General features: G+C 39.9%; 2 protein-coding genes and 1 long non-coding RNA gene across 3 annotated transcripts; 2 read left to right on the forward strand and 1 right to left on the reverse strand.

Annotated features, from left to right (window-relative positions):
• Positions 1-25,543: 25,543 nt before the first annotated feature.
• On the forward strand, positions 25,544-31,896 carry LOC120111665 (putative lipoxygenase 5). The gene is made up of 9 exons (XM_039129402.1): positions 25,544-26,024; positions 26,381-26,661; positions 26,912-27,149; positions 28,048-28,371; positions 29,103-29,188; positions 29,325-29,432; positions 29,637-29,941; positions 30,070-30,336; positions 30,883-31,896. The coding sequence occupies exons 1-9, from the start codon at positions 25,658-25,660 to the stop codon at positions 31,637-31,639; spliced, it is 2,733 nt and encodes a 910-aa protein (XP_038985330.1). The 5' UTR covers positions 25,544-25,657; the 3' UTR covers positions 31,640-31,896.
• A 6,321-nt stretch (positions 31,897-38,217) lies between these two features.
• Positions 38,218-39,780, forward strand: LOC113462825. The gene is made up of 2 exons (XR_003385987.2): positions 38,218-38,626; positions 38,708-39,780. It is a non-coding gene; the product is annotated as an uncharacterized LOC113462825 (long non-coding RNA).
• On the reverse strand, positions 39,616-60,348 carry LOC103708654 (phospholipid:diacylglycerol acyltransferase 1). The gene is made up of 7 exons (XM_008793691.4): positions 59,741-60,348; positions 57,630-57,852; positions 57,159-57,442; positions 54,518-54,842; positions 49,918-50,183; positions 40,177-40,669; positions 39,616-39,980 (listed from the first exon to the last, which is right to left on the reverse strand). The coding sequence occupies exons 1-6, from the start codon at positions 60,223-60,225 to the stop codon at positions 40,186-40,188; spliced, it is 2,067 nt and encodes a 688-aa protein (XP_008791913.1). The 5' UTR covers positions 60,226-60,348; the 3' UTR covers positions 39,616-39,980; positions 40,177-40,185.
• Between the last annotated feature and the right edge of the window lie 2,175 nt (positions 60,349-62,523).

Consider the following 62,523-nt stretch of genomic DNA (forward strand, 5'->3'; position numbering starts at 1 on the left):
GCATTGTTCCGAAAGAAATATCTAGCTATAAATGAAAGTGCAAACTAAGCCTCACAATATGAATCAGTGAAAAATATATTTTCGTTCTTTTTTTTGCTAAAATTGGCTAGCATTCAGCATGTGTTTTAGATAAACTCTATAAAAAATTAAATTGGAGAAAGAGGCGTAGAAGAAAAAGGGAGGTATGAAGATTTATATTACAATTACTAGAATGAAGGAGAAAGGTAGGTATGAGTGGGAAGAAAAAGAGCCGAGTGAAGTACAAAGATTATATATAATGTTACGTTGTAATCTAAGAGTTTGCAGTATATTGGTATAAAGATAAAACTTTAATCTAAAAATTTTGATTAATTAAAGACCGGGATAAACAAAAAGATAGCCATTCTTCAATTTATAATTTATCATGAGCTAAGCAACAACTTTGAGACGAAGACTTCGTTTTCATCCGAGAGGCCAATGGGGCAGCAGATTGAATAGCCTCTTACGTGACTAACTATCCTGTGAAGACTTTCTGGTTGGGAAAGAAGGAATTATACGAAGTGCTTCGGAACTTGTTATCTTTTGAATTCTTTTTTTAGTGTATTTTTACCTGTTATATATGATACATTTGCTTTAGTAAAAAAAACAAAATTTCAACGGCGTTAATTTGACTACGGCCATGGGAATAAAGGGCAGAGATGAGAGGAGATAATGGAAAGGACGAATCCCGTTAGATTTCCATCTTTTGTACGATGTCCGAGCTTTAGCTCTCCGCCACGCTGTTCACACGAGGAGGTGGTAGGAATGGAGATGAGATTTTGCAAACAGCTTCCTTTTCTAGAACCGGAGCTCCAAAATATAATGATTAAGATGGAGTCATGGGGATGGTTAAGACGCGCAGCTTTTATGGGACATGCAAAGCTGGCTAGTGTCTCTAGTTGTCCAAAAGTCAACGCACAAAAAGGTCAGAGAAATGAGTAGTTTGGATTGTGGGAGATTTAGCAAGAGTCATGGCTCAGATCGAGGATGCAAATGGATAGGGTGGACCATTTTGGGATTAAGTACTCAACCGACTAGAAATTAGCTGATCAACTTAAACCTAGATTTTTTTTTTTTCCAAGGCTTGGATTTTCTTTTCTATTTTTAGTAATTAATTATTGTAAGATCATCACCTGCTATTTTAAGTAAATGATAAAATGCTATCAATCTAGGAAACTTTTAACAAAACAGCTATTAAGGTTCGAACTTATGCAACTACTGGGAGGTGGTAGCCACTGCTTGTCTTATTGGCGGCAATTATAAGTAGGTCTCGAATTAGTTTTGTTAATAATATCCTTGTATTGTTATGGATAGTGTTTTATGCTTGTTTGACATAAATAAATAATCTTTATACATGTTTCTTAATGTTTACGTCTAGGTTGACTTAATTTTAGTTAGATCTATAATGGCCTGAATTAGTAAATCAAGTGTTAAAACAGAGGTCTAGTTTAGTCCACAACAATGGTAGATCGTGTGTTGCCTAAAAAATAAAAGGAGATTGGACATTAGTTCAACTTTTTGGTGCATTTCCAATAAAGACCTAGTTTGGATCATGACAGTATGCAATCGAACCCAATCCAATCCATGTGGATCGCTGGCTCTAAAAAACATCAGTTGTAATATAACAGCCAATTTATCTACATTAATTATGATCACCTTTTTTCATTTATTTGTTTGAAGTACTGACAATTTTTAACACTAGTGTCATGTAATATTTGTATCAATTGAACAAGTTGTTTGTCGACATATTTGGAAGTTTGATATATTAAGTTGACGGCTCATTTTCTAGTAGCTTAAACTTTTGGAACCAATTAATTGATAAACATATAAAAATCATTTCATATAATATCAGCTTTATCAAATAAATATTAGCTTTTACCATAAAAAGACTACCAGTTTTTGATACGTAACCATTACTTAATTAGAAGAAGCAATCAATGACTGGATTGGACAGAGAAATGGATAGATAACGGCCTTTGCAGCAACTACTATTACATAATAAAATTTCAAGTTGTAGTGAACGAATAATATTGCATTACAATGCTCCAAAATCTAAAGCCATTCTACGGTGAAGTAATTGAAGCCTTTGTACTTTCCACCAAGTGAAACCCACAAGTGATGGTGTCAAAGGTTTTGAGAAGAATGAGCAAATGAGGGCCCAATATAGAATTAGCCCAAAAGTTGTCCAAAATCCTAATGTATATGTTTTTTCTCGAGTCTCTTCTTCTACTTCTTCTTATTTCCTTTATTTTCTTTGAGTGGCAGGTAGATCCCATTTTCTTTTGTTTTGTTAGACAATACAAGATTGAAGCTAGGCATCTGCTATCCATATAGGAGATGTGTATTTGCTGAAACTCAACCTGAATATTTTTGAGACAATTAGGCCAGCGGAGCCCATTGATATTTTTTTTATTATTTTTATTATTTATTTATTTGCTTTGACGGTTACTTCTTACAATACATGTGCGAATACACCTAATAAAATCAAAAAACACAAGCTTGCGGAGTGCCTATGGCAGCTCCCCCTCTCCTGACCATAGGATGTACCCTGAATCGTGGGTCGCGTAGGCAGCCGCCCAGTCGGCTGCCCCGTTGGCTTCTCTAAATACATGCTTGGCCTGGAAGACCACCCCATCTCTCATCATCATCCCCATGTCCCGAATCAGGGGGTGGTCCTTGCTCTCGCCCCTCGCCCCTCCCTGAATCCATCTGATAATCATGGCCGAATCGCCCTCCAGGATGATCAAACTAGCCCAATATGCAATGCATGCGAGAAAAAACAGTTTATATTTTCACTCTCGCATATAAGTATGAAATGGATGATGACAGTCCAGTGTATGATTATATTGTCGTATAATTTTGAGTAAAAATATCTAAACTATTCTCACCTTATTCACCATAATCTCAGGAAACTCATGGAGCACGCCACCATAATTGAATTATGGGAGCCGGTAATCAACATCTTCAAATCTAGGAGAAAAGATGGGATCTTGGAGGGGTTTTGGGAAGTTTCTTTGGAAAGGGAGATATGGTGGTGCATGATGTTACCATGAAACTTGATCGTGGAGAAGTTGAAGCCAGCATCAAGTTCTAGAGTATGAGAGCGGTGGAGAAGGGAGCACGTCGTGTGCGATGTTAATATAGAAGGCAACAACGCTCTTGGCATTTTATTAATTTTCGAGGTCTCAAAGAAAGGGGGTGAAAATATATAAGAATTTTTGAATGAAAATTGAAAAGGAATGTAGCTTCAATTTCTTCAGAAATGTAAATCAAAGCATGAAAAATCTTCGAGTAGGGTTCTTCTCCTACCAGTATCGAATAGAACATGTTGAACAAAATTTTCATATCAAACCTATTTGATCTGGATCAGAAAAATCATATGAATTTTATGAAACCAAAGACTAGAGCATCAAGAGAGTAGGGGCAGAGAGGAGGAACTAAAGTGGAGGAAAGAGGTATGGAAGGGTTACAATGTTTTCAGTGATGCACCATTATTTATTGCACCGATGTATGCTTCATAGATGAGTGATATATATCTATATCTTTAGACTCAATGTGTATTAATGGAAAGTCATATATATGCCATCTGCAACGATGCTTACTTTTGGTATTCTAATATATATTTCAGCCGTCGAAATTGTACAACCTTCGGCTCCAACTAAGATGGAGTGAGAGATAAAAGGTACTTTTGGATCATGCTTTGCCAACTAGATGGTGTTCAATGAGGCGAACCTCCCAAAACTGATAAAAAAAAAACTGGAACAAATCAAACTTAACCATCCAACTCCCAACTGATAGAATTAATTTAATATCAGATCAGTCAAATTAATTAGGAAACTATACTATCAAATAGATGGACCAAAATTTAGTCCCAAATGTAGATTAACACTGGTTCATATCCAATTTTATCCGGACTGACCAAATTCCGCCCGTTTCACTCGCTCCGTTTTAGAAAGGAGATCCCTTTGTGGCTTTCCATCAATAGGCGAGCAGCCTTTATAGCAATAGCATAAGTTAGGGGTGGCAATCGGGTCGGGTCAGACATAAACGGGTCGGGTCAGATGCAGATCAGGTCATAAAATTGTAAACCTGAACCCGACCTGTTTAATAAACAGGTCAGAAAATTGCAACCTGAACCTGACCTGTTTATTAAACGGGTAACCCGACCCGACCCGTTTAACCCGTTTAATTAAAAAAAAAAATTGGGACAGCAATGATCACAGATTCACAGGCTCACAGCCAGCCCTAATGGCGCCCTAAATTAGGGATTAGATCACAGATTCACAGCCAGAGTAGGGCCCCTAATCTCTTCCTCCCAAATTTCAAATCCCTCCACGGTGGAGAACCACCGATTCAAAATGTCACTCGCAGCCGGCCCTACTCTGTCTTCCTCCATGATCCCATCCTTCCGCAAACGGCAAACGAAGAAGCGAGGGAGGGAGGGAGGGGGAGAAGGTTTGTGGGAGTGAGGGTGAGTCGTGAGGGGATTGGGGAATTTTCTGTGGGCTGCCCGACCGTCCCACCCTCCAATTAGAAGCATTCATTGCAACGCCAGGTCAAGGGATTTCTAAGAAAGGGAAAACATCAAAAGTACAGAGAAGCGAACCTCGTTATCTAGGGTTGGATCCATCCCGATGGAAGACCTGATCTCCCTCTCCTCTATATCCCCATCATCCCTGACATCCTCCCCGCCTCCGCCGCTGCCGTCGCCATCCTCGCAGTCATCCGGCTCGTCGAGATCGTCTTCAAACTGATCCTTCTTGGTATCCCTCGCGCCCTTGAGCTTCTTCGCGAAGAATCCGCTCTCGACGAAAGCGGAGGAGCAGGGGTTGTCGTCGCGGTCGGAGCCGGCGCCGCGCTCGCGGTTCCACTCGCGGCGCTCAACCTCACCGTCAGCGACGGACCAGGAAGACCCCGAGAAGGAGCTCCCGGGGACGGACTCGAAGAGCCGGGAACCGAAGAGCCGCTTCACTCCCACCTGACCACCTCCCAGCGAGCAAATAAACAAAAACATTGGAGAGGCGAAGAGTCCGGACTCCGGAGGAAAGCTGGAGAGGAGAGGGCTTGGGAGGGAAGACACTCGAGAGGGACGCTGAGGGAGGGAATAGAGCTCGGGCGGCGCCGGCGCACAAACCCTAAGTCCTCACTCCTCAGTCCTCACCCTAACAACGGAGAACGGGAGAAGTCTCAATTAAAAGATCCATCTAAAGTCGCGGACGGTGGATGCGTGGAGCAGTGAAGCCAGTGGACGGCTGGTGGCCCTCGCGTTGAGATTGGGCCGAGCGGGGAGTTGGGCCGAGGCAAAGAAAATGGGCTGAGGCGGGGAGTTGGGTCGGCCCTCGGCTTTGTGGATTGTGGCCCTTATCTATCAGCCCAATAGTTAAACAGGTTACACGGGTTAAACGGGTCCGATATCTAAAACCCGTATCCGACCCAATTAATAAACAGGTTAAACGGGTCGACCTGTTTACGACCCGAATCCGTTTAGGCCAAACCCAAACCTGTTTATGGCGGGTCGAACACGGGTCGGGTTGGCGGGTCGGGTCATATTTTGCCACCCCTAAGCATAAGGCCTACTTATAGCCTTTTTTTTTTTTTTATTTTGTTAGGTGCCCCTTCTTAGAAATTTTGGGTTTGGGCTTTGCCCTTGGAGCTCGATTTCGACATAAAATCCTTTTCCCTATTGATTGGAGTCTAAGATGAAGAATATCCATATTTTGTTAGGATGATCTTCTCATTCACTTTACATCAATTTAGTTCGCAGGAAGAATTTTTTCTCACTAGAATATTGTTCCTAGGAAGATGATTCCTGGGAATATGCTATCTGAAAAAATAGTTTTTGAATATTTGGTTGATCATGAAAAAATGACACATTTCAGAACGGCTAATATTTGGTTAAGCATCTACTTTCTTAGGAAAGTTGTATGAAATACCTATTATATTCTTAAAAAAGGAAAGATTTTACTTATGGATTCCGATAGCTTAAGAATACTTTTGAAAAAAAAAGAGACCTCAATTTCCAACCGATGAAAAAAATAGCTTTTCTATGTTCCTCATGGATTTTTTTTATCCCATTAAATTTGGAAATCTTATTTCTCTTCTTTGAAAATTCCAACCAAACAAGAGGCATTTCTTTGTTTTTCCATTGTCCATACTTTCTGGCTTTCTTTTTTCACGAACTAAACAAGTATGGGTAAACCTGGGACGAACTTCTCCCGCTTCAAGAGAGAAGAGGAAGATAAGGCCAACGGTGCTCAAGCCAAAAGAGATTAGTCGAGCCATTCCCACAATATTTGTGTTACCATGGCAACTACTCTAAATGTTTATGCCTAATCCGCGAAACATGAGTGACCTGATGACCTAACCATTGGTTTCATAAATATATTAGATTGTGACCAGATAGAAGGAAAAAAAGGAGACACATGTTCAATCAAGCCAATGGAAAATTATAGGAGGTATCAGGCTCTACTCTTGCCACTATCCAAGAACTCTCGTGGTTCAGGATCATCCAGGCCCATACTATTAGGGAATTCTACCTGGCCCATTCACCTTCTGGCAAAATGATGAGCAACCAGAATGAAATAAAATTTGAGAGCCACCACAAGAATTTCTGAGCTCTAACATTTAGTCTAAGGTTAGTAGGCAAATGTACAATACATGATCACTCATTTGTATCATTCTGGTTAACTCTTTTTGATCGGTGTATGGAAGGACTTCTAACATCAAAATGAGGTATAAACATGATCAAGTATTTGAATTGTTCTGGTAAATTTTTTGGTTGGTGTAGGGAAGGATTTCAAGCCTCAAAATGAGGTGCAAAGTGGCTGCTGATATATTTCTAGAGAAAAAATTCTACAGCTTTATTGGTTCATCTCTCCCTGATTCTTATTTTTCGCATGCGCAGACGCCGACATGCACCTCTACAGCTCTTGACATGAACTGAAAAATGTGACAAATGATCTGGCATCGATATTTCTGCGATGGAATGAAAATGATCGATTTAGCTGAAAGCTCAGCCTCTAGATATCTACCAACTTGCACAGATTCCCCTGCTATTGCTTCCTAGTGGAAGAAGCCAAGAACATCTTCTAATTCAGGAAAGATAATATAACTTGAAAAAGATCACCATCAGATGTTCAATGATTGCAATCACTTTTGTGAATTGAGAAGGATGTGGGGAGACACAAGTGGTGAGTTTGTCAAAAGCTCCTGAACTTTGAAAGTGAAATCACCATAGCTTTTGGGATTAGAATAGCAGAACATTGGCACTAGCATCATCAGTGCCTTGTTGTCCTCTCCAGTCTCCACTTAAAACTTAGTAATGGAAGTGGTGGTTCTAAATTTTATTACCATACAAATGTAAAAATCCAAGCAATATAAGCAGAACCAGTAATCTCCTAATTAGACATTGATGATAGTTTAGTCTTCAACATTTTTTTTAAATGTTATTCTAATTTTGAAAATATAGATGGTAGTTTAATCTCCTGATTAGACATTGATTAATTTCTCTTCATTCCGAGATATTGTACAAATCATCTAATTTAATTTATCACATGCATGCGATTGGTTCTTCTATCTTCTTTTCCATCATTTCTATCATCAAAATCATCTGAACATTGATTACATGAGAAACAACACAGCCTCCTCTGTGATGAGGCACTTTAACCATGAATGGAGTATATAGCAGCCATGAATTCTTTTTTCAGATGAAAGTCATAGTTAACTTCAGCTGGTTTGCTGCATATATCCTTCTAGTAGGTTAAGTAGCTTAATTCCTAGAAAGGATCCAAAATGAAGCTCAGTTTGACAGAAGAATACTGGAGATACATGAGCACAAAGATCACATATGTCATCAAAGAAACACAAAATTCTACATAGGTACAAACAAAATTAGCAAAGCAATTAACAGCCTTTACCACAGAAAAAAAGGGCACAGGGGAATGATTTATTATCAACATTTCTCACATTTTAAACTAAAATATTAATCCATAATCCTGTATGTCAAAGAATAACTGATAATGTGCGGGGAAAAAGAATGGTGATCTAATTTTCAATCGCTATCCATAGGAAAGCAAACTATGAAAGAAATGCGAAAAAGTAAAAGCTTGTAGATTGCAGATGTCATACCAACTACTATGGTCATATTTTTCTATTGCTATATTCCATCTATATATTTGAACGAGAACATTATATATTTGAACGAGAACATTGAGACATGGAATGCAGAAAAATGCACCTTTCTAGAAGATTTAAACAAGATCAGTTTTGTTGAGATATGAACCTTTTCAATGCTCTTCTTGATCAAATTTCTAGACAAGTAATTCTAATATTCTTCAGTCCTTCAGCATATTAGCCCCAAACTACCCAAATTCATATAGCAAAATAATAATGGGAAGTCAATCTACTATCATGTTTGTCAATGGAACCAAAAATAAAATTTTACAGCCTTTTACAACAATTCTTGATTGCATGGATCAGCATAACCATCATCATTCGACTGGTGCTAATAATATTTGTAATATAAGAATAACATGACTGCCAAGAGTATTTACATATTGAGGATCAACAGCAGTAAACCACAGGCCAGTAATCTCATCTTGGAAGTCAGTTGTCAAGGGATCAGCTTTGGCAATGGAATTTAGCCATCATCCCTCCCCACCCCCTCCTCCTCCTCCCTCTCTCCTTAGAAAGAAAAAACTATGAAGTCAACTGCCAAAAAATTGCTATCATAGGACAAAAAAAAAAAAAAAAAAACATGAGCTCTCTCTTTTGTTTGACATATTCATATTTTGGAAATTTTCTTCAACACTAGCTAGTCCTTAAGATACCTCTAGTCTACATGGCTTAAAGCTTTTACACTTCTTTGAGGTGCCATAGTCAACAAATATTTGTTAACATACAAAATCAGCTGCCAAACAAAAAAAAAGTGAGATTGCTTTCATTTGACTTTAGGTAAACATGAGCTTTGTCTTTTGACATATTCGCATCTCACAAGTTGGCTTCAGTGGTGGCTAGCCATTGAGATACCCAAAGTCTACATGGCTGATAATTTTCATGCACTCTTATTTGCCCCATTCAATATTTGATGCTTGGAATATATTACAACTTGGATAAAACAGTTAGTTCTCGCACTCAAACCTACAAACTCCAACAGTTCTAAAAGTCATGGAGACTAGACCAGTGGTATGTGTTGAAGCCTTCAACAAATGAAAATGGGGAAAATTTGGGAACCTTCGGATAAGTAAACGAAGAAAAAGATAGGCATTAGGTATCTCCAAGCACGGTTGATTCCACAGCCAATATTAGTCAGGATTCAAAAAGACAAAAAGACTTCATTAAATCTTTCATTTGATCAGTAATATTCAAATGACAAAATCAGGAGATACACGGAGAATTATAATAAAGCCATCTAAATCCTTTAGCCTCAATTCTAATGACTCTTTCCCTCAGCTTGACCTAAAACCAGACTAGGTGGTTTCCACTAAATGAATCTATTAATATAACACTAGTATTAAATTCCTAGCATCATGTACTCATATCAGAAACTTTAGTTGCTAAACATACTAAAGATTTGATATAATTGGGATAAGGCCTAGTTTCCATGCGTGTCGAATACTAACTAACAAAATCTGAATTTCTGGCGAAGCAGACATAATATCCATTGAAGCCGATATTACAAGTACATAATTTAACTTAAACTCTCCAAGCTGCTTGAACACCACCATATTTAACTTAGTTTTGAGGCTTTATTTTCTCTCTCATTGCTGATAAAAAAAAGAGTGTTCATTCATGTATATAACTTTTTCCTACTTTTTTCATCCTCAAGTTCTTTTAAACATTATAAACCATCAAAGAATGTAAACACTTGAGTAATTTTCTTCGTGGTTGGGCACACACTGGAGTTATATTGCAAGCAAATAAATCAAAAGATATACCAAATTTTTCTATCTACTGGTAAGATTCTTAAAAAATAAACCAATGGAACGACATTTTTTAACCGAACTAAGAAATTGAAAGTAACATGGAAGTATCAAGGTTTAAAGGTGGTCAGAAACAGTGAGGCATGGTATGTGTGAACAGGAGATCCAACTAAATGATATCTAGTTCAGGGCCTGGCCTGAGATGTCTAGGATAATCTCGTGCTTCACACCAAAATCAAAATCTAAGGTGGAAATCCTTTGTCCATCTTTAGCACCCTATGAATTCTAAATTCGAGACAGACTTTGTGTTAGCCATGTTTAGGTCCAGATGGATTCGAATGAAGCCAACCAATCTGATCTGAACTAATATAAGTAACAATGCAAGGTAAAGAAGATCCACTTGCCTTAACATGAGAACAATATGGCAAATGTACATACATGTGCTAGATTTTAGTTAAATACAAGTAAGTCAAATTGAACTTGTGATGGAGTTGGATCAGAATGGTCTAGTTCTGGATTTAGATTTGATTAATCAAATACATTAATGCTTAATCCATCGCTTCGGCACTAATTTGTTAAACCCTATGAACAGTGCTTGTCTAAGATTCATAGATAGGGATGAAAATGGACCTAATAATATCCGTCCGGATCTATTTTCGTATCTGAAACTATCAGGATATGGATAGAAATTTGAATATCTAACTAATTTCCATATTCATATCCATATCCGTTAAAGTAAAACGGATATGGATATAAATAGATAACTATACTCGATTTGTGTCCAAATATCCGATTTTATTTATAATCTTATTTAATTTGATGTAATACTTATAAATTTTTAAGAAAAATATGTAACCATATTAACATGCTATTAACTTGATTTGGCATCCACTTAATAATATTTTTGATTTTATGCTATAAAGTTTAATCATCTTACTTGTATCTATATTTATATCTATACTTTTGGTATTTGATTTGTATTGTATCTATTTAAAATAAATATGGATATAAATTTTTACATCCGACTAATATCTGTATCCAAATCTATAATTATTAAAAAAATAAATATGAATATAAATATATCGGTATTCAATCCATATCCGATCTAATTTTAGCCCTACTTGCGGGCCAAACTTTGCAGGAGAGACATTCAGCCCCATGCATGGACCACTTACAACCACAATTTTCAAAATATAAACATGGCCTATCAACCGCGTGGGATCCCCCGCTCACTTTAATCATTATGCGGTGGTGGTTGCCAAGAGGGAGAAGCAATATTGTGACAAATAACCCCCGTTCCAAACATGCGTGCAAAGTCTCATACGTGAAAAATATTTCTATTGAAAGCTCCGGCAGCAAGTTGGCTAGTAGTAACCAACATAGCAACAGAGAGGAGCTTGAATTTTATTTCTACTTTCTTAATTAATTAGATTATGTCCTCATACAGTCTTATTTGTTATGTTCATTATAATTTTTATGTTTTTTTTTCTTTTCTAATTAAATACGCCCGTATTGGTCTTCACATACTCTTTCCGTTTAAATCGTGGCGTCCTTGCCAGGCTAAGGATCCAAACTATTCAAATCCAATTACAAATATCACGATCAACTTGCTCAATTATGCCCGCATTGCAGTGTCCTCTAGTCTATATAGGTTATGGGTTGGGTCTGCTTTGATACCATTTGTATCAACTCAAGACCTCACCCAAAGTAACTACTTAGGTGATATTATTAGGATTTTTTGATTCTCAAGATCTACCCAGCAAATAATCGGTGTGGAGCCAAACACATGCCTGCACGGGTCATCACACACACACTCTCTCTCTCTCTCTCGTACACATAGTCTGCGCTCCTCAAGCAATAGTTTGCTTATAATGGATTAGAAATTCTATAACTTCAGCAAGATGAGAACACCCAATATCTTTCAAATTTAAGAGAGGTAAAAAAAACACAAGTCAGAAATATGTAGGTATGAATAATATTAGCATGTTGTAAACTAAATCTATAACTTTGTCACAAAGTTATTAAACAGACTTGGTCCAAGTTCTTCAATAGTTAGGTTAGACTATGGTTTCACATTAGTGTTAAATAAGCGGAAAGAGTTTTGCCTTCCAACCAGGGTAGGACTAATGAATTGAATAAGAAGCTATTCTCCATTGCCCACATCCTATCCTTCCATTCTCTCTCTCTCTCTCTCTCTGGTCCCTAGTGTCCTCATCTACCGGTGCGGAACCCAATGCACCTGAGTTGTCTCAAGAATCTATTCTGCATTGCCTACATCCTCTTTCTCTCTCTCTGGTCCCCAGAGTCCTCATCTACCTGTGCGGAACCCAATGCACCTGAGTTGTCTCCCAGAAATGAATGGCTGAAGCCAGCATTGGTCCATCTCATTATCCACAAGGGGCGACATTCAGATCTGACGACCATCATCCCTAGGATGATACGGTCGTTTGTTTGGTCCATCAAATCTCGAGATCCAACAAGTGTCAGGCCTCACCTGCCCTCCTCACTTATCTATCCATCTGTGGATCAACTGTCAACCCCGCCAGCCAACCTTGAATGTCTCATTTGTAGTATTAGATTGCGGAATAAGTGGGAGAAGGATATCCTTGCATTGGTGAAGGAATAGGCCTATTCCATGGAATAGAATAGATGTATTTTAGTATTTGATTAGGAAATAAGTACAGAGAATTGGTAGGGGAAATAAGCCATTTTCAATGCATATCAAACTTGACGATAGTGTGAATTTTATTGTAAAGATCGAATTGCTCGTAACTTTTTTGAATGTTTAATAGAGTATTAATTTAGATTTGTATAATGTGAGGGATATCCCCTACCATAGTATAAGTCCCAATTCTTTGATGTTTGGCACTACCTAGCTGTATAGACTTGCACTTACTCCAAATCTGTTTTTTTTTTTTTTTACACACACACACACACACAAAGGAAAAGCCAAACTTGATCATATGACTCTATATGTCTGCAGACTTTGGGAAATCTTCTCTGAGTTACGTATTTGATCCATCAGACTTGACGGCCAAATTCTGTTGTCTTAATAGGTGGCCAGGTGAAAGCACTTACGTAGCTATTTTGCTTTGAGAGTGTTGGATATTATTGACCTTGGCTTGATCCTGATGTCATCATGATTTCAGATACTTCTGTCCGTACTCATTCTTCAACCGTACACCTATACACGCGATATACACGTACATTGTCGTCCTAGACAGAAGTCAAAATCATCGATATATTACGATCTTAATTTTTCTCGCATGCACGCACCAGCATGCACGTATATATGTTATCATCCTACGCAAAAGTCAGTCATTTATATGATGCAATTTTTGCTGCAACTGTTGATTGCATTTCCATTTGGATTGAATAAGGGTAGACTGGCTTTTAGAGAGGTTTCTTAGCATAGAAAATAGGTATGTGGCAACTTATCTTCAGGCTGAGGTTTAAGATGCAACCATATCTAGCAGTGTTATGTGCTATCTCGGTAAGCTTCACTTGTTTGGACGTAAGAAACATTGCAAAACTATTATCACGCTGCAAACTATTAATATATCCTTTTTAAATTTGATGATCGACGCCGATATTAGTTCATGATATCATAAAAATAATACCTACCTTTCCATCCATAGGTGTGAGGTATTGCAAAACCTTAGCTTAGATACTAGTTCACCATGCATCGATTTCAAGGTTAATTATATAACCTCCTTCCAGTATAGATGACTGAATCCTTTACCTTCCTATTAATTAAGTGGCTTCCACAGAGGAAACTACTTGAACATTTCCAATCCAACTTCTAGGTAAGTGAGCTCAGATTCTGACTTGTCCAACAAAATCCTTGAATTGATTTCTATAAGAAACATAGTTTTAAAGCATCTGTCATGTATATCCATTACTTCTTATACCTGCCGACCAGTCCACACAAGACCTTACCTTGTGCAACACAAGGCCTGCGTCAGCGATGACTTCTTAGAGGACATGGTCAATGTCTTGCAGTAGTAGCAATCCTGTAAGGTTTCCCATTCTCCAAGTTTTCCTTTATGAATAGTAGATGACGAAGTAGGTTTGGATTTAGGTGTTTAGCCAGCTTCAACATTCCATTACAGGGAAGCATGGTCAATAGTGAGAATAGCATGGGTCACAAAGAAGGCTTTGTTCTCCCACACATCTTTTTGGCACTTGTGGTCGCAAATTCGCTTGCATGAGTTTGATCATTGAAAGGCCAATGCGCGACGATTTCAAGCATGAGATTTAAGTCCGACTGGCCAAGGGGAATTTTATTTTGTTCAGTCCTCATTAGTTTCATTTGAGAAAGAGAAAGTCCTAATTTAGCTTACAATTGTTATCTCTAGATCGATTGCGTTTTTTTGGACCTATGTTTTGGTTTGGTAGGAGGTTTTTTTGGTCTGACCGTGGCCATTTTTGACACTTCTATGAGAATAATATTCGCCGATAAATTTGAAAATCTTATCCTCAAAAGAGCTTGTATATGATCAATAATTTGAACTAGAATTGGCACCAAGGAAGTTCTTTTAGATCACAGGATCTGTCTGAGTTTGACTATTTTCTTTTGATGCAAAATAACTCATAGAAAGTGTAAAACTTTGTGGGACCCGTGAGTGAGAGCAACCTTATTTCTCACTGAGTTTTTTAACCTCCGTGAGAGGAAATAAATTTAACGCGTGAAGACCGGGAAGGATAGATTAGGTGTTGGTTTGTCTACGTCCAAAGCATCAAGTTGTGAGAACGAGACAGATTATATCAAGCTCAAGGCCATGTCAACTGATTATTGAATTAACAAACTGGATTTAGTTGTCGGCCTTGATTCTAGTATTTCTAGCCTTGGTTAAATACATGACTGGATTTGAATCTAGCCGGATGGTTCATAATTTGTTCATGCCTATGTTTTAGGATTATATGGAATGAAGCATCAAGTTGATGAATAGGTTATTCAATGGTTGATTAGTTCTTCTTACCCCCCCCCCCCCCCCCCAAAAAAAAAAAAAAATGATCAATCATATCTATGTATGACTATATTGCAATGTTTATAGCCAAGATCTAGAAGAAGAAGGAGGAGAAGGAAAATGAGAAGAAAAAGAAGAAGAAGAAAAGAAATTAAATGTCACAACTTTTATAAACCTAGTGATCATGCTTGCCCTTGCAAATTAATAATCATTACATATTTACATTTTAACTGATTTGAAGAAAAAATGTTGCTATTCTCCTATAGTTTTTTTTTTCAAAAGAAAAATGGTGGGGTGACCACTAACCATTTCATCACGAATGAAACGATACACCCAAAAGAGGAAAAAAAAATCTCCTCCAAGGTAAGAAATGTAAAAAATATTTCGACAAGGAGCAACCAGAACCATAAGAAAATTTGTTTATTTTTGTTTCCTCTCTGGTGTACTTTATCCACTTAAAGCTTGAGAAATTGTACATTAATTCTTCTTATTTTCTCTTTCTTTCAATTACTATCATTGTAAATCCTTGTAAATTTTTGTAACTTTTTCTTGCTTTAATAAATTTGGAGAGAAGCTCGCTTTCTCCATTGCTTTAGCGAGAGGACTTTTCTATGGAAGGTTAAATAGGAGCTTGGAAAGAGGGATAGGGAAGGTACTAAGAAGGAGAGAAAGGTTCTGTTTTTTATTTAAAATTCTAATAACACATACCAACTTATTCAACATGGCTGTATTCATCTGGCATAATAAATTATATTTTCATATAGCTGTTCCACCTGTTTGTCCCATAAATGGGTGCAAGCAACATTTTTCAAAAAAAAAAAACACTATAATACCTAGAGGATGGTAAGTTATTATCTAATTATCTATTTAATGAAAAGATGGATCGAATGTTTTGGGCCACTTAGGCGGCCAATAAAATTTTTTGTACAGTAAAAAAATTCTGTTTTTTATTTTAAAAGAAGTCCCTCAAAACAAATTGCATATTTAAGCATTAAATCTGTTATTAATGACTATCACCTAAATACTGCTTCCATGGCATTATCGCCTCTTAAGCAGAGATTAGGATGCAATTAAGGCACCAATAAATATCTTATTTTTTATTTTTTGAGGTGACATGGGGGAACTAAGATACTTCTTCCAATTTATCTAATCAAATGAGAACGTACAAGAATATAAGAGGATAAAAGAATTCAGCATGGAAAAAAAAAAGAGAAAAATGGGGTCAGTGGGAAAACAAAGAATTGTCTCTTATTTAGTTGAAATTTTCAAAAAAGAGAGATTGAAAAATAACATTCGTATAGAAATAAAATATCCATATTTTATGAAAATAAAATATTTATGAGAGATATGAAAAAGCTACTTTTCTACCGGTTAGGAGTTAGAATTTTTTTTTATATAAAAAAGTACTCTTAAGCCATCAAAATTTATGGATAAAGTCTTTTTCTTTATTAAGAGTATAATAAGTATTTAATATAATTTTCTCAAAAAAAATAGAATCACATTCAAACATATGACACTCTGTAATGTACCACTTTTGTATGACCAATCAAACATTCCAAAACTATTTTTTTCCAGCAACATATTTTTAGATATTACTTGTTAAAATAAAATATTTTAGTGATTTTTTTTTGTGTGTACCAAATAAGCCAGTCAAGATTGACCCCTCCAAAGTTTGCGATGTCCTTCGGTCAACTATTTTTCCGACCCTTGGTGTTCCTGTAGTCTTAATGCATGAAGGAATTTTTGTAGCATAGAAAAAATAGAACATTATTGAAGAAGAAAGATCCTGCAATTTAATATAGTCATCAGGAGCTGATCCCAAACTTTTCTAACACAAGGTTGGAATTTATTTTTTCTCCAAACTACCTGCAGAACACGTATGCTGGCTGGCCATCCTCCAATACCGATGCAAGATTTTATAAGTTTGCTTCCAACAAAAAAAAGTTATCTCATAAATAGATGTGACACAGCCTCCACATTACCACCACAAAAGGGTCTCTTGGAAGAATAAATATCTTGTTCACCTGCTCAAAACTTGACTTGGGGGCACGAGAGCCCCACAAGTCAAAGTCAAGCTCAACAAGGAGCTATATGGATTCCCTTGAATCAAAATAAATGCCAAAAATTGCACACATCTTGATGAGACTTCGTTTGAGCCCCCGTAATTTGCTTTGAAATAAATGCACCCTAATTGCTCTAATATCTCTCTTTGATTGTACCAATTTAGATATACATTTTGAGAGTAGTCTTGTCTGCCTCGGCCGAAAACTACACCACCTAAATCAAAACCTAAATCTAGAGCTGAAATCAGATCGAATATAGATCAGATAATAGCATATCGATATTCATATTTGTTTGCTTGACATATATAGATGTGGATACGGATGTTAGTCGGATACAAAAATTTATATTTATATTTATTTTAAATGAATATGGATACAAATAATAGTAGTGATTTATCCAAATAATTATGTATCAAACAAAACTATTTTCTAGATAATAAAAATATTTATTACTATTTCACCCAAAAATTACTATAATATTATTTTAATTAGGTAAAAAGTCTGTACATTAAAATCAGTTATTAGTTTCACACTTTCACTAGGTGGTTATGATAAATGATTTTGATATAGAACGGAACAAACATTCTATATAATTGCTATATCCATTTTTCTCAAAAAAAATTGCTAGCGGACATTATACTATTATGCTTTCTATAAAAAAGTTATTATAATATTATAATAACAATGCATGGCAAAGGATAGTTATAGATTGAAAGGTTAATATGCTTCTTCTTGTCCTATCTAGGGATGCAAATGGGTTGGGTCGGATCAAGATTGACCCCGACCCAACCCGGTTCCTTGTTCGAGTCATAATTTTGAACTCAAACCCAATCCAACAAAAAATCGGATCGGATCCACCGCTATAATTTTAACCCAATGGATCATTCGAATCAAGTCAGGTTCATGTATAATCTGGATCCAATCTAAAAAATTCGGGTCCGGTTTGAGTCCGGGTCAGTTTGGTTCAAGTCAACCCATCCATAACTTTAGAATTTGTTTGCACTCCCACAGACCCAAATAATTTTATAGATTCGAGTCGAGTCGGATCGGAATTCAGTAAATCCAGACCCAATCCGAAAATTAGAATATGTCTAATTTTAGAACCCGACCCGGCCCCACGGGCCGGGTCATGGGTCAATCCGACTCATTTGCAGCCTTAATCCTATCTATACATGATAGACATCCCTATCCACAATAAATTTTCCAATCCTCCTTTCTGAATGGATCTCACAAAATCCTAAATTCACAACAACCCCATGGATGGGTGCCTACTGCCCTTTTATCTTCTTCTTTCAAGGTCAAAAGAGGATTGATGGCTTCCTCCAGGAGCTTTCATTTTAAGAGGAAAAGACAGCAAACTCCTCCTTTTATCTTTAACTAGGTCCTCAATTTAAGTTTAAATGAAGCATGTAGGCACACAGTTTTAGGTCTCCTAGAACTTAGAAAGTGAATAAATTCATCGATGATATAGCAATTTAAAATGTGCTAGTCAATGCATTTCCAAGTTTCTAATGACCATGAATGTGCAAAAATTCTCCTAATAAAACAGCAACGATCTTGAGATGCGTGCCTAATCTTCCATCTGATTTGTGTGTACAAAATTAAGCAAACACCAAACAACTACTGCAAATAATCAATAATAGCCCATCGACTGAGATTTACTATTCACTTGGATATATAACATACAATCTATGGAATTCATTATCTAAAGAAAAATTATTTGGATAAGAAAAAGTTATCCATGAAAGGAACTAGTAGCAATTACAATCCAACAAATATTATCACTATAGTGAACTTTTCGTTCCCCCTCTATCGCACTTCCAACAGCAATATTGCCATCATATATGGTCATAAAATAAGACACTTTTAGTCATGTAGCTTAGGATGAGGATCTATCCCTTATTTTAGAGGTCTAGCCTACTTAAATTTATCTTAGAATTTTTTATTGATGTTCCCCAATTATATTGTATCCATGTAGTTCATATTGTTGATGGCACTGACCACTATGTATTCCCACACTATTGCATTGTAGACTTATGGCTATGTAGGTGATTATAATAACCGATGTTGCTATGTTGATTATTTATGACTGTAATGATGATTGCTGCTGCCCTAAGAATGACATCAATCATGAATTTCTTAATGAAGAGGTCATAGACACATTGTGCTCATCTTCAAGCACAGAGGAGGGACAAAAATGCCTTAATCATCTTCTAGATCACACTACATATGATAAATCCTACATTAAGGGCATAGAAAAAACCCATAAACTTCTACACTGATCATGGCCTGCCTTACTAGCAACAAACTATGAAAGTTTCCAATTGGAAAGAACATCTCAAGGCATTGAAGATTCATGCTCCTATTTTAAACCCAAGAAATGGGAATTAATGCTCTACAACTAAGGGATGGGAACTAGACATCAATTGTTACTGTAAAATAATTGCAATGGTAGAAATAACAAGAAATTAATATTAAATATGGGCCTAAAATAGTCTTCATTATTTTCTGCTCCCAATGCCTTCTTCTCTGTTTCACCACTTTACAACCCCCACATATCCATCTCTCTCATAGACCTCCAACTAATTCTAGAATTTAAACAACTAATAAAAATTGTTTTCTAATCTAGGCAAACACCGATGACTACTTTTGGCCAAAAAATAAAAAAAATCTTTGTAGAATATTCAATGCACGTGTCATGCATTCGTCGAAGTTGCAATTAGAATGTAGGTATCTTATCGAAGACTATTCTAACTTGCCTATGGCTGAATTCTTTTCATAGTTGGATCAAAGTCATAGGTTTGAATCCTTCTTGCGTGAGGGCCATGAGATAAATCTTGCTACGGAATCCATTGTCTAAGACCTCTTTCCACTTGTCAAAGTCTCCAAGGGGTAAAGCTCAACCAATCCAATAGTATGACTCAGCTACAGTCTTTCCATGGTCAGTTTATATTTTAAGTCGTAATAAAGAATTAGCTCACCTTAAGTAAGGAGAAGTAAAGAAGTAATTTGAAAAAGAAAATCATCTCCAAAGTCCCTGGTTTATTTGGCTAGTTGCAAGTCCTCTTCCATGTCAAGGCGATCATTTTTCTTTTCTCCGTCGGCGATGACTTGTTATTGTAGTTAGTCTTCTTTTGTCTTTGAAAGGGAGGCCGGTGATGCACCAAACCGCTAATACCGGGTTCTAGTCTCAAAACGGGTAGCTTCATTGCCGTTTTCTTCTTTGCGTGCCTTTGATTTTTTCTTGTTCTTTTTTCCCTTTTTTTTTTCCATGGAGAAGGTCAGATACGTAACCTCAGCACGGTTTAAGTCATATTAAAAGGGGCCCATCTACTTAACGCTGATCTGATTAGGTAATGTTAATTTTTTTCTTTACTTTTCCTATGGTGCAAGTCATGGACAACATAAGATGGTAGAAAGAATGAGTCCAATTATTTGACACTCGGTTAATTATAGTGGGTGTGAGGACCCATGCAAGTGTGTGTTTAGTCCCACATCGGTTATTCGTTGGATAGATCTTGGGTACTTATACAAGATCAAGAAATCCAAATAATACCTTCCAGTTAGCCATTTTGGGTGAGATTTTGAGTTGTTACAAATGGTATCAGAGCGGATCCAGTCCATAACCTATGTATACTATGAGACACTGCAGCACGGATCTATTGAGGCTGACCACAAGCTGATTATGGTGTTTATGATTAGTTTTGAATGAATTTGAACCCTTAGCCTGATGAGAACGTCAGGACTTGAACGGAGGAAGCATGTGAGGACCGTGCGGGCATCGATTATTTGCTGGATAGATCTTGGATACTTATACAGTATTAAAGAACCTCTATGATACCTTCCGACTAGCCATTTTAGATGAGGCCTTAAGTTGTTATAGTAGAAAAACTAGAAACCATAAGAGCCAACCATTTCCATGCAAAAAAAAAAAGTTACATATGATCTAAGTAGCAGTAATATGGTGTTGCCACTCGCATGAATTAATATTTTTTTCCATCGAAGTTCACCATATAACTAGAGAAAATTTGCTTCACCATATATGATGGAGCCACTTTCAACATCACATGTGATCGGCGTAATTTAAGAGAGAGACAACCAATTGGTACCCAACTAACATCCGAATGTGTCACACAAGTACTTACTTCCATGGAGGGTAGCTTGTCACATTGTAACTTCTAAAAATTTTCGGCCTAGGTTTACTCTTGGTGCCTGTTGAATTCATGAAACCCAAAAAAAATGAAGCTGAATCTAATCATTTGGAACATGCAACAATGAACTGAAGCTAAAATCAAAGATGTGATTTAGTCTGCAAGTTCTCCAAAATCAAAGATGACCCCCATCCAATGAACTAAAGCTCTTACATCCATCCGATCATCATCAAATGGCTGGAGATTGGGGGGGAAGGTTGATTAGATGTTTCCTCGAAGGTAGCAAATGAACTTATGTTGTGGCCAGCTAGGGGCAGGTGGCTGCTCAGCTGTGCATTGTGTTCCAATATGTGGTGGGCCCGGCACGCGGTTTGACCACCGCCGTCTTTCGTTGTAGTTTGACTTCGTGTTGTTGGGTCAACGCGTATCTCTTCGTCCAAATGCGAATATTAAACGAGAGCTGGGCGTCGAAAAGAGCCGCACGTTAAACAGAACTCTAAGTCACAATGGAATTACACATATGCCCTTTTCAACGTCTTCAGTGACGACTGACGCATAAATGGAATGACATATATGCCCTTCTCACAGATTCCATAGAAATCTATAACCGGATCTATCCAATCATACGGTGTCCAAATCCCGTTCAATCAGAACTGTCTATTTTGATCTTAAATCTATTGAAAAGCATTCTTATTATTTTTGGAAGGTAATCAAAGTGATGATGTTGAGAGAAAAGTAGGCTTACGTGGCAACAGTCCTACAGACGATATATAATAGATCGATAACTCTACATATTATTTGTATACAGGTACTGCCAAGAGATCATTTAGAGATAAGGTGAGATCGCTTAGGGACAATTTACCTAGAAATATTTACACCATTTATTTTGGCTTACTGTGTATAAAATAAGTTACAGGCATAGGTTTTGACCTTATGCACAAGTTGCAACAAAAGGCTGAGGCCCTCTATGAAAAGGTAGCACTTCTCAAATCTAATGATCATCGAGTAGTCTTAAATCCTAGTCAATGGTTAGGCATGTATTAATGCCCCGATCACCCGTATTTGGTTAAGTATTGTTAATTTGTGTAATGTTATCCGAACATGTCAACCTGACTATTTTTGTGCAATCAATGAGATAATTATATTAAACACATCTTTTGACATTAATGCGGTTAGCTGATGATCTCATATGTAACAACATTAGTTCTATTTTGAGCTATCAGAAAACCTAATGTGTGATCGGTATTGTGGTTAAACCTTTTTGTTGTTGAACTAGGGTTTGTTTCAATGGTCACATCCTTTCAATTTAGAGGGATGCTATATATATATGCAAGGCTGCTTATATGTACGATTTCATGCGCCGACATGGTAGTGCATTTTTGATTGCCATTAAAATCGAACCCGGCAGCAGCTCGAGCATTAGAGCAAAACAAGGCAGATAGTTGAAGGAAGTCTGTGAAATAGTGTTAGCAAATAAAATTTGTAAGTAAAGAGTTTTTCCTTCAATTTATTCTACCTAAGTGGGTTATAACTATGCAGCCTTAAAGTGCAAAAGAGAATTAATCCTCACAAGTTATTCCTATATAAACACATTTTAGAAGCTGGTCAGTGGGTACTAATAATTTAATCCTAAGTGGAAAAGAGAAATCCTCAAAAACTATTCTCATATAGACCATTCCAAAAAGCTAATCGGTGTATCAGCTAATTGCCTTCCATAAAAATGCTGGTTGATTTTGGTAACATCAACCCTTATTTTTCTTTTGGTATAAAAAAAATCTATTCATTCAAGAAATAAGGCCTACTTTTAGTCATCATTAGTACTCTTGCAAGTTCCTTCCCTTCCCACCTCCCCTTACATATTGCATCCATTCTAGATGATTGACTAGAGCTTAGAATCCATCAATCCAGAACATTTAGCTTGAATTAGGAGAAAAAAAAAAAGAAGAAAAAGCGACATGTATTCACACATGTTACTTTCATCATCTTAGCTTGAAACTCCATTTTGTTGCAGTTGAGCAGTCTAATTCAAAGTAATGCTATTAATAAAATGAGAATAGCTGCAAATAATTGTGATTGACTTCCAAATTGTCATCTCTTATCCTTTGACTTCTATATTTCTTTTCAGATGGATAGCTTTTTCTCTCCATTATTTATGGTACCTAAAGCAACATATTAAAGCTAGGCCTCAATTATCATTGTTGCCATGTGTCGGCATCTCTGGGGAGCTCAATTGGTTAGTAAAGAGCAACTTGTTAAGTTTGACCGAAGAAGTCTTAGATGCTTGCATGGTAGGTCACCAATAAAGAGCTAGCTGTAAAAATGTAGGTTGAATTGAGAATAGAGAGTAACATGGATCCAAGTACTTTGACCTTCAAAAATGTTTTCACCATTATCGCACCACTACTCGAGAGAGATGAAAATGGATGAAGGCATGGTACTGAGCTATGATGAAAAGGATATAGCACTGGGCTACAGTAGAAAAGGTATAGCGCTGGATTACGGTAAGAGTATAGCGTTGGGTTACAATAATAATATAGCATTGGACTATTGTAAAGAAGCAGCGTTGGGCTAAGGTAGAAAACTAAGTTACGCCTACTCTGAGGATACATGTCTAAAATAAAGTTAAAGATAAACTAATTGAATTGATTATCAAAGATTTAATACAAAGTACAATTCCACTTATTTATACTAATATATAATAACTATGCACAAATATAATAACTGTCTGCTCTAACAGTTGTTTCTTATATCTGCTCTCTATTCCTGATGATTCTGATAATTGTTGTCAACCATCTTTCTAGTACATGCAAGCACGATCATTTTATATCTACCAGATCGATAGTAAAGCCTCATCGGTCTTTATCCCGGCATAGCTCATGTTAGTTGTCTCTCCTGATTCAGCCTACCATATAGTACGTCTTCTGTTCTCGGAATTTTAAGACTAATATATTCACTTCAAACTTCTGTCAAACTGACTCGAACTAACCATTTGGCCTAATTTTTCACTTCATGGCCAAATTCTATCAATTCGATTTGGGCTTTCAACCATGCATGATTTCACAATCGAACTCTATCTAATCTTAGCAAGAGCAATATTTTTCTCACCTACTTTAATTCAATCAATTTAATCTATATGGCATTTGCTCCTGCTCTAGATAGATGGTTGAGGAGTGGTATAAACGCCATATGCCTATGTTTGCATTCTAGCGCATCCTTTCACACAATTTACAACCATATGAGCAAACTTAAAAACCTTTAGGTGCCATGAAAGCTACTCAAAACTTGTTCTTACCGGCAAGAAGCAATCTCACCAACTAGGAATCATCATGACAACAACGGAATCTCAAACTTATACACTGTGGAAGATTCAAAATTTTATTAGCAAACGCAAACCTTTGATTGTCCATACACATGGTCATATGCAGAAATATTTGTGGATACAATTATCCACATGCTATTAATCATAAGGATTTGATGGTACTCGGTGGCATATTGCACTTATCATACCATCACTTTTTGTGAATGATGATTACTATGTTTATCTTTGTATCGTATTGAGCTTGGCTTGTGACTAAAGAGTGGATTCGGGATGTCGGACGCCAGGAAGATGACCACCCTATTCTCAGAGACATCCAGAGGTTAGTGGCGGGTTGTCATTCGATTCAGGTTGTTCCTATGTTTCGGAAGACGAACAGAGCTGCAGACTAGGTCGCCTCCTTTGCTGCTCGCCATTCAGAAGAGGTTCTTTAGACTGAGCCCGACTCTATCCCCTCACCTTTATGTAGCCTTCTTTCTATTAATGCTGAGGGTAGTATTCATGCTACGAAAAAAAGAAAAAAAAAAAAAGAGTATTGATGTTCATCCTAAAAACCTAGGCTCAAAGGAGATCTATTCTGATTGCATGGCCTGTTATCTACAACCTCCTTTCACCCCTGGATAGCTAGAGAAGAGAGAGAGAGAGAGAGCTCTCAAGACCAGAAGACCTTTGTCTCATTATGTGTGCATGTATCTGGATGACAGTTCTCCAAATGAGAAGCTTTGTCCTAGCCATGGTTGCAAGGTACACTTGTACCATGCTACATGTGGAACATCGCCACATGAATTGTCCCCCAATCATGTAGATAGAGCTATGGTCCACCAATCACAGCCCTCCACTTTATGATGGCGGTGACCATGTGATGCTTCATCACCATAGATGCTGATGGCTTCGAGCCTTTTTAGCTCTCCGGGACCGAAGTGTCATTGAAATGCTTGGGGGTACCACCGTCCAAGACCGAGGGGCGAAAACTGAAAAGCCCCCGGTGCCGCGAAGCCTCACACTTCTACTTAATTTTATCGAGTCAGATAAACGTGGACAGCGAGATCCAATTACCGCCCCCTGGACGCGCTATATAAAGGGCACCCCGTTCTTCCCTTTTTCCCATCAAAATATTAGAGCAAGAGCCTCGGCGACGGAGAAAGGAGGTGGAAGACGCAGCTCTTGGCTTGCCAAACATCCACAAACGCGAGATTTGGGGAAGAAAAAGAAACAGCTAATGGGGTCTTCCATCGAAAGATTGGGCAATTCTTTGATCCAAAAATCGCCTCTCCTTCCTTACGCTCGAACGCTTCGAGGGGAGCAGAGCAAGCTCTTCTTCCCCTCTGCTCCGTCTCCGTTGAGACAAAGGCGTCTTGATGGGGTGAAGAGAGTCGTGAGAGCTCCGGTGGCGGCGGCGGTCACAGAGAGAGTGGTGAAGGTGGTGGGAGAGAAGGCAGTGACGTTTAAGGTTCGAGCAGCGTTGACGGTGCGGAGGAAGAAAGAGGAGGATTTCAAAGAGAAAATCGCAAGCCAGCTCGATGCCTTCTCGGATAAGATTGGCAGGAACGTCGTTTTGGAGCTCGTCAGCACTGAGATCGATCCAAGTAAGTCCATGTCTTTTATAATTTATCAAGATTTATTGCAGCCTTTTGATGTTTCTGGTTTGATTATCTGAAACTTATGTGTTTATCGATTCAATTATTTTCTTTCTTTCTTTGCTCAAAGAAACATGTTTTTCTTCAAGTTTTCCTATGAAATTGGAGCTTTTTTTGTGGAAACGATTAGTTGCAATACTTCAAAGTATTTGTTAACCATACTTCCCTATTAGTTCCAACTAAAACTACATATCTCCAAACAGTATTAAATTGGTATATATTTTTTCTTCTGAACCATTTCATTCATATTTTGATTGACTTTGTAACTCTGTCTCTGATCAACAATTTCTTCTTCCATATCGAAGGGACACAAAGGCCTAAGAAAAGCAAGAAGGCAGTGCTCAGGGACTGGTTTGAGAAGAAGAAGGTGAAGGGGGAGAGGGTGGTGTACACAGCTGAATTCATGGTGGACTCCAGCTTCGGCACGCCGGGAGCCATCACGGTGCTGAATCGGCACCAGCAGGAGTTCTTCTTGGAAAGCATCGTCGTCGAGGGCTTCGCCTGCGACCCTGTCCACTTCTCTTGCTACTCCTGGATCCAACCCACCAAAATTCACCCCACCAAGAGGGTCTTCTTCAGCAACAAGGTCTCCCATCCTCCCTTGCAGTACAAAATTTCAAGAATGATTATAACAATAACTAGCACTAATTATGATAGTAATTAAATATCATTAGTATTTCTGCTAGAATTTCTATACGCAATTTGATGATTAACAATAACAACTAACGGTAATGATATGTTAATCTGAGTTTCAGTAATGATATGGTAGAACTTGTAAGCCATACCAGTTGCCTTAATTAATGAGCCATTCTGTCTTCATGGTTTGGTTGGAACAGCCATATCTGCCATCAGAGACACCTCCTGGCCTGAGGGAATTCAGGGAAAGTGAATTGAAGGAGCTAAGGGGCGACGGGACCGGCGAGAGGAAGCTCACCGACAAAATTTACGACTACGATACGTATAATGACTTGGGCAACCCTGATAAGGGATTCGAGTATGCGAGGCCGGTCCTCGGAGGAGAAGAAATGCCATATCCAAGGAGATGTAGAACAGGGAGGCCTCCAACCAATACAGGTAATGGCACATTTCTACTTAAAATAGTTTAGTGATAAGAAAGTCTTAAGACAAAGCTATGAGTGGCAACTCCTGGAGACATAACTGACTATAAATATGTAGAAATCTAGAGATACTTTATAAATTTATATAGGTTTAATGTTACGTGAACCAGTTGGTTTTGCTTTTTGAAATTGACCTTAGGCCAAACTTTGTTGTGCACCAAACGGCAAAGTATGAGGCTGATTTGCTTTACAGACCAAAATTTGGTAGATGATTTAACACATCCACCTCCATAAATTTATATCAAATTGAAGAATTTCTTTCTAAGAATACGGAGAGAGCATCGCAGTTCGCATTCAAACACTGAATCTCTTTCTAGCACAAAACTAATCTGAATGCGATAATTTGCAAACAGTGAGACAATTAGTAATCATATAGGTTGAGAGGTAATGTTTATATTAAAAATGTCCTCTGTTCCCAAATTGAAACAATATACTGTCACCCCATACCTCACCTTCTTTCGATCCCTCGGCGTCGGCCAGAGGTGTATGTCTTCACCATTTTTTCTGAATTTTTTTTGCCTGCTAGCTTGTTTGACTTGTCTACATGGACTAAGAAAAGTATGATAGGAAGAATGGGTCTCAATTCTGGTCTTAGTGATAAAGGGTCTAATCTTTCTTTAATCCCGACCAACCCCAACTGACCAAATAAACAACAATAATGACCCAAAAACATGTATGCTATTCTTCCACAAAGCCATTTTTTTTTGTTTGTTTTTTCATCACAGTGCATGCACAGGAGCCCAATCCCTTTTCAGAAAACAAAGAATTCTGTGAACCAAAACTTCTTAACATCTTGAATCAACAAGAAGGATATGACATTCTGACTCATCGATCGATGATTTGTGCTGCTGCAGATATGCACGCCGAGAGCAGAGTGGAGTATCCAACGCCAATATATGTGCCTCGTGATGAAGCATTTGAGGAGGGGAAGCAAGAGATGTTGTCCGAAGGTGCGCTGAAAGCATTGCTCCACAACCTCGTGCCATCCTTGGTCGCGTCCATTTCTCCGGAGAGCCATGACTTCAAGGCCTTCCACGACATCGACAACCTCTTCAAAGAGGGCCTTCGCTTGAAGAAGACCTTACAGGACCAACTTTTCCATAAGATTCCATTTGTGAGCAAGATTGAAGAGTCGAGCGAGGCCCTACTCCGATTTGACACCCCAGCCATCATATCAAGTAAGCCAATAGATATCTTCTCTTCGATCATGCAAGTTGTTTAACAAAAATTAGTCAAGATAGCTCGAGCATGTCCCCACATTGATGGAAGAAATCCATTGCTTTCAATTAAATGCACCACGTCTGTGCCATATAGTCTACGGCAACATTTCCATCAATCCTGGAGCAAAAAGCTGAGTGTGTGGAACCACATACTGCAAGTCATAGATGCTGATCGCCATACCTAACGTGGCACTTCTATGCACCTCATAGATCGATCTTGGTCCCCTGTTCATCGATGTAACTCGATGCCGTCAGCTGGTACAAGTTATGTAGAGTTCCATTCCACAAGCCACCTTATATAGAAGCCTAATAATTAAGACAACTTTTAGTTAAAACAGTGATGAGATAAATCAAGCAACCTCCATGCGAGTGTCTGGTTACACAAATAGAAGATATGGCATGTTTTTGATGACTGTGCTAATTAAAGCTTGTCCAAGGGATGAAATTTTTATTTTGCCCTCTCGAAAAACTAAATATCAGAGTAGAACTTTGACTCCAGAAGCGAAAAATATCATTTTCCTTTCAATTATGTCACAAGGTCACAGCAGCCAATCAGCTCGTACCACGCTATGTTGCTTTTAGATTTCTGTCGTATCCACTTATCATTATCATCGTCAACCATTCTGTCATCATGATATCTTTCGGCCGTGTGCATCTTTTGACCGTTGGTTTCCTCTGACAACTTGCAGAGGACAAGTTTGCGTGGCTGCGCGACGACGAGTTCGCTCGGCAAGCACTCGCTGGCATCAACCCCGTCAACGTAGAGCGGCTTCAGGTAATTGATCCATTTCCCAAGGATAATTTCTCCATTTCAGTAAACTGGGGACAAGTTACCATCTTGTTCTTGATGCAAAGAGCTTTCTTCACAAGGAGAAGTTTGCAAATATTAACGGTGTATGCTGTCTTCTTAGGTATTCCCTCCTGTTAGCAAGCTCGATCCGGCCATGTATGGTCCTCCTGAATCTGCCATCAAAGAGGAACACATTATTGGCCATCTCAATGGCATGTCAGTCCAACAGGTAATTCTTTCAAGAAGGAAATACAAATCTGTAAATGCTTTGCTGAAATCCAGAGTCGCATTCATCTTAAGATGTGGTGCTCTTCTGTTGTTAATTTGGAGTCCAAGGCTACTTATCAGAACAAAACTATCAAATTAATAAATGACAGGCATTCCATCTAGTTCCATATTTTGCTCATATTTTGTTCAAAACTCTACATGACAGGCATTGGAGGAGAACAAGCTCTTCATCTTGGATTTCCATGATGTTTACCTCCCATTTCTTGACCGGATCAATGCGCAGGATGGAAGGAAAGCCTATGGTACAAGAACTCTTTTTTTCCTCACTCCACTTGGGACTTTAAAGCCAATAGCAATTGAGCTCAGTCTCCCACCAGCAACCCCTGGTTGTTCAAGGGCGAAACGTGTCTTCACACCACCCACTGAGGCCACCAGCAACTGGCTCTGGCAACTCGCCAAGGCCCACGTCTGCTCCAATGATGCTGGGGTCCACCAACTTGTCAACCATTGGTAAGTTAATCTAATTCATTGCAAGCGAACGATAAGAGCTAGTGATGGCATAGGCCAATTTAGTTTACAAGATTTACTCCTGCTTCGAGCGACGACGAGTTAATGTTTTTGGTTGAAATTGGCTTTAGGTTGAGGACACATGCATGCATGGAGCCCTTCATAATAGCAGCGCATCGACAACTAAGTGCCATGCATCCCATCTTCAAGCTGCTCAAGCCTCACATGCGTTACACACTAGAGATCAATGCTCTTGCTCGGCAAATCCTCATCAGTGGTGGTGGAGTCATCGAGTCCGGCTTCACCCCTGGATCGTGCTGCATGGAGATGAGTGCCTCGTTCTATAAAAACCATTGGCGTTTCGACCAAGAGGGCCTCCCTGCTGATCTCATCAGAAGGCAAGTATCTATCAATTCTTTTCAGCTTGACCTCGACAAACATGACATTCATCATTATACACAAGCGAGAAGAAAAGCATATTATTAGAAGCAAATTTCATATAGATATTTATAAAATTATAAAGTCCACTAAACTTGTACAAATGGTTCATTATGTGCTTTAAGAAGTTTGAATATTTAAAATCTATACAATTTTTGCGTTAAGAGAAAATATTATAATAAAGAAAAGGAAAAACTCTAACAATGTAAAATGATAATGGCAATAATACCAAGAAATGTAATGTTATTCAAAAAAAATATGCCACTAATAAAATAAAGCTTGACTATTCAATTTTACGACTACTCAACTAATAGCATTTCCAAACAATTCAACGAAATCGTTGACAAGAGAATAGATGATACCTTCAAATATAAGAAGTATATATAACAAGTATGATACAAAAACTAGCTCACTATAAATGTTCTCATAATTTGACAACATGATACTCTCCAAAGTTCATATTGGCTAACGAATGCATGTATTTTTTCTTTATTTTTGATGTACAGAGGCATGGCCATAGAGGACCCTAGCCAACCCCATGGGCTAAAGCTTCTCGTGGAGGACTACCCCTACGCCAACGATGGCCTCCTCATTTGGGCCGCCCTCCAGACCTGGGTCCGGACCTACGTCCAGGCCTACTACCCGAACCCCCACGTCGTCCAAGCCGACACCGAGCTCCAAGCCTGGTACGCCGAAGCCGTCCGCGTGGGCCACGCCGACAAGAGCGGCGCCGACTGGTGGCCCCGGCTCGGCTCCCCCGCCGACCTTGCCTCCCTCCTCACTACCCTCCTCTGGCTCGCGTCGGCTCAGCACGCCGCGCTCAACTTCGGCCAGTATCCGCTCGGCGGCTACATCCCGAACCGGCCGCCTCTCATGCGCCGGCTCGTCCCCGCCGAGGGCGACCCCGAGTACGACAACTTCCTCGCCGATCCCCACCGATTTTTCCTCTCCGCGCTGCCGAGTTTGACCCAGGCGACGACATTCATGACGGTGATCGACACGCTCTCGACGCACTCGGCGGACGAGGAGTACCTCGGGGAGCGCCGGGATTCGTACACGTGGACGGGGGACGCCGAGATGGTGGACGCGTGGCACGCGTTCGCCGCGGAGGTGAGGCGCGCCGAGGAGGAGATCGCGAGGAGGAACGCTGACCCGGCGAGGAGGAACCGCTGCGGCGCCGGGGTTTTGCCGTATGAGTTGCTGGCGCCCAGTTCGCCCCCTGGGATCACGTGCAGGGGAGTGCCCAACAGCGTCTCCATTTGAGCTGAGCGCTTCTCCTTCTTTTAATTAACTTGATAAATGGCTCCAATTCTTTTTCCTTTTTTAATGACAAGGAAGGAGAGCTTTTGGGCCATTTCTGTGTATCGTATTGCGGTGTAAATATGCTATAAGACTACTTGTATAATGGAAGAGCCAAGAGAGATGTTATTATAGCAATGTAATTAGTTGTGGGCAAGATGATGACTACATTAGTCAGTCATTAATTACAAAATACATTTTATCCCAAAAAATTATGTGCATGATTGGTCCCTTTTTTTGTAGTTTTCTTTATGATGGTCGGAAGGGGAGCAATTAAGTGGAAGAGTGAGATCATTTTACAAAATTTAGCCCTTTTTTGACAGCATATGGAGGCCCTTTCATTTATTTGTAGATGGATAAACGAATGAATGATTGATAAATAAAGATCTTTCTAGTCCGATCTCTCATTTTTCTTGGTGCTTTCTGTTGGCAAAAATGTTGGACACCTCGATCTCAGACCAGACCTGCCCTCTTGACTTCAGACGCAAACTGAGAAGAACGACCCCGGGCTTAGCCGAGCAACCGACCAACTGAAGTGAGCGACCTCGATTCAAACTGAAGAGCCATTAGCCGAGAAAAGTAATCAATACGTGTCGACAAGGACTGACAGTTATAACAACCGACAGGTATGGTAGCTCGTAGTCACAAAAGCACTACGGCATGCACCCCATCGGCACTACTCGCCGCCTATGCGGACTGCACCCACGCTTTTGCCGTATTACCGGTCATTACCTAACCATCATTGTACACCATGTTAGGCCAAATAACGACAAAATGAGCTCCTCTATATAAAAATGCAGCTCAGAGGACCTCAAGTATGTATAGAATATTACTCGTAGAACCTACTCTCTGTTGAAATTCTCTCCATTTGACACTGTTGTCTCTCGATTCTGACTTAGACATTGGAGGGTCTCCCTTCAAAAACTCTCCAGCAAGCGAACTTTTTGCAAGCCATGCACGAAGAAGAACCGCCCCCCGCACCTCGGTCAGCCTACTTAACCTTACCTCCAACTGACTTTAGGGTCATCCAAGCTGTGCTCCGATCTCAGCCTAGCTTCGGCGGCAACACTTCCATTGGAGTTTACGGAATTAGTCCTGGGGTTGTGTTTTAAGGCTAGCCAACATCACCTGGTGTGTATTACCATCTTCACGGGAGGGGTTATACAATGCATTGGAGACCATATGAACGTACAATGTGAAAGGGACTTGTGAACTGCTGTGCATTGGATTGCAAATGCTCTTTTTCCCTTCAATCTTTCCACGTTTATTCCTGGTAGGTAGATAAACTTGATCCAGACTATGCACTATTTGAGAGTATCAAACATATTTATCAAAAGCAAAGTCAAGTCCCTGATTACTATATATCAAGAGAGAAAAAAAGCCACTGATTGGCTTTCTAATTGCAGTGTGAAATATGAACAAGAAGAACTGATTACAGACAGTATGTTTACAGGAGCGTGATTTGATCAGTCTCTTAATTATCTTTAATTTTTTCTTAAAGAAAACCCGATCCAATTAGCTTTACAAAATCTCGGCACCTAGCACACAATCCTCCCTCCCTCCTCCCCCTCCCCACCACGGCACCACGCCCGCACTCAAAGGAAAAAGAATAAAGAAAGAAAGGTTATGCACTTAGACACACAAAAGGAGGAGGAGGAGGAGGAGGAGGGGGAGGAGAAAGAAAAGGGTAGTGTCTCCACTTGGCTGAAGTAGTGAACGCTTTTAATTGGCAATTCAGTCCTCCACTTTCGTCAAACTAAAGATGCAGAGGGGTTGCTTCCGCTTACGGCCTTCCACCTCCTCTCCAAGGCCGGCCCCAGCCGTACAATGTCCCAAGTTAAACATGCATGATTAAGGCTCACAAGCTTTTTTGGTCTACAAGATCCAAAGTTGTGAACTTTTCAGGTAGTCAGTGTACCAACCTTTCCCACTCAATGATTAAAGGCAGTCAGAAAAAACCACCACATTGGACGAAGTAAAAGAAATTTATTTTCTAAAAAAAATTTAGGACCAATATCTTCCCCAAAATAAGGGAGAGTTGTTTTCTCCCCCTCTTCTTCTTAGATTAAGGTGGTGGCGGCCAAGAGGGGCTGCTCCGGTGGCGGCAGCCCAGGATAGTCCTTCGGCTGCAACCTCGCCGGCGATGTTGATCGGCCGACATGAAGAAGGAAAGAAGAAGAAGATCATCAAAGACCCAATCAACTCGGTCTGAAACATGGCTATCTCCCTAACCCACCACCACATCATCTCAGGGTCCCTAGGGTCAATTCGAGTATGGAATAAGGACTTCTAGGACCCTCCTGCCGGTCCATAGAACCATGCAAAGAGCAAAAAATAGAAAAAGAGAAATCAAGAGAGAGAGAGAGGAGAGAGAAAATAGAGAGAGGGCTCTCTTCTTCTTTTCCAAAATAGGGGAGAGTCATTCTCTCCCTCTCTTCTTCTCAGATGTGGTGATAGCAAGGCGGCCTGCTTCGGTAAAGGTGGCCCAGGGCGGTCCTTCAGCCGCAGCCTCATCAACGATGGTGGTCAGTCGGCGCGAAGAATAGAAGAAGAAGAAGACCCAATCAAGTCAGCCTGAAACATGGCTATCTCCCTAACCCTCCACCACATCATCTCAGGGGTCCCCAAGGGCGGCATGGCTGACTTTTTTTTTGGCGGCTAGTGGCGGCGAGCACAGGAGGAAGAGATGCCGAAATAGGGCACCCCTATTTCGGATTATGTCGCGGCGATTAGCCGGCTCAAACCCAAGCAAGGACAGCTATAAACATAGGTAAAGAAGGAGAGAAAGGTAGGCGACACACCTTAGTTTAGCGATGTTTCGACGGCACTTTCTCGCGACGAATTGAAGGAGAAAATCCGGAAGAAGGACTTGAAAATTGGCGGTAATATCTCGGGTTGTCATCGATGAAACACAAAGGGAGAGAAAGCAGCCTTAAATAGATTGAATCTCGAGATTTTTGGCTGGTCTTTGGATTGTTCTAAGACTCCCGAAGTCATCGGAGTCGGGGGAGGAAGAAGACCCCAATTGGAGTCTTCTCCTCCATCGCATGCAACATGCACGATTTTGGGCTAATCGGGCCTGGCCTCTTCGAGCTGGCCCATAGGCCCACAAGCTGGGTTGGGCGCATGGGATCGGGCTGGGCCTAGCCACTTTGGGCTGGCCTACGAGCCCTTAAAAAAAAACTGGGTTATTACAATGCTTTTCACCCTCATGGAATTTTTGTTGCATGCTAAATTGTTGAACAAGTGGCAAAGGTAGTATTAAGTTAGAAGTGGATGGTGGATTGTACATTGCATGTTTGTGCTGCCAATTTTGGAATTGTATTTTATTGTCCAATATACATGCGGTAAAGAATAGTTTTGGCAGATTCATATGAGCAAACCAAGATGAAGCCATAGCTTAGATAGCATAGCATATGCTATTTTGCCTTCATTTATAAAACAAGGACAAGGAGACTTACCATCGGTTACACAAGAAAACAAAAATTTTTGTAATATATTTAGAAGCCATAGCTTAGATAGCATAGTATAAGCTATTTTGCCTTTATTCATATACAAGAACAAAGAGACTTACCATCGGCAACACAAGAAAGCAAAATTTTTTGTATTACAGTTATAGTTGCGGATAATAATATTTATGTCATATGTTTGTGCAGCTGTTATTGTTATTATATTTTATTGCACGATAGACATGCGATAAAAAATAGTTTTGAGATTATCATATGAGCATACCAAGATGCAGCTATAGCTTAAATGGCATGTGTTGGGGAAAATACCAGTCCCCTCAAGTACGTGGGCGCGTCGCTAGCACGTGATCGGAAGCGTCCTAATCCAAACGACTGACCTCGGGCGACCGACCTGGTCGCTCGAGCTCGGACATCCGACCTCGGACGACCGGCCTAGCGCCCGACCTCGAACCACCTGACGCCCTACCAGGCGCCCAACCCTGGACCCTCAACCTCGGAACGCCCGATCTCGGAAGGCATCCGATCCCTAGAAGTCAGACCTCACCAACTGCCCGCTACTGTCACATCCTCCTACGGCCCAGTTCGGAACCACGCCTTGAGCAACTTACGCAACAATTAATGCACATGGTCTCTGCAGACCTCTAGCTTACTCAACAATTAATGCGCATGGCTCCCGCTGTCTGTGGATCTCCAATCCTCCACGGTAAGTCAGCTCGGCCGCGTTTAGTCAGCCGCGACAACTCCCTGACCCCGACCTCGTCTTCTACGGCAAGACATTAATTCACATGATCGTGTGCTAATTAATGCGACGTGCTCAGTCATACGGCAGCCTGGTCCCGTCGCATCACAGGTAACCCAGCACCCCACTATAAAAGAGGAACCCCTTTACCATAAAAAAGAAGGAGGCGGAAACTCTGGACATATTATTGCTTCTACTCATATTTCCTCCCTTTGACTTAAGCATCGAAGGGCCGGCGCCGGAAACCCCGGCCACCGGTTTCTTGCAGGTCCCCTGGAGGACGCCGCCCGTCGACGGACCGCCGCCACCCGAAGCCCGCCAATTCTCACCGAAGCCCCACCTTCTTGGCCCACTGGTCGCCCCCGGGTCCATATTCCAGCAACAGCATGGTATATGCTATTTTGCCTCCATTCATAGGCAAAGACAAGGAGACTTACCATCGGCTCCCCAAGAAAACAAATATTTTTGTAATATAGTTATAGATGCAATAATAATATTTACGTTGCATGTTTGTGCAGCCATTATTGTTATTATATTTTATTAATAGATATGCGATAAAGAATAGTTTTAACAAATTCAAATCTAGATGCAGCCATAGCTTAAATAGTATGGTATATATGCTATTTTGCCTTCATTCATAAACAAAGACAAGGAGACTTACCCTCAACTATGCAGTAAAACTGTAGTAATAGTCGCAGATAATGATATTTACCTTGCTTCTTTTGTATAATTGTTTGAAAAAAAAAAATTGTAGCATGTCAGGAATCCTTAACTATAATTAAAAAATAACAAATACAAAACAATGAAATCTTGGATCCAACAGAGCCTCGGGATCTCCAAAGTGTCACCGGTTCAGTTGAACCAAATCCGGCAACGGCCACGGTCCGTCTCTCATCCGAAGCATCGCCCGCCGCAGGCTTCCACCTCCCCATGATGTATTCGTTCGACACGTGCCCAACCCGGTACCCGACTCGCGCCCTCACGAATCTTAATGCTAAGCGTGCGGCCAGCGCTGCGTTGGAATATCGAATCGTCCAACCGGCGAGGCCAACGGTCACGAGCCAATCGACCCGCCCTTCCAACGTTCGGTAACTGCCTCCCCTTCCCGCCTCATTTAAATCCCTCCCTCACCCCCTCTCCCTCTCCGCCCCTCCTAGCTTCCATTCCCTTCTCCTTTGGGTCTCCCCCCCAAATCCCATCACCGGGCGCCGCCGTGCGCATCACAATCAAGTAAATCTCTAGCGGCCGGCGGCAGCCCAAAGTATGGACGGCTTCGATCACTACGACCCGGATGGCGATGTTCGCCGGTTCCTTGACTTCTCCGTGCCGTCGCCACTTTTACTACCACCCCCACCGCCAGCCCCTATTAAGACTGGCCTTGGCACCACTGCCGAAATCCCCGCGCCGGACTTTTGGAACTTCGACATTATTGGGTCCTTGATCAGGGAGATGGGCACTCTTGGCATCCAAGACGGGAGGCCTGGAACATCATCGAGGCCGAACCTCGCAGCTGCGCAACCGACCTTTGTATCCATCCAGCCAGGCCAGTTAGATTGTAAGCCGTGCCATGCCCTAAGAGAAATAGTCCACTTTAATGGTGCGTTAAGAGTTTCCTTCCTTCCCCGCCCCTCTCAACTTTTCCCTAATGAAAACTAAACAGGAGGCGTGAGTTTTTCTTACTCTGATTTGTAGGGATGCAGCGCGTGAAGTTTGCAGTGCATGGGGCGCTGGGTACCTTCAAGCATGCAATTTTTCACCTGGAGAGCTTTCGCGAGGGAAATCAACCCGTGAAGGAACTACTCTATATCGAGTAAGGGTTTTCACTGAAATTGTTGATGGATTCTTTAGTTAAATCCCGTTTCCTAGCATCCTGGTGCCGTGATGTAAAACGAAGGATTAATTCAGAATCAAGTTTATATCAGGCAAAATTCATTCAGTTTTGATATTTTATCTTGTGCAGCCTTAGCGATCAGAACTTTGACTGGGTGAAGAACCTGCTAACCCAGTACGTTATGCTACTGAAGGCCAATGGGTGCATCGTTGTTCAAGATTCTGTTTCATCCTTCTTCGATGCCCTATGTGGGGGTATCGGTTTTGGGGTAGGGAGTACCAGTGCCCCTGGGATGGTGGTGGGGAGCACAAGTGCCCCTGGAGCATCTTCACTGCCTCCAGAGCTGGAATTAGGTAGGGGCTCAACAAAGGTTGAATTATTACGCTTAACATAAAATTCTAAGTGATGCATGCATGCATGCATGGAGACTTCAGATTTTTCATATAAAGTCCATTTTATCCTTCTTTTTCTTGGTTTATGTAATATTTGGGCTGCAAGTTTTTGCTTGATGATAGGGGCTTCGTCACCGAATAGTGGAAGGCAATCACGATCGGGGTTTTCATCGGAATCTAGTACAAAGGAGACTGATGGAGATCCTAATACTAATGGAGTGACATCTCGAGTTACCAGACCAAGGAAGACCGGAATAGCGGCGCAGGTAGTTATCAGATTCCTTACTAGATTTTGGTAACGTAGATTCCTTTGTAGATTTTGTGTCGTTATTCGTGTAAATGAATTTCTTGATGGGTTTGTGGTGGAAACAGAGGGAACGGACCACAAACATGAAGCTCAGAGACTTAATGGACTACTTCCACCTACCTATAAAACGCGCTTCCCAGGAGCTCAGATTGTGTTCGACCTCTCTCAAAAGTATCTGCAGGAAGTACGGATTGTCCCGGTGGCCCAGCCGCAAGGTCTCTCTCTCTCTCTCATATTCATATAAACACAACACAAACACACACTCAAATCTCTAACAAAGTGAATTGTGGGTGCAGATAAGAAGTATCGACAGGCAGATAGAGAGTCTGGAGAGAGAACTGCAAAGCCGAAGGGGAGGCGCAGGAAGTTTAGCCATTAGAGAAGAGATAGAGAAGCTTAAAGAAAAGAGAGCGAGGTTGTGTACCGGCCTGTCGACTTAGATCGAATACGTCTTCAGCGTCGGTTATAAGGATTGCTTTGATTTGGTCATCAATGGAAGCCAAAAAAATCTCTCTGCGTCAGCATTGCTCTACCCATATATCCGTGAGAGTGCTTCATCTAGTTTCAGTGTAATTGAAATAAACATCAAGTGGAAGTCCGTCAGTCTGTGTTTAATCCTTTTGCGTTCGCTTGAGTGGAAGTCAAATGATTTTAATAAGGATGCGGAATTTATGATCTCTAAATAAATTATGCATTTAACCAAAAAATTAGAGAAGAAACCAAGCAAGCCAGAAGCTTTGAGGTTACTTGTTACTATAGTATAGCCGGTTACCATGATGACCTGACGCTTCTTCAAGTTTCTAATACATTTTATACAGGTTTTGGATAATGTTCACAAACGGATATACGTAAAGGAAAGAGTTCACAAAGGAACCTGACCTGATGACTAAATCGAAAAATTAATTTGCTCAAAAAATTTACAAAATCAATCACGATAATCACGGAGATAAATAGCCAGCAAGATGCTTTACAGTATTAATTCCGGGTTATTTAGGATTATTACAATCAAAGTGTCTGTGTGTGTGTGTGTATTTGGTAGTGTATTTAGGACTGTTGCATTTCTCTTGGGGTTACTTTAGGTCGCTAAAATCAGTTACACACAACACCTAATCAATAAAAACTCATGATACAATAACAGTTTTACCAAATTACCATGTCCCCATGATGCACCGCGCTGCCATTCGACATACATTTACACAGCTCCTAATCAATAAAAACTCATGATACAATAACAATTCAAATAAATTACCACGTCCACGAGATGCACCACGCTTGCCTTACATTTTAGCTGTCCTCATGGTTATGATTTAATTTTAAAAGTTAGAATAAACCAATTACGTTGTACAGTACAATTAGCTGTTCTCATGTATATCTTTTAAAAAAAATAGAATAAATAGAGATAGAATGCAAAATCAGAACAAAATTCTTAGAAACGTGATCTTTTAGGTATGAGATAAACTATGCACAAGTCGATCTGGTGGCACATAAGAATACCAGCAAGTGGCACAGAGAACTATTGGTTTCAGTTCTTTGCTTCTCAGTTCCAGGGAAGTTACAGCTTCAAATCCTCTGCAAGAGAAGGAACAACAAAAAGGCTCAAATCATAAATTACACCAATACAGCAACAGCAGAAACAGCAGCAGCAGCAAAAGCAGATTTTTAATGACAAACTTTTACATGTTTCTGTAAGCTATCATGCTTAATTTCTTAAATAAGCTGTAGAAGGTTAAAAGACCGTAAAATTTTAGTAGATTATAGCAATTACCAGCTGAATTCAGAGCCGTAACTTGATCTTTTCTGACCATTTAAATATATCCGAATAAACTTGATCGCCACCCAAGTCCTCTCCGGTTGCACCTGCTGCCACTCTGACAATATCCTCAATCAATGCAAAGTTGCCCATAATATCAACATGTGCACCACTCTGGGTACCTCGGCCTTCCAAGAGATTAGCAGGAGGGGCATGATCATACTCCCTTACGTAAGTCTTGATACCAGAAGGATTGAACCTAGTTTTCCCACGCCATCCTTTTGCACACATGTAGCCTGCACTTAGAACTGGCACAGTCTCATCTCCATTAACTAAGTATACACCACCTTGCAAACAGCTCCCATCTTGTCCACCCTCAGCTGAAGTATCAATCTGGAAAGGGATGTTGCACTCAGCTGAGGGGGCTAATTTGTAAACATAAGCTCTTTCAGTAGGGATTCCTACTCCATACATAGAATACATCTCCATATCAGGAGCATTTGGTAATCTGAAGGAAAAAACAAGGAAATTTCACAGGTAAAGTTGCAGTTATAAAAGAAACAACAAAAAATCATCCAACTAAAAGGTTCCAAATAATTCCTTGGGCAAGCTTCATAATATTTTACATATGGATTGTCCCTTTATTCTATTTTAAAAGCATAATATAATTCAACAGTACATGAAACTTCAGCATCGATGCAACCAAAACGTTTGAACCTCATCAAGGAAACTCACTTTTACTTTCTTAACAGTGGAGAGACATTCCTTGTTTGGAGGCTAGAAATTGGGTCTCAAAGCTTTAAGTGTAATGGATAGTGTTTCAGAAGTGTAATTTATGCGGGGATAATAAACAATGAATCACCAAAGGATATAAGTGTCTCTGGTGCCATGGTTCAATACCATGCAATGCACAAGGTATTGCAGCACAAATTCATAAACACCCCCGCCCCCCAGGGAACAGTAATGTATTGCAGTTTTGCATTTAAAAACTCAGAATCACCTTATTCTATAGTGTATTTTTACTTTTAAGCTTGTTTTAGGGAAATAGACATAAGGAACAAGGAAATGGAATTTCATTTGTAATAGGTACAAAAGGATACTTATATATTGGCTTGCGATGGATATATCATTTACATGACATTTTCACATTATATTAGTGATAGAGACTTCTCTAATAAACATCAATGCTTGCATAATGCAATGTTTAGAATCTCGTTACCGGACCCCATAATGGTACCATGGTACCATGTCAATATCGAGTGTCAGTTCGGTACTAGTGCATTACGATATATTCAGTATAGGGCAGTACGCACTGATACTACAAACTTCATATAATATTATTATCAAATGACTCTTTTTCCTAGTATCACTTTACTAAAAACAGCCCGTCATTATTATCAGTTCTCACTAATCAATGATCATATACAAATGTATAGATGTGCAAATATACATCTACACACACACACACACACACACACATATATGCATACACGTGTTTATGCATGTACATTTATATGTCTAAATATGTCTGTACATGTATGAAAAATATGTATATACATATTATCAATGACCACCTCTCTCTTCCAAACTTGCACAAGAGATTAACCATGATGTTGTCTAGAAGATGTCTCAGAATCTCGCTTATAAGCCAACATGCTTCATTGTTTAACCTGACCATCTTCAGCCAAACTCTTTGATAGAAACTTTTAAGTTCTAGAATACAACATACGTTAGATCAAATTACTTGAACAGGAATAAAACTTCTGAGTTCCGACAAAAGTAGGGGCCTGCTTGACATATCTCAAGTTATACAAGTTCTCTTGAATATCTTTAAAAATTAGGATCAACTTCAACAACTAAAATAAGCTCCCGGTCTTATTGCAAGCCTAGAGGCTCTATGGTGGAGACACAAACCACTGTTTCCAGCATATATACAGGCGTCGCCGGCGTGCATAGCACTTTGGCCACCCTAGTTTTATTTTCTTGTGTATTTTCATTTATTTCTTATGTATTTTCGTCTTTTATTAGTTGCTGGCTTGTTTGATTGTATTTAGCTAGTGTAGTGACCCATGATGTTGTTGGATCATGGGTAGTTACATGATCTCATTTGTGGGGATCATGGGTAGTTGTATTGGGGCTATATATGGCACCCCCATATCTACTGTTCAGCAGAATATTTGGATTAAAAAAAAAAGACTTTGCTTTGGCATCTGGTGGACTCCAGACTCCTCCCTCCTTCTTCCCCTTCCTAATTTCTTCTCTAAATCAGCTGTCCCGCATCAGTTTGGTATCAGAGCCAGCCAGGGCTTTGCCTCTGTGCCAACGCCCAGATCCTGTCATTCTATTTCCCTCCTGACTCCCTCTCGGTACATCTGTAGCCGTCCTAATCCCCAAAGACCTGGTGTATGGACAGGCTGCCCCTGCTTCGTATGCCGCACGAGTTCTTCACGGAAGACTTTGCACCACGGACACCGGAGCATGATGAATGCCGACGACCAGCGCACAGTGTGAAGAAGAGGGAGAGTCTTACGTCTCTGTTCACCTCCCTCTCGATCGGCTTTCACCAGAAGGAGCAAGGAGAGGTTTCTTCTTCTATAATCTCTCCAACCAGTCAAGGGCTTGTAATCGATTGCTGTCCATCGCAGCAGGCCACAGGTTCCGCTCGGCAACCGTAGCCGCAGAGCCCGGTACCACCTCCCGAAACCGTCGGGAGGTTGAAGAAACACCAGCTAACGGGTAAGTCCCTCACCCGTTACCCAGTCTATTAACCCGGATCCGTTTCCAAAAAAAAAAAAAAAAAAAAAAAAGAGAGAAAAAAAAAAAAGGTCACATGACCCTCACGTGAGTCTCGCACGTGAGATCACACGTGACAGCTCCAGACGCAGCACGTGACTTGCACGTGCTGTTCAAAAAAAAAAAAAAAAAAAAAAAGAAGCAAGAAAGATCGTACCTTGTCGTCGACGGAGAAGAACCCTAGATCTAGGGTTCCGCCACCACTGCCGCCGTCGACGCTTCGCTGCCGCGCCTCCACCGCCACTGTCGCCGCTCTCTTGCTGCCACCGAGCCGCCTCTCTTCTTGTCATCGGACCATCCTCATCCACCGCCGCCGCCGCTTTCCTCTGCGACCACATACACCGCTGCCCGGTCACACCGCCGCCACTCCCTCCATCTTCTCCGTTGCCTCCACTCTTTCCCCAACCCTCGAGTTCTCCCATTTCTTCCCCCTTCCAGCTCACCGAGACCCTTCTCCCTTCCATACCTCATCCCTCAGACCCTAATCTTCTTTTCTTCTCCCTCCCATCTCACCGAAACCTCCCTCCCATCTCTTTCCCCGCGCCACCACCTCCACCTCCGTTGCCGACTTCATCGTCCACCCTCGCCGCTTCCTTCGCTCCCCAAAACGAAGATCGCCACCCATCGTCCGCCTCTCTTCTTCCACCCGATCTCCCTCAGCTCCTCTCCCGATCACACAGAGGGATCCGAAGCCATCCAGAAGCTTCGGGTCCCATCTAGTCTCCGCTTTCGGGCGAGTGGGCCGGCCCAGCATCTAGCCTGCTGTCACGCGAGCCCAGCTGATCCTCTGGCCCAGTATCTTGCGGGCCCAGCTTTCAGGCCCTGCACCTGGATCCAGACCCTGCCGTGAGTTGGGCTTCTACAACGACACTGCAGTCAGCCATTTTTCAGCAGCATCTTCTACAAATCGTCGGGTTCCGGTTCTGCATCCTACACTCTGACATCCAAACTCATCCACTGAATCAGATCTGTAAGAAGAGGTCGTATCTTTCCTTTACATAATTATTTTTCAGCCTTTCCCTATAAACTAGTTTATCTTTAGATTATTATTGTTTTCACTTCATGTTGTCGGTTTGAGATAGGACTTTAATTTTATAAAAGCCTATGCCCCTTGAAAACACATATTGAGCCTTACAAATTATTTTCAAATCCTCGAAAGGCAACTAGGAAATTTTACTTGAATCTAGTGAAACCCAAATCAATTTGAAGGACCCCACTTTCATTAGATTAACCTATAAAGATTTTGCATGATCCAGACCAAGGTTAGCAGTACCTAAGGTCCTGATATTTAGTTATCACCTGTGCTAATTCGAAGGTAACCAAGACTACGTCAAAAGTCGTCTTTTATTCAACATTGTTGATTTTATTTTGAATGTTAATTATATATCTAGGATTTTTGAATTCTAGAGTATGACAACTCGCAGCGGTACATCTTACTCACATGAGATATCGACCAACCCAAACCAACAGGTGTTAGATGCCATAGCAGCATTAGAAACCAGATTAGGAGCAAGAATCACTGACCTTGAAACTAGGCTGAACACTCGCTTGACTATGGCTGAAAATTCAATCACCAACCTCCAAGTGACTCACAACGATGGAGAATCTGAACTTGGTGAGATTGAACCGTCCCGCCCCAGAGGCCTTGGGCCACAACACCAAAGGGACTACCTAAGAGCACGTGAGACACCAGATGAGCATGTAATGCGCAGTATTAAGATCGATGCACCAAGTTATGATGGTCGTCTTGACCCAAAAGTCTTCATCGATTGGCTCGCTGATATGGATCATTACTTTGAATGGTATAGCTTGTCTGACGATCGCAGAGTTCGTTTTGCAAAAATGAAGCTCATTGGTCCTGCAAAATTACATTGGAACACAATAGAAAATATGCTTGCTAGAGCTAGACAACCCCCTGTGGTACATTGGGATGAAATGAAGGAGAAGTTAAAAGAAAAATATCTCCCAACATCCTATAAGAGTCGCCTGTTAGATCAGTGGCAACGACTGATTCAAGGAAACAAACCTGTGTCTGAGTACATCGCTCGCTTTGATGAGTTCTTCATGCGATGTGATGCACGTGAGAGTGTGGAATTGACCCTTTCTAGGTTTAGGTCCGGATTGCGAGATGATTTACAAAAAGAGCTTATTCTGCGTGAGGTCAATTCATTAGAACATGCTTATCAACTTGTCCAAGACATTGAGCGTTATACTAATAAGACAACCTTTAGGCGATTTGATCTTAAGGAGACCAATTATAAGAACACCCACGGTAGTCAAACTAATACTTGGAGTAAGCCTAATATTAGAAATCAAGCGACCGAGTCCCCAAAAATTAATGATCAAAAGAATAAGGGAATTTTAAGTGAACCACCCAAAATTTCTAGAGATCAGTGTTACAGATGTTTTGGTTTTGGGCATAGAGCTAGTCAATGTCCTACTAAGAAAACACTGGTCATCGAAGAAGATAGAAAAGATGAAGAGAATGAGTTGGTCTATGAACCAGAGATAGACCCTGAAGAGTCAGATGAAGGTGAGGAATCCGGCTCACTTGAGGGTTCCACTCCTTTAGGCGTAGTTAGGTGTGTCCTTACACAACCTAAGCAAGAAGATGATGACTGGAGACGTCGATCCATATTTCACACTTATATCAAATGTGGCGAACATAGCTGTAAGGTTATCATTGACAGTGGGAGTAGTGTCAATGTTGTATCCACAAGAACTGTCAAGAAGCTACAGTTAAAGACAGTGCCTCATCCTAACCCTTATAATGTGTCTTGGGTGGATAAAACCGCTATACCAGTCACTGAGCGTTGTCTAGTTCAAATCAACTTTTCTGAATATAATGATAAGGTCTGGTGTGATGTTATTCCCATGGACGTTGGACACATCATCCTTGGTCGACCATGGCTTTATGATTTGGATGTGACCATTTATGGCAAATCCAATTCCTGTTCTTTTGTTCACCAAGGAAAGAAAATTCGACTAAACCCTCTACCACCTAGACCTTCTAATGCTGGAAAGAAGGATGTGAAGGTTGAAAAGCGCCTTCAAATCATTGGCCCTAAGGAATTTGAGAAAGCAGCATCCCAAGGATCCATAGTCCTTGTGTTAGTGTCCAAAGAAGTTGTTCCTGATTTTCAAATAGATTTTCCGAAGGAAGTTCATCATGTTCTGGAAGAATTTAAGGATCTCTTTCCCGAGGACCTTCCTGATGAGCTTCCCCCTATGCGTGACATTCAGCACGCCATAGACTTGGTTCCAGGGGCGACTCTCCCGAACTTGCCTCATTATAGACTAAATCCGATCGAACACGCTGAATTGAAACGGCAAGTTGATGAACTACTCCAAAAAGGGTTCATCCGAGAAAGTCTTAGCCCGTGTGCGGTGCCGGCGCTTCTAACGCCCAAAAAAGACGGCACTTAGAGAATGTGTGTGGATAGCAGGGCAATTAATAAGATAACGGTTAAATATCGGTTTCCAATACCACGATTGGATGACATGCTTGATATGATGGCAGGTGCCACTATCTTTTCCAAAATTGACCTTAAGAGTGGTTACCACCAAATCCGTATCCGTCCAGGTGATGAATGGAAAACAGCTTTCAAAACCAAGGATGGGTTATACGAGTGGCTAGTCATGCCCTTTGGATTAACAAATGCACCTAGTACATTTATGCGAATTATGACCCAAGTACTAAGACCTTTCATGGGTAAATTCCTTGTAGTCTACTTTGACGATATCTTAATTTACAGCAAAAACAAGGAACAACACCTTGAGCACCTACGTTTGGTTTGCAATTCACTAAGAAAAGAAAGCCTATATGCGAATCTTAAGAAGTGTTCATTTATGACAGATCGTGTAATCTTCTTAGGATTCGTTGTTTCTTCTGAGGGTGTTTCAGCAGACCCACAGAAGGTCCAAGCTATTCTTGAATGGCCCGAACCCACTACATTATTTGAGGTGCGAAGCTTCCACGGCCTAGCCACCTTTTATAGAAGGTTCATCAAGAATTTTAGTACGATCACTGCACCGATTACGGATTGTATCCGGAAAGGTGAATTTCATTGGACCGTTGCGGCCTCAAGGGCATTCCAGGAGATCAAGACTAGAATGACTGAAGCCCCGGTGATGCGCCTCCCAGATTTTACTAAAGTTTTCGAAGTCTCTTGTGACGCATCTGGTATAGGTATAGGTGGTGTCCTAAGCCAAGAAAAGCATCCTATCGCATACTTCAGTGAAAAGCTGAATGATGCCAAACGAAAATATTCCACCTATGACAAAGAATTTTATGCAGTTGTACAAGCGCTGCGTCACTGGCGTCACTATTTGCTACCTCAAGAATTCGTATTATATTCCGACCATGAAGCTTTGAGGTACTTAAATTCCCAAAAGCGATTGAATTCACGACACGGAAAGTGGGCTGAATTTCTTCAAGAATATACCTTCGTGTTGTGTCACAAAGCAGGTATTGACAACAAAGCAGCTGATGCCTTAAGCCGACGTGTAGCATTACTTTTGTCGGTAAGCATAAATGTTACTGGATTTGAACGTATGATTGACGATTATGCAACTTGTCCAGACTTCGCTGAGATCTATGCAAGCGTCTTAGATGGTCACACCAGGGACAATAGCGATTACCTTGTGGTTGATGCCTTTCTATTCCGAGGAAACAAGCTATGTATCCCTCAAACATCCCTTAGAGATTTTCTTGTTTGGGAACTTCATGCGGAGGAATAGCTGGCCATTTTGGTAGAAATAAGACCATTGATATGGTCGAACAAAGATTTTATTGGCCTAGTTTAAAACGGGATGTTGCAAAAATTGTTAGTCAGTGTCGTACTTGTCAACTATCCAAACAGCGCAAACAAAACACTGGTTTATATACTCCCCTTCCTGTCCCAGATCGTCCTTGGCAGGACATTAGTATGGATTTCGTGCTAGGATTGCCAAAGACTAGAAGTAAGCATGATTCCATTCTCGTGGTAGTGGATCGGTTCTCTAAGATGGCACATTTTCTACCCACTTCCAAGACTTCTGATGCCTCCAAAGTTGCGAGGATTATCTTTGATGAGGTCGTTAGGCTCCACGGGCTTCCAACCTCGATAGTGACTGATAGAGATGTCAAATTTGTTAGTTATTTTTGGAAGACCCTCTAGAACTTTATGGGTACTAAGCTTAAATATTCCACAGCCTATCACCCTCAGACAGACGGGCAAACTGAGGTGGTCAACCGCAGTCTAGGAACCCTTCTACGATGTTTGGTAGGTGACCACCCAGGTAATTGGGATCTTCTTCTATCCATAGCTGAATTCGCCTACAATAGCTCTATAAACAGGACCACTGGCTTGAGCCCTTTTGAAATTGTCTTAGGCTATGTACCACGAAAACCTGTTGATCTTATCCCAGTAGCCCCTAACAATAGAATCTCTGAGACCGCTGAATCCTTTGCGCAACACATGCAAAATTTACATAAAGAGATTAAGAAGAAAATCGAAATCAACAATGCGAGATATAAAACGGCCGTTGACTTACGTCGACGTTATCAAGAATTTCGAGCGGGTGATGATGTAATGATCAGAATCAGACCTGAACGGTTTCCACCAGGAGCCGTTAGGAAATTGCACGCCCGAAGTATGGGTCCATACAAAATTCTGAAACGGGTTGGATCTAATGCATATGTGGTGGATATTCCAAGTGATTTTGGGATTAATCCAGTTTTTAACGTAGAAGACTTAGTTGCCTACCGAGGTCCGACAACTATTCCTACAGACCCACTCAATGAGCCTGACACTGACTGCACATCCAATTTTGAGAACATATCTCCTGCTCCTGCCTTGCCTCCTGTACCTTTTTCTCCACAGATCACAGACACAGTGGAACAGATTTTGGATGATCAGATTGTTAGTACGCAGAACGGTGGTTATCAGCGATACCTGGTCAGATGGCATGGTCGACCTCCGTCAGATGATACTTGGATTAGCAGAGATGAGCTTCAGCGACTTGCTTCAGACCTGTTGGAGCATTACCAGACATCCGTTTCGCCAGAGGCGAACTCTTCTCCGCTGAGGGGAGTTGGTGGAGACACAAACCACCGTTTCCAGCATGTATACAGGCGTCGCCGGCGTGCATAGCACTTTGGCCACCCTAGTTTTATTTTCTTGTGTATTTTCATTTATTTCTTATGTATTTTCGTCTTTTATTAGTTGCTGGCTTGTTTGATTGTATTTAGCTAGTGTAGTGACCCATGATGTTGTTGGATCATGGGTAGTTACATGATCTCATTTGTGGGGATCATGGGTAGTTGTATTGGGGCTATATATGGCACCCCCATATCTACTGTTCAGCAGAATATTTGGATTAAAAAAAAAAGACTTTGCTTTGGCATCTGGTGGACTCCAGACTCCTCCCTCCTTCTTCCCCTTCCTAATTTCTTCTCTAAATCAGCTGTCCCGCATCACTCTATTTCATTCTGGCTCTTGTTACCGATCGGTTTCTATAGGTACTGGGCGTTAAGGAACCTAGATGCTCTATTTTTAGTCAGGTTTGCTGTTGTTAGGATATCTATTTCTATAGGTCCGAACATTCAGGTCAAATGGCTTTGCTTTGGGACATAGGCCCCATAAACTGAGCTATTTAGCTCCAAATATTAATTTAGTTTGGCAAAGTCTTTAATAAAGAGTCCACCACAAGCTATAATTTGAGCCAGCTATGTCACAGGACCAAAGAACCTAACCAGATTTAACCAACTTCAAATTTTGAAGGTTATACTCCTCTTGAGCCTGTTCTGATTCTAAACTGATCCTTTAGTATATAGAACTCAGTAAATTATCAGATTACATTATCTCTTGATCATATAATTAGTATAGTTAGTTTACTAAAAGAAATTTCCATAAAACAGCATCCTCTTTAAAAGATTTATTTTCAAGTGAGATTACTTGAGGTTTAGGTATAGATCCTCACTTTGTTTCCAATGGGTTCGACCAATATTTGTAGTGCTCATATTTTGGGTCATCCAGATTATCAGCAATCCCATATGAAAAATGAGCACTTCCACGCTGCATCATCTTAGGAGCAACAAAGTGAAGAAGATCCAAAATAGAACCAGCTGTATACACTTTGTAATCAGCAACTGCCTTGATTCCTCCCCACCCCAATTCATGGTACTCTGTCCAAATTTCACGACAAGATGCATTTGAATGTGCAAAGTTGTTGCCCTTAACAGCATCCTGTGAAGTTTAAATGAATTAGATGAAGAAACTCAGATAACAAACAGAAAGACACATTCTGAGATTCATGGTAGCAATCTTCAAACAACTTGGGCAAAAAAGTATGGCTTGCATAATATATGGCAAAGGTTAGTTACACAAGAAAACTGAACCACTTCGTGTAATATTAAGAAGCAACACAGGAAAGACGAAAATCTAAGTATAAAAGGTTTGCAAATACAGGCGTTCAAAGGCAGCAGTTCATAATATAAGTCCATATATGATAAGGAGAAAAATTCATAGCACTTCATGGCCTTAGAAGGCAAACTGAATCAGTTCACAAAATATTAAGAAACCACATGCAGAAAATTGGAATTAAATAGAAAAAATGTGCAAACATTAAGACTGCTGGCATAAAACAACGGTAAAAAAAAAAAATATCATTCCACAGCCTTAAAAAAATCCCCCAGCATCAGAGTCAGAATTGAATAAACATGGTTATAACCTTTATAACAAAGGCATAATATAATGCTAATGGAAAAACTCATATCATTCCATGGTCATAAATATATCCCCCTTCATCAAAATCAGAATTGAATAAACAAGGTTATAACCTCCAGATTTGCAGATGCATGAATGCAAATTGTTAGGTGTTGGAAATAAACAACAGTGAAGACTGGGGGCTGTGAGTCACAATGTTACCTGGGCACATCACAAGGGTGTTTAAGTGTCCAAGTCTCCAAAGGCAATGGATACAGGAACCTAAAATGGAATTTAGACACAAGAACATGCCCATATTGTGTAGATTTGTCTATAAGTATTTACAGTTTTATGCATGTAATTAGCAATTTGTATAACCAATTGCTTTGTCGTTTAGGGAAAAAAAATTCTGAAAAATGCTATGTTAGACTTAAAAACTTTTGAATGGAAATGCTAGAAGTTCGCAGTCATGATGAGATCGTGTTTTCTTGACTGGAAGTGTCTTTTTCTTTTAGGGTTTATTGACTTGAAGTGTCAACAAGTGTCATGAAGTGTTCAGACACATGAAGAAACCCAAACTTAAGTGTCTGGGTAACACAGGCAAGCTAGTAGATTTCAAGTCAACCCACTGAACCCTCTTTAAACCACTAAAAGATTTTGGTGTGGTAATGGTGCGAGCATTGAGGATCATAAAAACGAGTGTTCCAAGGACATGAGGTGCATTTTAGCCTGAGCATTTTATAAAGTGAAGACTTTAACATTAGCTGTTGGTCATAGGGCTTTTCAATGCACCAACTCAGCTTGAAAAGGTCTCATTCAACTCACATAAATACAGTGTCACATCTTTATATTTACCACTCAACTACCTACTTATATTTAATTGATCAAATGAAAAATGAATAGTTGACTACATATATACATGGTAATGATAAGCATAACACCAACTTGGACAACTAAAGCATGAGATGATAGGCAAAATCCAGCTTCCCTCATTTCACATTTCCAACAAACTTCAGGAAACATTGTTTAGATGAACTATTCCATTTGAAAAGGCCTTTCAAGTCCTTTCTAATGCACACCAAAGCATCTTAGTTCAGAAAAGAGAGAAGTATTACCTATTAAGGAGGTTTTTCGCTGCATAAAGTCTATATATTGCAGAGGCAACTTTAAGTTGCTGAGTGACACACTCAGTAAATCTCTATCCGTATAAGACACCACTCTCATCACCATTGCTCAGCCTCCTGTTTCTTAACATTATGATCCTTGTAAGCTGCAGAAGTTGCTACCTTCATACATAAGAGAAGCAATAGGTGCATGTTCCACTTCCCTGCATCAGAAACAGTTTCACTTTTGGTCCCTCTACTTTTCATTCTCTACTTAGCTTGATATTAAACAGGTGTTTGTTATCCATGAAGTTTTAAGTTGAGAGACCCTGCATTTGAGCTGTCCTTGATATCCATGGCAGCTAATGTTCAAAGACTAACTTAGTCATATCAACTTTTATGATAATCTTCTAAGTAACCTGTTACTTTGTTGTCACTTGCCAACATATAATCATTAAAGCTAAACAATAATGGACAATTTGGAAGATTTTCTGCATATAAAGTAATACAGCAATTTCCTGTATCTAACATCTGTTAGAAGGCCATTGAAGAAAAATGTTTTCGTGATATTCTTCATCCTCCACATCTTTGATGCTCTGCTGCACAACTTGCTTCAATTGCTGATATCAGGTAAAAAACTATCTATGCTCGCCATCCAGTTATGAATAAATTCAATTTTTTCCATAAAACTTGTGACTGGTGCTTAACTTCTTTGTCGACTGGAAAGTAAGAACTGTGAACATATAGCTCGTGGAAGCCTATATGGAGCACTCTGTGATCATGATAATGAACCTTTCTAATTGATGCAAAATTATCTTGCTTCCTAAAATAAACATCTGCCATTCTCTACCTCAAGAAAACTCAATTTGCCATTCCAGTGAATCAAAACTAGCTAGATATTCTCACAAAACCTAAAAAGAACACCATGCTACTATCTGTTCTAAAAATAACATAACTGACATGCTGTTAGTCCTTAAACCAGTGCTGTCTAGATTTGCACTTGAAAATTTTGTTCAAGTATAAAAGTTAACTAGAAGACCCTATCAAAGGTATGAAAAATTTTGATCCAACGACTGTCAGATGGCCATCAAAAGAAAAAAGATGATTTTTGTGAAATCTCCATCTCCACATCATCTTTGATGCTTTGCTGGTCCCTTCAATTTTCCACAAGCAAACTGCAACTCGCTTCAATTGCTGATATCAGGTAAAAGACGCTATCTATGCTTGCCATCCTATCAAGAATAATTTTATTTTTTCCATAAAACCAGTGACCAGTACTCCTGCTTCTTATTCAGCTGAAAAATAGGGAACCCATGGCCTATAAATAGTGCTGATCATGGAAACCTATATGTAGCCTCTGTGATCATGATAATGAACCCTTCTCATTGGCGATGCAAAATTTACTTGCTTCCTAAAAATAAATATATGCTAGTCTCTACCTTAAGAACACTACAATTTACTGTTCTGCAGAATCAAAACTAGCCATATCACTGTTGTCTATTCTGAAAATATCATATTTGACATGCCGTTAGTCTTAAGCCAGCGCCATCCAGTCTTGCACTTGCAAATTTTATGTGAGTATAAAAGTTAGCTAGAAGGCCCTGTCATAAGTTTGAAAACTTTTCCCTTCTTGAACAAATGAGATTTCAGGTTACATTTATCGGGCACAAGTTACAGCTTGCATTGTCTTTAGTAACTTCTATCATGCCAGCTTCAGCAATCCCAACCTTTTCTGGTCAAACCTTTGCTCCATCTACACAGAATAATGTATCATATCTTGCAACAGGTCTAAGTAATAACGATGTATTATTTGCACATGTTTTTTTTGCAGACTTCTTCACCTGTTTAAGCATACTCTGTCGTTTAAAGATGGTCATCTTGAGAAGCAGCATGAACACAATTTTTGTTGGTCAAATTATTATGGATCTACTTTTGAATCAAAATTTTAAACTAGAGTTTGATTATGCTGGTTAAAATCTTTGGTAGGGAAATAGCTCCAAGTCAGATTTTATAAGAAAAGAATTTTGAATCTGAAAAGTATTTAAAGGATTGAAAACAAATTGATGGAATCCTCTACCTTCATCTTCTTCTTTTTGCCATACCATTCTAAGCACGTTATGTTCTGTATTACTTGATTGTGCAGACGTTAATATTCTTTATCACAAATGACAGAAATTCACTTCCAAAGAAACCACTACCTTGTATATATTGGTCATTTACATCAGTTTGACCGGTCATTTACATCAGAAATTTATCTGATTGTGTCACATCTGGACTAGTCATTGCAAGCATGAAAATGTAACATTTACAAAATGTGATTATTTACACCAACAAGCTGCATGGGAACCCACTATTATCCACATCCATCAAAATTGACTCAAAAGGTTGTCTAATATTACACCTGGGAATTAACCTATAGATAATTTCTAACCACACAATTGGAACAAGGCTTGTTGGTCGTGGTTAAATTAACCTAAATATCACAGCATGGACCACCTAAGTTATTCAAATTTAACAGCAATAAACTCCATAGCAAGCACAATGAGAGAGAGAGAGAGAAGAGGGGGGGGGGGGGGGGGGGGGGGTTGCGCAGAGGGAGGCGGAGAGGGAGGGAGGGGGGGAGAGAGAGAGAAGAGGGGCAAAGTAACAGGTTCAGATGCAACCAGAAGATATGACAGTAAAATAAATACATAAATAAACTAGTCTATCCAGTGTAATGATAAAGATAAATTTCTGGAAGATGCGAAAGCAAATAAAAAAATAGCAATATACCCTGAAATCTATCTGCTCAATCTTGGATGAAGGTGTCTTCGATACATCCTTTCCAAAAGATATGATTCTGCCATAGTTGACACTATGCAATTGATAATCAGACTCTGCGTTAACATCCTGAGAGACATGAGAATCATTATTCTTCTGCTTCTTAGTGTTACAGTCATAGCCCTCTTCTGGTGACCAATCTAGACCACCCCAAATAGTATCGCCACCTTTGGGAATCATTGACATAGTTGAGTCCCATGTACGAGTCATACGCATAACGTGTCGCAAGGTCTGAAGCCCAAATAAGTCAGAATCTAACACACCAGGTGCAATGGCCCTATTCATATAGAGGAAAATAATGAGGTTTTCACTTTACCTTTTCTTTTTACAAAATCAGACTGGAATCCTAAAATTTAAAAAAAGAAAAAAAGAAAACATTATGTTCTATGCCATGTGAATGCATGGCTTTTCGGCATTCATTTTTACATTTATTAACAGCAAAAGAAACAGGTTCTACTTTTTCTGATTAAATGTGTGGCAAAGAATGCAACCCTAAGCTCTTCACTTTCTAAAGTCTTAATAAATTAGAAAATCAATAAAACTGTAAATAGTTAATCAAAAAACTTAGCATGTGACCAAGAGTCAGTTATAATTGTTTCAGGCCCCCTTCTTTATGTTATTTATTCTACTATAAATTGAAAATGCCCACTTCTGAGCATAGCACATCCATAAGGCTCCATTGCATTATATATGACAATGGGGGAAAGGATAATGGCCATTATAATGCATTATTCAGTGTTATAACAATCAATTACAAGGGCATTATTTTGACTTGTGCTTTTCTCTGAATAAAATACCATTCATTTAAAGTTTAAATTTGTTGCATAAAATTTCCCTGCAAAAAGAGATTGTACCATCTAAAATTTTAATATTTTTTATCCATGAATAGTAAATGGAAAAATATTATTTTGCTGTTACTGCCCATTATTTTCTGTTATAACAAAATTCCAAGAGACATTATAACAGCAATTATTTTAATACTAAAAATTTGAAATACTACTTTTCATGGAAAATAACGGCCTTTAGAAGTGCTATAATGGCCAGTAACAGTCTTGGTGGGGGTCTGTTATAATGGAATAATATTGTTATTGAAACTTTGCACGTGATACATGACTCAACTTGAGTCTTCATACTTAAAATGCAGTAGATGAATAAAAATTTGACCGATGGTGGCAGATGCAAGCTTTAGAAATGGCTGATGACATCTATTGCAGGAAGGTGGAAAACACAATGAGATAAAACAACAGCCGCAATAACAATTTCAAAAATGGCTCCCAGGTATTAGCATAGTCTAATGGTAATTTATAGCCACATTAAACAATAATTCAAATAGCATCATAAGTAAATAAAAGAACAAATTTGCTGCATCAAGTTTCAGCAAGTGCAGAATCCCTATATTTTCTAGCTACGCAATGTATACTGCATCTTGGGTGTTAATTTTTGAATACCACATGAATAAATTTTCATTAGAAAAAAGACGACACCAGGGAAGAAGATAAGCAAATGACAGACAATACTTGACACTTTGTAGTCATATGTCAAGTCTAGATAAAACTTCAGTTGTGAGACAAATTATAATATAGGAAAAGAGACACATGGAAAACTTTCCTGCATGTCCTGAACTGGCATATTAAGTATAATTACCAGCATGAGATCCTTCCATGTTAAGCCCTTCAATAGAATCTAGGCTGAAGTAGACCAAATATCACATCCAATTTATATTATGGGGATCTTGGCAGGACAAGAAGTCAAATCAACAAATTGTCGAGCCATGGACCCTCACATGTTCTGTTTCTATTCAAGAAGAATCAAAGTTCGGATATGGAGAGTTAAATAAAAACATCTGTGAATATATCTCTCTTGATAACCAAACTGATCTCTTCATAAGTTCTTTCATCTCATTTGTTTCTCATATTCCCCTTTTTCCTTCCTTAACTTTTTGGTTCTTATATTGTTCCCTTGACTCTGTTTGGATAACTGCACATAAGTAGTTACATCAAAACATTATTTTGCTAATAGTTTACTTTATTCCAGATGCATTTTGATCAATCATCTCAAATTTTACCAGTTTTGGTAAATTGTAGAATATATTCTTGTTGAAAATTTAAGAAAATTTGGTAAATTGTAGAATATATTCTTGTTAAAAATTTAAGAAAATTTAACCACTAATCATTTTTACTTTAATCTCCTTGACCATATCTCCATGTATGCCAAACTCAGCATCCTAGAAGTAGGTTTGCAGATTGAATGCAGCTATATTTGACCCTACATGAGATAGGTGGAAGGCAAGAGTCACATTGATTTTGTGCTGAAATAATGACATTATCACTTATGTAGTTCCAGGTATTTGGACAAAATCGTTTTTTTTTTCCAGCTAATGTGCCTTGGAGACTCGATGAATAATCTTCAATTCCATATGGATCAGAATTATATGCAGCATATCATGTTATATAGAATTTCATTATATTCCAACCCATGGAATAACTGTTATCTAGCAGTTATAAACTTCTGGTAAGATATAAACAGGAATAATTGTCAATCCGTCTAAAGAAAGTACTGAAATCATTTAATCCAACGGTTCAATAACAAGAACCTTGCAACAGCGACATCTTTGGCTTCAGCTGAGAACAGTCCTGTAACTGCTTTTGGGACACCAAAGAATGGTCCTCCAATATTCATCACTGCTTTTATATGCTTCGCACACCAGTCTGGACCACCACCGCCGCCCATTGGAGCAGGTGCCTCGACCCACTTCATAAAATGCAGAAAGTACAAGACTCCCATGGAATGTGGAATAACCACCACCTTCTTTCCACCATTTGTAGATACCATAAGTTCTATCTTACTTTTTATGCTGCTTAATGTCTGATCACGTACCTGCTCAGCTCAAGTTGTAGATAATATGTAAGAGACATCAAAGAATTTTAGACATTTTGGACTAGAAGGTATGCCGCAAAATAAGTGAAACAAATACAGGTAAGAAAATATTGTCTGCAAGAGAGCTAGAAAAGAAAAAATTGAACAGAATGAGAAATAGATTGATTAGTTTCAGCAATTGTGATACCTCAGTGTTCTGAAAAGAAAGCCTCCAATCATATGCTGCCATATACATAGTCTTCTCTTCATATCCAATGCGAGCCAAATTAGCAATCAAGACTGCCCAAACAAAATAGCCAGGAGCAAAATAATCTGCAGCCACAAGTCCTGTAACTGGCCTAACTCTTATACCTTGAGGATCCAATCCAGTTTCATTGTCCAGTGACAGATGTTCAACCCAGCATAAAGGTCTGAGGAAGTTCCAACAAATGTATGAGAAAAGAAAAGGAATGAATGGAGTTCTGTGTATATGTATCTAGTGAAAGGGAATAAAGAGACTCGGAGGTAACAAGCAATTTATATTTCAGCAGATATTTCACAAGTAATCAATTTACTGTTAGATACTAATCCAATCCCAGGCACACATAAAAAGATAAAGAAAAATACTTTTTTTTCCTCCTTCACTTGACTATAACAAATAACAACATTGATAAGAAAATGAAAAATGATGCTAAATAGTGCATCACATTAACTGTGTGTGTGTGTGTTCTTTTTTCCACCAATATTGGCATTATGAAGCCTATTTTCACACTTAAAAAGTTCAAAGATGAGAAGACATAGAAGAGAGTAGCAGCAGCATTGCTGCCATTCCAATAGCCAACAGGTTGCAAACATAGCCTTAGCAAAAAGCAGGAGGAGGAGGGTAGGAATAGTAGCTGGCAAGCAGCAGGACCACAGCCAACAACCATCAAGAAGGAAGAGAAGTTAGGCAGAAAAAGGCTAGAAAGCAAAACAAAAAGGGAAAATCAGGGGAAAAGGGGAAAAGTGGTCGAATGAAGAAGGGATAGGAGTTGAAGAAAAGAGAGAGAAAAATTAGAGGAAAGAAAAGATGATGATGGTGATGATGATGATGATGATGATAATAATGAAGACTGATCTAAGAAAAAAATAAAAAATATACACAAACTTGGTGCTAGTGCTGGCCGCTGCAATCAATGTTGCTACTCGCAGCTTCTAGCTGACCTATCAGTAGCTATTGATAAGCCTACTAGTTGCTACAATATTGGTAGTAGCCTTCACTGCGCTCTTTCATTTCCCATATGAAGTTCAAATAGGGAAAGAAAACCTTAAAGCAATAAGGTTTAAGCAGGCTTGGCCTATGCAGCCCAGCCAAATTAAGCGCCTAGGCAACTGCCTCAGCACCTAGATGGCTGCTTTTGACAACATGGTATGGATCATATAATGACTACTCTAATATGGACAGGGGATTGGGTGAATAGAGATTGAGATCATCTAAGAAAAACACATGTAAACATGTCATCAAAAGAATCAAGCGGACATGGATCTCATGGATGATAAAATAAGCTTGTATTACTAAAAAATTTGATACTTGAAGAAACCAGAACCACATATCTTCCACTTTGAACCACATATATTCCACTCTAATAGAATAGAAGCCCTCCAGCTGGACCAAAAAGACCACTTGTTCAGTACTCAAGTTTGATTTTAACATAAAATTAGCACTGCTTTTGTGGATCTGAGTCGATCTATATGTAAAGCTCCAATTAAGTACAAGGCCAATCCTCAGACCGTATCCACGGCAAAAGAATAGTGTTGCATCTGAATGCAGAGTCTGAAGTATGTTCAATTTACATGGGCTGTATGCATTAATATACTCGAATGTGGCAAATTTAATAAACAAGAGCTAAATCATTGACCAAAAACTTTCAAAAAGAAGAAAATATTACAAAAACGGCAAACTCAACATTTTTTTCCACACTTGAAACATCTTCTCCGACATAACAGAAAGGGCAAGTGACTTAACCACCTCCTAAGCAAAAAAGGATGTGCTCGAGAGAATTCTGAAACACTCCTCCAAAAATTTCTCTGAAAATCTTCAATCCTGAATACCCTTTTCACTAGTCACTTTTCGAATCACTAATTGAGTAATCAGTTACTTTCAAGTACAAAAAATTCCAATTCTGTAAACAATTCCAACCTTTCAACTTCGGAAACGCATGCCTGATCCCCTAAATCCCAACTTTCCCCAAGAACCACAAGAAATAAGGAATTTCCAGCACCAAATCAAACCAGTATATAAAGAGATAAAGGTATATGAAAGAGAGAGCGAGAGGCTACCTCTTGTAGACTTCTCCGAAGGTTCCGCCCCAGAGGCGTTTGCGGAAAAGCCCATCCGCGCACTGGTGGCCCTCCCAGAGCTCGAGCCCCCCGGTGACAATCCCGGGGACGAAGACCACTGGGTGGCGCGCGGTGAGCCCCTCCTTGGCGAGCTTGACCCCCGGCGGGTCCGGCAACGGCCCGGTGATCGCTTCCGTCACGTACTGCGGGAACGACGAAGGCATCGCGTTGTAGAGGAACAGCAGGAACCACCACACCGAGCAGATGCACCCGATCAGCCAGTAGCAGCTGTCAATGCACGACCACCGCACCCTCCTCTCCCTCCGCCCTGCCGCCGCTTCCGCTGCCACCTTCGCCGCATCCTTCTCCTTCTCCTTCTCCGTGGGGGCGACGGCGGCGCCCGATGAGGAGGAGGAATCGATCTGCGACGGCGGCGGGGGCTTTTTCTCGGCCTCGGAGGGCTTCCTCCGTCGCAGCATCGACATATCGGAGCCCTAAAATCGGAATCGGAGCCCTAACCCTAACCCTAGGACGCGGCCTCGGTGCAGGAGGACGCCGGCGGTGGCGGTCGGTGTGGGGAACTGGGGCCGGAAGGAAATCCCACTGGTTCGAAGGATGCCGTTAAAAGGACCGGAGCCATCGTCGGTACGGGCACCGCCGTGTTGCCATCCTTCGACACCTGGCAACTACCAAGTGGCTAAACTGTGGCCCACCTGGAAGTTAAAAAATGAACGAGGGAATCTCGAACATCCATGGCTGAAACTGATGACGTGCCATGCTGGCCCCCAGCGTGCAACGAGTAAGTACTCGACACGTGGTCGCGTATCCATGGTGCGGTTTAAGCAGAGACAGCTGGCGACGGCAGGAGAAGCTTCGCGGGGCCGCCGGTATCGGAGAGGTACGTGGGCTTGGCTTTGCGCTTTATTTACGAAAATGCTATTACGGTAAGGAAGAGCGGAGGAGGTGACGCGTGGGTGCGTGCTATCGTTTCTGAAGGAAGCGGAACGAATGGCTGGTCCGCATCCGAGTCTGATACGGTGTGACGTTGTACCGCGAGGACTGTGTATCCAGGGGTTTTGGAATAAAAGTACCTCCCCGTGTACGTACCTGATTGCACCTGTTTGGAGAGGGCGAGTACATGGATCCTGTGGTGGTACACGCCCATGATAAGAACGATTAGGGATCCTAGCGCCATGGTCATGGCGGTTGAGGTAGTCAGTTATCTGATACCTCAATTTTGATACAGAGTTGAGAGTCGTATAGACCAATCTTCGATATGCACGATATTTTCTGTAGGCTAGTTTTATTCTGATAGAGAAAGATTCGATCACAGTGCTTGGATGGATCCAGAGGATCCGACCGGGATAGGATCAAACCACCTCTTGATCCGAGATATTTAAAAGATCGGCAGTGATGGAGGGGCCTTTCAAGCCAAACATGTGTATAAAGAGACAAACGAGGTTACGGACTGGGTTGCTACTTACGCGGCCCACCATACGGAAGGTACGCTGTGGACAATTAAGGGAGAGTTGTCTAGAGCACTTCGAGACATTTTGTTTTTTGATTTTATTGGATGTGTTCGTACCCGAGTGATATGAATGTCCCGCTTAAAAAGAAGAAGAAGGGCAAGCAGGCTATCCTAGTATAATGTTCTGTTGGCTATAACTGTTACATGGTATTTTTTTAGTCGTATCGTTTTGATGCTCGGTGGTATCTTTGTATAAACAAGCTTGTCGTTTGATTTATTTTAGGAAGAAAGAAAATATATGTTTTAAATACTGAAAGATATAGATGAAAACTACATGCATCCATTGCAAAATTATAACTTCTTATTTGGTTCGTATGTTTCCATCCATGTGGACTTTCAAATTTAACGTCGCTCGGATAAGTAATATGTTCGGGTTAGAAATCCAAACTATGTTTAATATATCATATAAAATCTGATGACACTAGTATCCGAGATTTTTTTATATTTTCAAATATCTCATCGATCAATGTCTAGTTTCACATTCAAGCGGCACCATATTAAAATGAATGTGATCGCTTCGTAAGAGTAACTCAAATAACATATAGAATGCACAAAATTCAAAGATATATTTATATATATGCCTACAGGAAGAAAGCTCCACATAAATTAATTCAAATTAGTTGAAACGTGCATCTATGAATATTGACTCAAATTACTTGAAATGCACGTCGGAGAATTTGTATGCATGTTTGAATGTTAACTTATATTCAATCTTGAGCTGCATTTTTTTTCTCTACTCTCTATCCTTCTTGATTTAACCAAAATAATGAATACTATGTTGTAAGGTACCATTGGAATTTTCTCTAAATTCAAAGAGCTTCTAAAGGTTTCTGATACTGTACGTATATGATCCAATTATCTTGTGGAATAGTTGATGCTTAAGAAGTTTGTTATTGGACAGGTGATCAAAGATAGACATGTGTGGTATCCTATTATAGTTTTGATGCAATCATCAATTAATTCAAAGGAAAAAAAATGAAGACAGACTATAAACCAACTCAATTGCCGGCCATATTTTCAAGACATTTGGCATTGATCTGACAAATATAATCTTTTTTGAAGTTTCTTAAATGTTTCACAAAAACTAATCGATGCACCAATTCGTATTATTATTGTCCTTTGAATTTGAATAAGAAATATTTTAGAAATGGACATGTTGGATTTATGCTCGAAAGTAATAATCCGATGATCCATCGAGTTCATTTGGTCGTATAAAAACAATAAAATTTTCATCATTTTCTCCCTCACCGAATGG

The sequence above is a fragment of the Phoenix dactylifera genome, chromosome 8 (genome assembly GCF_009389715.1).
Source record: "Phoenix dactylifera cultivar Barhee BC4 chromosome 8, palm_55x_up_171113_PBpolish2nd_filt_p, whole genome shotgun sequence".
In the NCBI taxonomy this organism is placed as follows: Eukaryota; Viridiplantae; Streptophyta; class Magnoliopsida; order Arecales; family Arecaceae; genus Phoenix; species Phoenix dactylifera.

Coding starts and splice junctions, on each gene's coding strand:
- LOC103708654 (XM_008793691.4), bottom strand. CDS start 60,225: ATGTCGATGCTGCGACGGAGGAAGCCCTCCGAGGCCGAGAAAAAGCCC. Junction 54,843..57,158: donor AAAGATGTCGCTGTTGCAAG/GTTCTTGTTATT, acceptor CTATATGAATAG/GGCCATTGCACCTGGTGTGT. Junction 50,184..54,517: donor TTGAGCAGATAGATTTCAGG/GTATATTGCTAT, acceptor TAAACTTCACAG/GATGCTGTTAAGGGCAACAA.
- LOC120111665 (XM_039129402.1), top strand. CDS start 25,658: ATGGGGTCTTCCATCGAAAGATTGGGCAATTCTTTGATCCAAAAATCG. Junction 26,662..26,911: donor GGGTCTTCTTCAGCAACAAG/GTCTCCCATCCT, acceptor TGGTTGGAACAG/CCATATCTGCCATCAGAGAC. Junction 27,150..28,047: donor GAGGCCTCCAACCAATACAG/GTAATGGCACAT, acceptor GTGCTGCTGCAG/ATATGCACGCCGAGAGCAGA.